Raw genomic sequence first — 72,089 nt, 5'->3', positions numbered from 1 at the left:
CAATTTCTTTAGCAATATTTCAAAGAATATATGAATACAATTTTTGCATAATCTCCAAGATGTATGCAAAATTTGATCTTTAATATATGTCACATGCAATAATTTTCAACATTGCAAGTAATAACAGTGTATAATAACATGACTAATACAAACAATCTTTAAAAGTAGTTGACTTCAATTCGTATCATTCTCTGCAGGGAATGATGAACAATAAATACATGTCTCATGTATTTAAATAACATTAGTCATGCTCACTGTTATTCTTATACTTTGATGTTTCAATGCAATTTTCTTAACATTCTTTTTAGGTATTCAAAACCCACTATAAAATTGCATCAATAATAATCATTCTTAATGATTCTTTAGTTGTATTCACATAAATACAATCATTTTTTTTTGACAAATATAAAACATTTACTTCAGGAAATGTTTGTCAAAATCTATATCGATATTAGATTACTTTTCATTGTCCTCAAAGAATACAAGAACATATATATAAATATGTATTCATCTCTTTCATTATACATTCATCAACTATATAATGCATATTACGTTTGCATAATCTTCAGGATATATGCAAGATTTTATTGAGGACGCATAATCATCAGGATATATGCAATATTTTATTGAGGATGCATAATCTTCAGGATATATGCAATATTTTATTGAGGATGCATAATCTTTAGGATATATGCAATATTTTATCGATGATACATAATCTTCTGGATATATGTATAATTTATATAGATTTTTTCTATCATATCATAGGCACACATATATTGTAAATATTATGAATGATAAGAATATAATATATATATATATGAAATCAATAATAAATATATAAAAATATATACATACATATATAATATATAAATATATAGATAAAAAGAAAAAGGAAACCAAATGATTCTTGAAATTGTTTCAGTCAGATGAGTATATATATATAAATATATATTTAGTATATTTTGACTTTGAAACAATTCAAGAACTTTAACAAGATACTTACATTGGGACTTGGGGAGAGACTCATGCTTGAAGCTTGGGCAGAGACTCGTGCTGATAATGTGTTATAAAATAATATAAAGTAGATGAAAAGAAAGAAGAAGAAGATGAAGAGAGAAAGAGAAAGTGAATGAGAATTTCTGAGTTGTTTATTCCAATAGGGGAGTGAAATATTAAGGAACTAAGGAAAAAGGAAACTAAGAAAAGAGGAATGTTGATTATAATTAATGGTAACAAATAAAAGATTTGGACATCCACATAATTATTAATATTTATAACAAAAACAACATTTTGATGTTTTTTATTTTCTAGTTTTTTAAAACTTAATTTTTCAAAAACTGTTTTTTAAACATTTTGTCAAACAATCCTTTTTAGTTTTTAAAAACCGTTTTCAATTTTAAAAAATAAAAAACAGTTTTTCAATTATAAAGCCAAACAACCTCTCAATATATAAATATATTGGCCCTGTTAATTTTTGAGCAGGCTTGGTCATTGCATATAATATAGAAGCATAAGACATATTGTCATGGGCATAAATGAAATCTTGGAACTAGTGTCTGTCAATAGTATAGTAAACTTCATTTCCCACTATTTTTCTTTTTGTTTTTTTTTTTTTTTTGGGGTGGTAGTGGTGACAATAATACCTGTGAGTCACTGTGAGCATGTTGATTCATATGGTCCCAAATATTATACATGCGCGCGTGCAAAAATATGATGTCTGATCTGAAGTGAGCCATGAAAAACTTTCTTAGTAGCCACATACATGGCTTGCCGTATGAACTACCCTTTGTAAAACGACGCCGTAAATGTCACTGAACACCCAATACGCATTCTGGTTTATTTATATAAATGGCACGCAAATATCACATTAAAGCATCCAATTAATAATGACTAAAGTTTAGGCAAACATCGATACGGCCAAATCAAGGAACAAAAATCTTAACTTGACTGGTAAAAGAAAAAAAAAACAAAAGGATTAGAAAGGGCTTAAACTTAAAAAGCACCAAACATGGGGTACTCTAGTACTACTAGTACTATTACTCCTAGGCCAACGGCTAGGATTTTCCTCTATAAATTGTGTATGGTTGGTCATCACATGTGAAAGCACTCTCTCATCACAAACACACAAAACAAAAACATATTTAAGGCATGTGAACTAGACACGGATATAGTTGAGTACAGAACCTTGGCTACTGACCTCATTGCTCTGTTCTCCTTGTGACCATCACATTATTATTATTATAATTATTGGGGTTCCCATTTCTGAGCCTCAATTAACTCAGGCCTCAGCTGTTTACGTCTTACTTTCACTCTTGCTGATCAATCGTCAGAGGAGCAATAGTATTTTTGGTACTATTTACTCCTATGAAGATGAGATTGATCCTTGTTCTCTTCTTATTCAATATATGTCCCTTTTTAGTTGTTGCTTCATTGGGTACTGATCTCTCATCACTCTATTATTTGATTTGATAATAGTAATTTTTTTTTTAATAACTAGTTTAATGATTGTGTGGCTCATTATTTTGGTAATGCAGCAGATGGGCCTTTGTATGATTTTACGGCTTACACTGAGGTATTTATTATTATTATTGTTATTGTTATTGGTTAATCAGAATAATATTATATGGTTGTTGTTGCAGTGTAAAGTGAAGCCAGAGAGGCCACTCTACAATGGGGGTATTCTTAATAAAGAGAAGCCTAGGGCTGTTGGGGAATATGGAAGTGATGATGGTTTCTATTCACCTGCGTTCATACTTCGCAACCTAACTCAATCCACCATTTACTGCTTCTCCAGTTGAGTCCTCCATTCCATCTCTTATTTATTTCCACACATTTCTTTCAGTTCTCAAAACCCAAAATAATAATAATAAATCGTAAAAAAGAATTCCGTTGCCGGGACTTGAACCCGGGTCTCTCGGGTGAGAGCCGAGTATCCTGACCAACTAGACTACAACGGATTAGTGATGTATGCTTGTTAAACAACGGATTAGTCATGTATGCTTGTTAAACTAATATTATTCTCAAACTTTTGTTAATTAATTATTTATAAATTTTATACTTATTTTATTATGGGCTATTAAATTAGAGGGATTATTTGTTAATTCTATACTAAAAAAGTATATGAAACTAGAGGAATTATTTGTCAAATTTTCTAAATATGGGTATATTAGTTGAAAGTTAAAAATTAAAAATCAAAAGGGCAAATGTTCTTAAGCCAATAGCTCACTTACTTTTTTCGAAAGAAAGGGGAGCTGAGCTAACTTATTGCACAATGCACAAGGAAAGTTATACATAAAGAAAAGACTAATTAGTAATTTTTTCTCCCGAACTTTGACATATATCAAATTATGTCCCCTGAATTTTTTTGGCCGTTAAAAATTCCCCCTGAACTATTGAGATTGTTAAATTTAAGGGCTTTAGTCTAATTTCATTCAATTTTATTGTTTCAGTGATTGTTTATGTACTAAATCATGCTCCCCAGACTATGATATCTACCAAATCATGTCCCTCAAATTTTGATATATACTAAATCATGCCCCCTGAACTTTCATCCATGTTAGAATTTTTTTTACTAAAATTAGACAAAAGTCCTTAAATTTAACAATCTTAATAGTTTAGGGGGAATTTTTAACGGTCAAAAAAATTCAGGGGCATAATTTAGTACATGTCAAAATTCGAGGGAAAATTTATTAATCAGCCTAAATGTTAAATGACAATATTATTATTAGGGGCACTATATTATATAACAATAGTATTTTTAAATAAGAGTAGTTTTAATTTGTACCTAAAAAATTATAAATGTCTTTAATTTGAATAATTTTTATTTTACATAAAATATATATTATCATAAAAAATATATCTATATTTAATTATATTAGTTTTTTTTTTATTTTTTTATTAATTTAAATTCTTAAAAAATATGTTTATCAAACAAAAATAAATTGTATTTCAAAAACTATAACAAAAAAATTAAGATAAAAAATTATGTTAAATTTTATTAGAAAAAAAAAAAGTTATGAAAATAAAATTAAAATAAGTATTGAAATTAACACAAAATAATATGAGAAAAAAATTTAAAAATATTAAGAGTGATTCTCAAAAATTATTTTAAGTTTAATTTTTTCTAAATTTTAGAGTATACTTATCATTTTGTGAGGTGCAAATAGAGCTTTCTATAAACAATTATATACAACTTCATGATAATTTTGAATGAATCACATTTATTAAAATTAGAACTTGTTGGTTTTAAAAAATAATATTACATTAGTATAATATTTTGTTACTAATATTTTGGTACATATTTCAAATATACATATCATTATTTTATTACAATTCGAATGTTCATGTACAACTCATATAATGTGTGATTCAAAATCCCAATTAATTCAAACTAAACTATTTCAGATCAGATCAAATGAATATAATATTAAATGATTTCATAAAGATTGTATATGATTCTTTAGTTTGGTATAGTTTTAGACTTTACCAATAGTTGAAACCAAAATGATCTACTTAATTATAAAAAATACGAATGCACAATTTTTAAATAATTTTACAAATTAGAAGTTTTTCTTTTTTTTTCACAAAACTACATATTACTGTTTTCTCAAAACATTTGTTATATATATTGTGTTGTTTTTATATTGTTTTCATGTGACATTATAAAATATAATTAAAAAAATTGTAGTTATAATCCTTAAAAATTATTTTAAGACTATATGAAAATGACCATTATTTCCTAAATGAAATAACTTTTATGTACCTTTTTTTTTTCCACTAATTTCTAAATAAACACTTCATAAATTTTATATATCTACTTAATATATATTTATTATATATAAAATATGGTTATGTAACACAATTCTTTATTTAACGGTGTTTTTAAATTTTTTACGTTAACTTTAACAGAATATCTCAATTAATTAACAGAATATTCTTTATTAATTTTATAATATTATTATATATATTTAAAAATAAAAATGATGTAAATATTTTATATAAAAAAATTAATTTTATTATATATATTTAATTATAAAAATTACAACTATATATAAAATATATATATTAAAATTTTAATTTTACCACAAATTTTTTATTTTAAAAATGATTAATGATATTGTTAAAAAAAATTATTAATGATATATATATATCTATCTTTCTAATAATATGTACACTTTATAATAACCACACTTTCTTAACTATAACTTATAAGAATGTATCTATCACTATCATTATTTTTTAAAAATATATATTTAGACATAATATATAAAATATATTTTAAAAGTAATTAATTTTCTAATTAAACTCAAATTTTATCAAAATAATTCCTAATATAATCTTTATATATAAAGAGATCAATATAAAATACGTATAAAATATGTATAACAATGAAAATCATTCTTTTATATGTATATAATCACATCTAAACAGCACACTAATGTAGTCGGCTAAAAAAAATTCTCAAAAATCAAAATCTCAAACCCTATTTTAAAAATTAAAAAATAAAAATACATTACCTTATTAAAAAATATATTAAACATACTTGTACTGCACTTAAAATCACTTAATTAAACTTAATTAAAATAAAAACTAATTATACGTGTATTGCACGTAACATCAACCTAATTCTATATAATATGTGGTTATGAAAATATGATATACACCATAATTTGATAAAATATAAGATATATATAATATAATTTCATGTGGTATACTAAATGAACACTTAGAAAATTATACAAATTATTATGCTAAAACTATAACATAAATTATATTAATTACTATATACAATATAATCTAACGTGTTGTACTAAATGAATACTTACAAAATTAAGTAAATTACTAGTCTAAGACTATAATATAAATTCCTAAATTACTATTCTAAGCTCACAGTAATCAGTATAGCTTCCAAGTGCGAAAATATGTGCTCTTAACTATAGATAATTTTAATTTTAATTTTTTTTTATATTACAGTATAAAACATAGTTATCTAAAGATTTTCTTACAAATTTTTACTAAATTTAGTAAAATTTTACAATACAACTTTTGAACTTGACTTGTAAATTATTCTAATTTTCTAAAAGATTAAAGGATGTCTTGAATAATTATTAAAAAAATCACTAACTATTACACGAGTAAGGTGGACCCTTTTTTTGGGAATAAATGTAAAACATCTTTTATTTACATTTTAAAATAGAGGGTGACAAAAATATAACTTGGTAAATGGACAGGTTGGGTTATGATAGAAGGTGAGGGATCAGCTCTGATAAGGGCAAGTTTAAAAACAGAAGATGAGACTTATAATTGTGTAGGGACTGTTTTGGCTAAGCGTGGATGTTGGTCTTTCCTTAAGGGTGGATTTGTCCTTGAAACACCCTCCAATTTATCAATATTATATTTTCAGGTAACTAAACTTTTTAATTTTGGTTTTTTTAAGGATAAATTATCTCTTAACTAATTCTTAGTTTTGTAGAGCTCGGATGATATAGATGTTGGTATTAGCATTGCAAGCTCTTCACTGCAACCATTTTCCAATGAACAATGGAGAATAAATCAACAATATATAGTCAATTATGTCAGTATATATACTCACTTCCTTAGCTACATGTACTTGTCAAACTCATAGAAACTAAATGGAATTGTAAAGTATTTATGATGAAATTCTATATTATTAATGTTGTAGAAAAGGAAACGTGCTGTGACAGTCCATGTCTCTAATGAAAATGGAGAAAGGTTACAAGGAGCCACAATTTTGATAGAGCAAGTGGCCAAGGATTTCCCATTTGGGTCTGCCATAGCAAAAACCATCTTAGGAAATTTCCCATATCAGGTGATTAGCTTACCAACTATTTGATAAATTAATTCACCACTTAAATCTTACTTGATTGTTGATGTTTTATTTCAGAAATGGTTTGCCAAACGATTCAATGCTGCAGTTTTTGAAAATGAACTGAAATGGTATGCAACAGAACCTGAACAAGGCCAAGTTAACTATACCATAGCAGATCAAATGTTGGAGTTCATTCGAGCTAATCAAATTATAGCAAGAGGTCATAATATATTTTGGGAAGACCCCAAGTACACACCACCTTGGGTTAGAAATCTCACGGGTTCAGACCTTAAATCAGCTGTGGACTTTAGAATTCAAAGCCTATTGAGCAAATATAAGGATGAGTTCATTCATTGGGATGTTAGCAATGAAATGCTTCACTTTGATTTCTATGAAAAAAGGCTTGGCCCTGACGCCACGCTAAGTTTCTATGAATCTGCACACAAATACGACCCATTGGCAACCTTATTCATGAATGAATTCAACGTAGTTGAGACTTGCAGTGATGTGAACTCCACCGTTGATACATTTATTTCAAGGTTGATAGAACTCAAAAAAGGTGGAGTTTTCATGGATGGAATTGGTCTAGAGGGACATTTTACAGTACCCAATCCTCCACTTATGAGAGGTATACTAGATAAGTTGGCCACACTAGGAATTCCCATTTGGCTAACAGAAGTAGATATCAGTAAAACCCTCGATAAAACATCTCAGGTGAGCAACAAATCAACTATTAAAAGTCTCCTTGAACTTGTTAAGTAGTATTACTATTGTGAATGGCTTAAAAATTATGTTCTTTTGCAGGCTATTTACTTAGAACAAGTTTTAAGAGAAGGCTTTTCACATCCTTCTGTTAATGGTATAATGCTTTGGACTGCTCTTCATCCTAACGGGTGCTACCAAATGTGCCTGACAGACAACAATCTCCAAAATCTCCCAGCTGGTGATGTAGTTGATAAGCTTTTGAAAGAATGGCAAACATTGGAGTTAGAGGGTGTGAGTGATAATCATGGATCATATAGTTTCTATGGGTTTCTAGGTGAGTACAAGGTCAATGTTAAGTATCAAAATAGAGCTGTAACTTCCACATTCTCACTCTCTCAAGGTGAAGAAACTAAACACTTTAGCATTCAGCTCTAATTATCTTATACAATCCCGCATATTTTCAATTTACCCTTTCAAAAAAACTTAGGAATTAATTTACTCTAAAAATTTGCTTAAGTGCATAGCCAATAATTAATGATTCAAAGTTTGTATTATCTTATTTAGAAGTTAGGTTTAGTATTTTTATAGAGTAATTGTTATGAATAGTTGAAAGAAAAAGTATTGTAGATATTGGTCCACATTTTTGCATAATTTTTTGCGTATGCCATGATATCACTCTTCTCCTTCTATGGTCTTGGTCTTAATTTTATGAGCTTGCTTAACACTCATCTGTTCGTGTAAACTTCAATCGTTTATAAATTATTAAAGTTATTATTAGTAATTATTGGGAATCAATAAAAAATGCAACTATGACATCGAATTATTCAGCCTATTAAGGTTATGATATGATGAGGTCCCACATGAAAAGCTTTTGTCATGGAGGACCTATAAGAAATTATCTAAATAATAATGGATATTACAATAATGAGCATTGCTACGTGCTTAATACCATACTGATGTGGCTTGTTATGAGTGGTAAATATTTTCTTATATTATTTATGTAATTAAATATGTGAGACCTAATATTAAAAGGAAAAAAACAAGAATATTCTAAAAAGGGTAAAATATTACAACAATACTGTGGGCCGGCCCAATCAACATTTGTACAACCCAAAATGAAAATATTACAAAAATACCACTTGACCTTACCTTCAGCCGCACGTCACAAACGGAGAGGATGAATGAACCTCCATCGATGCAGTCGGCTACGCAACCAGAATGAAACCAGATCCAAAGTAAAACAACCACAAATTCCGTCGAATTTCAATAGGAAACGAACAAATCCAAGGATCTAAACAAAATTTTTTTTAAAAAAAGACCAGGAAAACCGTGGAGAAACTGAAATTCAACATTTGATTTCGGTTTTTATAGTGCAATATCACTCAAACGAGCGTCGAAAATTCAGATTGAAGCAATGTAAATCTGTATTGAACAGATCTGGAGCTCCCCCTCAAATCTAAAAAAAAAGGTATGAACTGAAAATTTTTTTCAACAATGATACACGTCATTTGCAGTTGCATTCTGGTTGATTCACTGGTGTACAACAGGAAATTCAGATGGTAAAAACAATAAACAAGAACTGATTCTGATTAAGGAACCACGTGATACTAATAAGTTATTTTAATTTTTTTGCGTTGGCTTACAGTTGCATTATCGTTTTAAAATGGTTTAGAAATCATGAAGAAGTGTCAAATGACAAGTACCAAGAGCTAGCATATATACAAGGTAAGATTTATGTTAATGGTAGCAAATTAGTTTTATAATAGTTGTAAATCGATCTGATTCGAATAAACATGATGAAAAATGACAATGAGTAAGAACTATGTAATTTTGGGGATAGAATTGTGGTTTTTAAGTTGGTTTACAGTTGCATAATCATTTAATAATAGTTTCATTACGTTTTTTTTGCAGGAATTTATTTTGGAAAAGATAGAGGACAGAACAGTTTGAGAAATGGTTAGTTTCCCAAAATTTAAATGAAGTTTCTTAATAGTTTTATTCTCGTTTCTTTGTAGTTTATTAACAACAAAAAAATGGCAAAATCAGGAATCAGGACAGGAAATACAATGCTTGAACAAAGGGACAGAGATAGAAGTAAGTTTGTACTCTATTTCATAACAGAATCAAACCAGTTTTAAAATTCGTTGCCTCGGACTAATAACCATTGCAAAAACACAAGAAAGGAAAGACATTCCATTCCTAGTCTTCTACAATGGACAATTCGATGATCGAATGAATTATGAAAATTATGAAGCCAGTGGACATTACATTTCAGCCAATTGTAACTATGAAGATTTGCAACAGAAACTCAAAGATGTCCTGGAGTGCAACCAAGAAAACACTGTTTTGCAACTGAAATATCAAGTGAAGGAAGGATACCAACCATTGAGGATAAAGGATAATCAAAGCCTGCATTTCTACATACAACTCAAACTGAAAGACCCCGACTTCACAACATACCCAATGTGTGTGAATGTCATCAACAACCCAACAACAACCATCGATGCATCATTCTTGGGAAATGACAATTCATTAATTACACATACAAGTGCCTTCCAACCAATCGAATACAATGCAGCAACAACAGAAGACTCAACAAATTAACAACATATAATTGAAGCTACAGTACCGGAATTTGGGGGAGAAAGTTTTGACTTCATGGACTATGCAAAACTTGTGGCAGAGGAGATGGTTGAGCAACTGGAAAACAACAGAAAAAAGGAACCAGAAATCATAGAAGAAGCACAAATATACAAAGACAAAGAAACACTGCAGAGTGTGCTTGGTTTCTATGCAATTAGGAACAACTTCCAATTCAGAGTTAAAAAATCATGTGCAAGAACATACAAGATTTGTTGTTTGGATCCCAAATGCAAGTGGGCACTAACAGCATCCAGAAACGGGCCAACAAAGTCATTCATCATTCGAAAGTACGACAGAAAGGTGATACGCACTTGTGATCTAAACATCAGATTTGCCGACAAGAGACAAGCTACAACGAAATTGATTGGATACTACATCAAGCCACGGTTCACCAACATAAAAACAACTCAAACGCCACAAGACATCAGAGGAGAAATGAAACACAAGTATGGGGTGAGAATGAACTACATGAAAGCATGGAGAAGCAAAGAGCACGCGCAAGAAGAATTACGAGGAAAAGCCAACGAATCATACAGGTTGCTGCCCGGTTTTTTGCACATGTTGCAAAAAACTAATCCCGGAACAATAGTGCACATGGAAACAGAGGATGACAACAGCTTCAAGTACTTGTTTGTCGCACTGGATGCATCAATAAAAGGATGGAAGAAATGTAAACCTATAATAGTTGTTGACGGAACTTTCCTTAAATCAACATATGGAGGTACATTGCTCTCTGCTTGTACACAGGATGCAAATGGGCACATTTTTCCACTAGCTTTTTCTGTTGTGGATTCAGAAAACAACAACTCATGGCAATGGTTTTTCACAAAAGTGAGAGAAACATATGGGATTAGAGAGGAACAGTGCTTGATCTCAGATAGACATGAGAGCATAAGTAAGGCAGCTTGTCAAGTATTTCCAGAAATCACACATTGCTATTGTGTATACCACCTGTTAAGCAACCTAAAAGCAACCTTCAAGAAGAATGCAAGCAAGCTGGATAAACCATTCTTCGCTGCAGCCAGAGCATACACAGAGAGGAAATTTGAATACCATATGAGCGAGTTGGACAGCTTGGACATCCGTGTAAGACCATATTTACAACAAGTTGGATACCACAAATGGTCAAGATACCACTGCAAAAACAACAGGTATTCAACTATGACTTCAAACATTGCTGAATATCTAAATGCAGCAAACTTGGCAGCTAGAGAGCTACCAATCACAACACTGATGGAGTCATTGAGAGCATTGATACAACAATGGACATACACAAACAGGAAAAAAGCACAGAAAACAACAACATTTTTAACACCTACAGCAGAGAAGAAATTAGTCGACAACTTTGTGGACTCATTGACAGAAAATGTAATGAAATGTTTAATATTGTAGTTGCATTACAGTTTCTTAAAAGTTTGTTTGCCGTTGTTATACATATTAACAGTTTTACACTTAATCCGCAGGTAAAACCAATAAACGAGACCATGTTCGAAGTCGTTGAACTAACCAGATCATGGGTCATCAACCTCAAGGAGAAAACATGCAGTTGCAACAGATTCCAACTTGATGAGTTACCGTGTGCTCATGCGCTTGCTGTTATAAAAGAGATGAACTTGAATGTTTACAACTACTGTTCAAATTATTACACCACGCGAACATGGCTTGAAACATACAGCGACTCAACATATCCGGTACACAATCACACAACTTGGGATGTGCCACAAAACATAAAAGATATCATTGTTCTGCCACCAAACCAAAAAATAAGATCTGGAAGACCAAGGAAACGAAGGTTTTTAATTGAATGGGATACAAAAAAACATAACAGGTGCAGCAAATGTGGACAACACGGACACAATCGAAAGACATGCAACAATCAAGCAATAAAATAGATACATATGAAATATTTGAATTGTTTAATTTTGTGTGCAAATTCAAACAGGTTGATCTGTGATGTTCTAAATACATGGGATTTCATTTTTATGAAATTTGAAACAGTTTTTTAATAGTTTCAAAATCGTTTTGTTACAGTTGTGACCCTTTGTAAATATTAAGTACCGGAATGACTTCTTCTTTACAGTTTTAAAGGCAGTCAGTCAAGAATTGATAAAACATAACTAAAATAAAGGGAAAAAGATTAATGGAATACGAAGAATAAAAATACATTCATAACACAATTTAGAAAAAATAAAAACATTGTTTGTATTCAGTTGGTTAATAGTTTCTCCATAGTTGTGCGACCGTATATAAGAACTTGAACAATTAAAAAAACAAACAACTTTGAGAAATACTAACCTATACAATAAACATATTATAAGGAGTAAATGTCAAATATCCTAAAAGTTTTAAACCAGGTACATAGTATAAAATCAAATATAATACCTACATTCAACCAATAACACTAAATATTGTCTCGTAATAGATTCAACAAATAACAGAAAAGAGTCACCAAATTAAAAGATCCTATTTCTTCAATTTAGATGCCTTAGAAGACTTGCTTTGCTTCTCATCCTCGCTATCAATGCTTTCATCAATTTTCCTTTGGCCGTACGAGAAGAAAAGTGAAGCAAGTCGGGTACGATAAACTTCGATGTCAAAGTCCGCAGGGACATCCTTTCCGTGGATAAAGAATTCAGCAAAGGCAGCAACATATGCTCCACAATCACTATGAAAGCAGAAGAAAAAGTAAACAGTTTAGAAACTAAAAAACAACATAAAAGAAACTTAAAAGAAACACTCACTTTTTCTGCTGAGATGGAAGACCACTAAGCTCCACGATTCTTAAGGGAGCTGTAGGGTCAGAACCTGAGGCAGGAGCTTGTGCCCTATTCTTCGAGAAACCAAGTAAATCGAAAAACAAAGGCAGCAACACAGAATAAGCCTTCATGGCATTCCTAGCTGCAGCATTCATCTTCGCGGTCCTCAAAGAATTGTAAAGAAACAACATCCCTTCGTTCAAGTCAAGACGCCCAAACACCCAATGACTTTCCCTTCTTAAATTGATGATGAATAACACATGATCGACTTCATACCAAGGCTTGGAACAGGGAATGTGCTTACCTCGGATGTAATGCGCTATTGGGTGGGCAGCGTGAATGTGTGACATCTTAGTCTTCATTGACTTGGCCTTGTTATACTTGTGGTACAAAGCTTGGATGGAATCATCAAAGAGACAGTAGTTGCGAAATTCAACGTCACATCGGAAGACTATTTACCTTTTTTCCGAAGGTAGTAGAATATGGTGTTCATATGCTCAGAAAAAAAACAACACAGAAACACAAATGAAAAAGTTGAACAACTGTAAAAAAACTGTAATACAGTATCAAAACTTAAAAACATTTATAAAGCAACTGAAAACAAACTATCATAACTACAATATAAATTGGAAACTTTACCGAGTCGTTCATAAACATGTCGCATGTAGCCAAATGATAAAACCAAGTTTTATCCTCAACATAATCAACACCTAGCCTAAAACCCGGGGTAAATTTCTTAGCGCCATCTTCATAACAATCATAATGCCTACAACAACAAAAAAACAGCAAAAAAAATAGCATTAAAACAGGAATAAAACTGAAAAATAAAACATAATACAAAAAAAGATTTAATAAAAACAGTCACCTAGGATGTTTAAGCAATCCTTCACCAATCCAAGCGTCAAATTTTGCCTCAATCTCGGTAGATACGGGATCGGCAAACGCATCATTAAGAGCATAAAGGCCCTTCACATAAGTCACCATTTTGAAATCCCTATCATCCCCAGCTGATTGAGAACCTGAGGACATAAGCTCCATTGGAGTGCTCCCAACATCAGCAGACCCGAAATCAACAAATGGAGATTTCAAGGCCGGAGCACGCTTCCTCTTATCCAACAGAGGTGTATCAGAGATAGTGTCTTCAGTTTCTTCATCAGTATGAAGGGCATCTGACTTTTGACCAACAACATCTGGATTGGGTGCGGGGACCTAAAAAAGGAAGAATGCATTAAAACAGTTGCAAAACAGACTAGAAACTATTGAGCAACTAAAAAGAAACCTAGTTTTCTTGAAAACAATTAAAAATAAACTTACATGGATTTTACCAACAGCCTCCAAGCCAGCCAACACAACTTGATCATCATCTATTTCAAGCTGGCTTAACCCATCAAAGAAATCGTCTCCCTTCAATCGAGACTCATCGCCCTTTGGCTTCTCAACATCCTTAACATTTTTATCACTCCCTCCAATAGCCTCAGATGGATTCACATCAGCAGCAGGAACAGCAGTAACAACCTTGTCAGCATCATCAGCATCCCCACCAACTTTAACCAACTCACCACCATCGTCGGAGTCGGAATCAATATTTTCTGGATCAGGCAATTGCTTCTCATCATCCTCGGCATCATCATCATCATCATCATCATCATCATCATCATCATCATCATCATCATCATCATCATCATCATCATCATCATCATCAGAATCTTGAGTTACTAATTTATCCGATGACTTTCCCTGTATCAACCAACATAAATGAAACTTAAATAAAACAGTAAAGAAACTTTAAAAAAAAATATGAAAAAACCTAAACAATAAAATATGAATAAATACCTCATCAGAAGGACGACGATGAATGGCATTAACCTTCTCCTGGATATCCTTAATTACAGTCATTACGGACTTGAAATTAAAATCAACAAAACACCTCAATGAAATGAAGTCCTCGACCAATGATGATTAATTCGAAATGACCATCTCCAACTTAGATTTCATCCAATCAATATCTGCTGAATCAGACTTCTTTGAAGATGACCCACCCTCAAAGGATTGCTTCGCTACACCACGGTCATCAATAGATTCATCGAGAAATAAACCGTCAAGTTGAAGCTGCTGCCTCTCTTCATCAGTGGGACGCATGTTTTTTATCTTCAACTGAACAGCATAATCAAACATAATATGAAAAAAAATTAAAACAATTGGAAAAACTAAAAATTAACAACATAAATAAAACCGAAAAGAAACTGTAAATTACCTTGTCCAAAGGTAAATCAAAAATCTTGCCCTTCAAGTCTCGAAGAGTTGGGATTTTGGTGACGATGGTGTTGCTCTAGTTCAGAATCCTTGGAATAGAAGATGAAACTCTTTTACAGAAAGAGTTCACCATTGCAGGACAGCATTCATAAAACCAAACCGTGAAAACCCAAGGACATCCCAATGCCCTATACCAGCCATCATATTGGCCTCCCTTCTCTGCCTTCCTATTTTTCATAATAATCTCATGCTGGATCCTACCTTTGAATGAGTCAATTGTCAATTCAAATGATTCCCTACCCCAACAATACTCGTCCCACCGACCGCTATCCACCACATCTAGATCAAACCTAGACACTTCTTTGTCAGGAGTATTGCTAAGAAGAAAACACTGAATGAAATACAAAACAACCATTTTCAAACCAAGAGACTCATCCAAACCCCACCGACTACCTAAAAAAGCATCCTCGATGGCTTTGTGGTCAATAGTTTTTACACCACGGAAACATGTTTCTACCAATTGATTTGTTTCTAGTGAAAACAACAACTTGTTGCAATCACCGAAACAATCTAATTCAGAAATCAAGTAAAATTCTTCGGCACTAAACTGTATGCAACGGCCAGCAACCTTAGCCCAAAACTCTTTAGGATTGGGCTGGAAAACTTCCCTTAGTAATAAACTATGTACGACTTGCGGATGAAAAACAAACTCAGGCATATCCAGAAAATGCCCAAACTGAGTTTGACGAAACAAAGAAAGCAAATTAACAGATAAAGTATTCTTAATATTATTTATCACGGAATAAACACTGGTGCATACACACTTAGATCTATAAAAATCAGAAGGACTAAATTTGTAGTCCCAAACCTGCAACATAACGAAAATGGCCACAATAAATTATAAATTGTGAATAAAACAGTATAAAAACTGAAATACAACTATAAACAAACTACAAACAAACTACCAATAACATACAACTACACAGAAAAAAACAGTAAAGACCTGAAATCGTTTTGAAACGTAAAAAAACAGTAAACAACTAACCCTAAAGGAAATCGAAAAATACAGTATGAAAAGAACAATAAAACTATATACAAACAACAAACAAACTACAAAACAGATACAACTATAGAAAAATATAGAGCAAAGATTTGAAAATCGTTTTGAAACCTAAAATATAACAGCAAACAACTAAACCTAATGAAAATCGAAAACACATCAAACATACCATTATCAAACTATTAAAAAACTTATAAGAAACTACAAACGACTGATTGAAAACACTAAAAACGAAAACAAAACACATAACCTGTAAGCACAAAAAAACACTGAAAATAAAGAAAACAAAACCAAATTAAAGAACAACACCCACAGAAGAACCAAATGAAATGTTCAAAACCAACAATAAATAACTAAAAAATTTAAAAACATGAAACGAAATGTGCAAATGAAACCCTAAAATTACACAAAGCAGAATGAACAAAAAAACGCCAAAATCTGGGTAAAGTGTAAATGAAGGAAAAGGGGGAAACGATAATGAAACTAAAAACCAACCTGAGTTCGATCTTCAGCAGATGCAAGAGTTTTTTTCCCAGAAATTTCTGGAACCGTGTGCTCCTCCAAGTTGAGCTTTGTTTTCTTCGAAGAATGGGGTCTCCCACGCTTGGGCATTGGAGCTTCAAAATCAGAATCATAATCTTCAATGATCGGGCGTTTACCCTTGGATTTGTTGGCCAAAGATTTCTTGCCCATTTTTGATTTTTGTTTGAGAACTGGAGAAGGGGATGATGATGAACGAGTGATTGCCATCTTATAAATAAAATTGAAAAAAACTGAAACAGAGAGGGAAAAACAGTTGATAAATCGTGGGCTTAGAGGGAGTTAAAATTTCGTGGATGAACAAAAAAGAAGAGGGAAAAACGTGATCAATAATGGGTGGTTAATCTTATGAAGGGAGGTTACTTGTATTCAAATGAAGTTAGAAACAGAAATGGAAAATCGAAAATGAAATGAAAAGAAAATGAAAAAAGAGAGGGAAGAGAGTAGGATTTGATTGATGATGGAAGGGGAAAGCACACGTGTATGTGCATTAAATGATGACTAAGTGGTATTTGTGTAATAAAACCAACATTGTAAGTAAAAAAGTTGATATAGGCGTGTAGGAGTATTTTTGTAATAAATTGTGCAAAAAGGATTTTTCATGTAAAAATTTCAATATTAAATTGTACCAATAATAATATCACTTTTTGTGATACTTGGTACCTTAAGGTTCCTTTTAATATTTCTCTACATTATGTCACAGTCATGCAACAACTACCTTTGATTTGCACATTTACAACCCCATATCAAAGATTTCTTAGGACTAAGATTTGTGATGGATCTTAATAAATTAGTTGGCAAACTAATAATTAAATTTCGGTGCAAAGGTTTTAGATTTTGCTTCATTTTCTTCAGTCAATCTAATCAGTGGTGTGACTATTGATAATTTGATAACCAAATAAAATTCATCACCATATTACTAATTTGAGTATCTAAAATCATTGTATACACGTTTACAATAAATAATATAAAGTATGCAAAACATATGTATTGAGCTTGTTCACCTCGTTTTTAGCTATCGACAATGAGTCAATTAAAACGATTAGAAACAATTAATTATAATGATTAAGTAAAAAGAACACAGGGATTGTTATAGAAGTTTAGTCCCATGATAGTAGTAATAGCCTACTCCTCTTTTACTTGTATTAACATGTGAGAGAAGAAGCAAGAAGTTCTTAATCTTCCTTAAAAGCTTTTATAGAAATTTTAGCAACTTAAGTGCTCTATTGAATGAATAAAATTTAGATCCATCTGTTATCCTAATTTTTATCCTCATGGCGTGGCATGCTTACATGGAAAAAATTAGTGTCACATGGCAGTACAACTCCCCAATAGGAAGGCCAAGTTAGTAGCTGAACAAACAGAGACCCCGGTAGTCAAACGAGCATCAAGTGATAGACCAGCTCCCTCACAAGAGCTGGCCGGCCACTGCTGACCAACCCTATGGCTGGCCAGCCTTGGGACTGCACCATGGCTGGCCAGTCTGGTCTCCACAGGGGCCTAGCCGACCATGAGGTGCTCAGTAGGCTTTCCTGGGCACTTCTACACGTGGACAACAATATATAGGCCGCGAATTGGGTCCTGAAAGCTTAATAAAATAGCTGAATAATATCTAAAATTAAGGACATTTTGGTCTTTTGTAAATATCTTAAAAACTATGCAAGTATTAAGGGATTTAAACTGTAACCTAGGGTTTTAGGTAAAATAAATTGAGAAGAGTAAATAGGTATTTATGTGTAAATTGTGGGAGAAAAATAAGGATTTTTGGAATTTTTAAGTGGAATTTGAGTCAAAGAATAGTCAAATAACAACTCAGTTTTTTCTTCTGCAGGTGCCACATGGCAGGTTACTGTTGGCTCGGTGGCTGACGAAATTGTGTGTGGCGTGCGTTGATTGGCTGAAGAAGCTGATGGGGTGCTCACGTGGCGCAAGGAGAAGAGGGGACCATCTCTACGCAGGTCCCACGCGTGCAGGCTGAGAGAAAAAGAAAGGGAGCTCACGCTCCTGCTGTCGGGGTGAGATCCACTCACCATCTGGACCCTCTGATCATCAAATGGATGGCTCGGATGGATGCTGACTTTGACTGAGAGTGGGGCTTCCATAAAAGCTTATTTGATTTTCTTCTTAAATTTATACTTTTGACCCATTTTCTCAAATTTTTCTTCATTTTAATCCCACATTTTATTCCACAAATCACATAAAAATACATAAGATTAATTAGAAAACTAAATAAAATTTCAAATAAATAACACATATCATATTATCACAAAATAGTTATAAAAATACATAAAAACTTATAAAATTACAATAGAGCTAATAAATTCAAAAATAATTAAAAACTCACTAAATAAATTAAAAACTTAAGAACTAAACCAATTTTAGTTTAAAAAAATGTGATGATAACTCTAATTTCTAGAGTTATCACAACTCCAAACTTAAAAATTTGCTAGTCCTCAAGCAAAAGAAAAATTAAAAACACACATTTTTTTTTTATTTTGGTGATATTAAAAATGTCCTCAGAAATTGCACATTAAAAATAGCTTACATAAAATATGAATAAAAATTAAACTTATGTAATTAATTCAATAGTTAATCTTGCTTTGAAAATATATTTTAAATTAAAAATCTAAAATCTATTCATCAATTTATTATGTGAATTTTAGAAAACTTATTGTAACAAAATATTTATTTCACATAACAAGATAAATAATTTATTTTTCAAAATTTAATCTTTAAGCAAAATTGACCCAAGAATTAAACACAAAGTTTGAGAAAAATTCATAATTTTATAAACTAAAATTAAACTCAATCAATGTATTATCATAGGAAAAAGGGATATCACCAAAAGATTTTTTTTTTTTGTTTTTTGTTTTTGTGTTTTTTTTAGGCATAAATATATACATAGAAAATAAATATATGTTTTTGGTTTTATTTTACTAGAAAAATAATAATAAATATTTTTTTTTGTTTTTTTTATGAAATATATAATATAACTACTTTAGCATCCAAACAACAATTTTTTTAAGTAAAAAATACTCTACCATTTTCAAGCAAGTGAAGGAAATAACCATAAGCACTCACCACCCCAAACTTAATTTATGCATTGTCCTCAATGTATCAAAATACAAATATAATTTGAAAGTAAAACAGTTGAGAGTTTAGAATTGCCATACCTCATCTTGGAGCAATGTCAAGAGTGCAACAAAAATGAAACAAAAATCAAAAGAAAAAGTTAATCTAAAACATAAATAAAACACACATTACCAAGAATTGATAAGAGCAATCAAGGATCATGGTAAATTGGACCCTCAAGGAGGATTTCATCCACTTCAATATTTTTCAATTCTAAAATTGGTTTCAATTTTTGTCCATTAACTTTGAATATGTTACCATTATTAGGATTTTCAATTTCAATGGTTTCATGTGGAAAAACAGTGCGAACAATGTATAGACCTATCCACTTAGAGCGTAACTTTCCCGGGAAAAGATGCGAACAAGAATTGTATAAAATGACTTTTTGACCAAGAGAAAAATCTTTTCTCAAAATATTTTTATCATGATGAATCTTCATTCGGTCCTTATATTTTTTTGAATAGTCATATGCATCATGCCTAAGCTCTTCTAACTCATTCAATTGAAGCTTTCTTTTCTCACCCGCTTTGTCTAAGGAAAAGTCTAATTGCTTGATAGCCCAATAGGCTCTATGTTCTAACTCAACGAGTAAATGACATGCCTTCCCATAAACAAGTCTATAGGGAGACATTCCAATGGACGTTTTGTATGCAGTATGATATGCCCATAATGCATCAATGAGTCTTAGGGACCAATCTTTCCTAGTGGGGTTGACAGTTTTCTATAAGATGTGCTTAATCTCTCTATTTGATATTTCAACTTGGCCACTAGTTTGTGGGTGATAAGGTGTAGTGACTTTATGTGTAATGCCATATTGTTTCATTAAATGCTCAAAAGGCCTATTACAAAAGTGTGTACCATTATCACTAATGATAGCACTTGTTGAACCAAATTGTGAGAAAATATTTTCTTTTAAAAACTTAAGCACAACTTTGTGGCCATTAGTATTACATGCAATAGCTTCTACCCATTTAGACACATAATCAACACCAACAAGAATGTACAAATTACCAAAAGAGTTAGGAAATTGACCCATAAAATCAATGCCCCAAACATCAAATATTTCAACAATAAGAATAGGATTCAAAGGCATCATGTTTCCTCTAGTTACACTTCCTAATTTTTGACAACGCTCACAAGATTTGCAATACATATAGGTGTCATGAAAGATAGTAGGCCAATAAAATCCACATTGTAAAATTTTCAAAGCAGTTTTCTTACCACTAAAATGTCCACCACATGCATGATCATAACAAAAAGATATGATTTAGATTGATCATAGTTTGGAATGCATCTCCTTATTATTTGATCAGGGCAATATTTAAACAAATAAGGATCATCCCACATGAAATTTTTCACTTCAGCATAAAATTTAGATTTATCTTATTTAGACCAATGAGAGGGAATTTCACCAGTGATCAAATAATTGACAATATCAGCATACCAAGGAAAAGAAGATACATGCATGAGTTGTTCATCAGGAAAAGTTTCAATGATAGTGGTGGAATCATGATTAGTTTCAACAACAATTCTAGACAAATGATCAACTACAATATTTTCAGAACCTTTTTTATCTCGTATCTCTAAATTAAATTCTTGTAAAAAGCAAGATCCAACAGATTAAGAGAGATTTAGCATCTTTTTTTTGACAAGAGATATTTTAATGCAGCATGATCAGAATAGACAATTATTTTAGATCCTAACAAATAAGACCTAAACTTCTCTAATGCAAACATAACAACAAGCAATTCTTTTTCAGTTGTAGTGTAATTCAATTGAGCTTCATTTAAAGTTTTGCTAGCATAGTATATTACATGAGGTAACTTGTTAATTCTTTGTCCTAAAATAACACCAATTGCATAATCCGAAGCATCACAAATTATTTCAAAAGGAACATTCCTATCGGGAGGGCGAATAATGGGTGCACTAGTTAAAAGGGATTTCAATTTTTCAAAGGCAACATGAAAATCATTATCAAAGACAAAAGTATTTTCTTTTCCAAGTAAATGACATAAAAGGGCGTGAAATTTTTCTAAAGTCTTTTATGAATCTTCTATAAAAATCGGCGTGGCCTAAGAATGATCTAATTTCTTTTACTGTCTTTGGTGGAGGGAGTTTTGAAATAAGATCTACTTTTGCTTTATCAACTTCTATTCCTTGAGATGAAATCACATGACCTAAGACATATCTCTTTTTAACCATAAAATGACATTTTTCCAATTGAGAACTAAATTCTTTTCTTTTGAATGAATTAAAACAAGAGAAAGATGGCGCAAACAATCATCTAAAGAATTTCCAAACACAGAAAAATCATCCATAAACACTTCAAGATTTCTTTCAACCATATCAGAAAATATTGCAATCATACATCTTTGAAAGGTTGCACGAGCATTACAAAGACCAAAAGGCATGCGACGATATGCAAAGGTTCCAAAAGGGCAAGTAAAGGTAGTCTTTTCTTGATCTTTGGGGGCAATAGGGATTTGGTTATATCCCGAATACCCATCAAGAAAGAAATAATGGGCATGGCCAGCTAACCTTTCAAGCATTTGGTCAATGAAGGGTAATGGGAAGTGGTCTTTCCTAGTGACACTATTCAACTTTCTATAGTCTATACACACTCTCCACCCAGTTTGGACTCTAGTAGGGATTAACTCATTTTGTTCGTTTTTAACAACAGTGATCCCAGACTTTTTTGGAACAACTTGGACTGAACTAACCCATGGACTGTCAGATATAGGGTAAATGATCCGTACATCTAACATTTTAATTACCTCATCTCTTACTACCTCTTTCATGTTTGGATTTAATCTTCTTTGACTTTCTCGGGAGGGCTTAGCATTTTCTTCTAAATGAATTCTATGCATGCACACAGTTGGGCTAATTCCCTTAATGTCTCCCATGTTCCAACCTATGGCCTTTTTATGTTTTCTAAGGATATCTAACAACTTTGCTTCTTGTTTTTTTATCTAAATCAGATGCAATGATAACAGGATAGGTGTTAGACTCTCCTAGAAATCCATATATCAAAGTTTCAGGCAAAGGTTTGAGATCTAACTTTGGTGGTTCAGGAGTTGACTCAACATGTTCTAATGGAATACATGGTTCAATTTTGGCTTTCCATTTTTCAATATCCATTAGTGGGGTAGACTCAAGCAAAGAATTGACATCATGAATAAAATCATCAACATTTAACCACATTCCAAACATTTTTTCATAAGTTTCAAAAGATTCATTCATGTCCATTTCAAAAATATTTTTCGTGTTAATCATTTTCACTTCATGTATTTCCTCACACTCAATAGATTTAGCAATATTAAAAATATTCAATTCAACAGTCATGTTTCCAAAAGATAATTTCAATACACCATTACGACAGTTGATAATTGCATTAGATGTAGCTAAAAATAGTCTACCTAAAATGATCGGTATTTGAGCATGAGCATTTTCATTAGATTGAGTATCAAGAACAATGAAATCAACAGGAAAATAGAATTTATCCACTTTAATTAAAACATCTTCTATAATACCTCTAGGAATTTTCACAAATCGATCAGCTAATTGAAATGTTATAGAAGTTGGTTTTAATTCTCCTATACCAAGTTGCTTATAAACAGAATAAGGCAATAAATTCACACTAGCTCCTAAATCAAGTAAGACTTTGTTAATAAAATGATCACCAATAATGCATGAAATTATTGGACAACCAGGATCTTTATATTTTACAAGGCTTTTATATTGAATTATGGAGCTAACTTGTTTAGTTAAAAATTCATTTTTTTTTGGAATATTAGCGTTTCTTTTAACAGTGCAAAGGTCTTTCAAGAATTTGGAGTAGGCAGGAATTTGTTTAATGGCATCTAAGAATGGAATGTTGATACTTACTTGTTTGAACACTTCTAAGATGTCACTATATTGGTTTCCTTTCTTAAGTGGGAGTAGTCTTTTTGGAAAAGGAGCTTTTGGAATGGAAGGAAGAATTTGATCATTATCTTTTGACAAGTCATTTGTGCTGGAACTTTGAGGTTGGCTTTGGTATTTTTTAACTTGAGGTGTGTAATCGGGTTTGGCAATTTGTTTTCCGGACCTAAGAGTTGAAATAGACTTAGCTTCTTCTTTCTGACTAGGAACTCTTACTTCATATTGGCCTTTAGGATTTGGGATGGGTTGGCTGGGAAATCTTCCTTTTTCTCTTTCAGTTACAGTATTAGCAAGTTGACCCAACCGTGTCTCTAGTTTGAGACTAATTTTGCATAATTTATTGGGTGGATTGCATGAATTGTTGTAAAGTGTCTTCTAAGGAAGGCTTTCTATGTGGAGGGTAAGGTTGACTTAGTTGGGCATGATTTGGATTTGGCATGTTGAATTGGTTTCCATGGTTTATTTGTGGATGGTTTTGTCTCCATGAAAAGTTGGGATGGTTCCTCCAATTAGGATTGTATGTTTTAGAAATTGGGCTATCATTTGGTTTACCATAAGAATGTAATGTATTAGCATCTTCAGAAAATGTTTCAAGAAAAGAAGGACATGATTGATCATATGACAAGTACTAGCACAAACATCTTTTTTAGGTTGAACATGAGAATTCATAGTTTGACTTATGACTAAGGCTTCTACTTTTCTTGCTAATTTTTCAAAAGATGTTCTCAGATCAATTTCTTCTTTTATTTCATATTTTCCTCCTCTTTTAGGTGAAGTATTTGCTCTAGACCTAGGCTCAAAATAATTCCATTGTTGTGAATTAACAGACAATTCTTCAAGAGCTTCCCAAGCCTCTTGCCCTTGTAATTTCAAAAAAATTCGGTATGTATAGATTGAATCATTTGTCGGTTTGAAGGGGTTAAACCATCATAAAAATATTTAACAAGTCTCCCATTTTCAAAATCATGATGGGGGCATTTTAATAATAAATCTTTAACTCTTTCCCAACATAAATAAATTTAGTTTATTGGAGCTTAGAGTTATAGGTTCATGGTCCCCGGATCACCACTTTAAAACACTACCAATGGGTGGGATAAAAATTATATATGAAAGTTCAAAAAAAATTATTTTTGAACTATCAAAATAGTAATTATTTATTTTTTATAATAAATAATTTATTTTAAATTAATTAAATAGGAAAAAGACATAAATTGCCTAAAGACACATCCCTTGTCTTAATTTAGACAAAAGAATGTGTCACATGGTCTGTGTCCAAACACAATGCATGCACCCTATTATTGTAGGGTGTCCCTATTGATTTTGTCTTTTGGAGTTAATTAATTCAATAGATAAATATTTAGATTTGAAAAGTAATTGAAATATTCTCTCAAGTGGTTAAAAGATTCTCTCAATCGGTATAAAAAATAAATATTTATAATCAAAGTCGGTTATATAATTTATTCAAATAATTAAATATAATTTAATAAATAGATTTAAATCTAAATAATTAATTAAATAAAAGCTTTATTGAGTTTCTTTAAATATATCGTATAACAAAATTTTGAAAAGTTTTTTGTATAAAATTTTTCATACCTTTTGTGAAAGTTTAAAAAGGGTTATCCTAAACTTTTTCTCTCTATCACAGAAGTATTTCTTGCCCAATGTGTTGAGATTTAATAAAGAACTTCATACACACTATTATCCTACTAGCCCACACTAGTATTTATGTGTGGTGAAAGGTCTGGAAGACTATGGTGTGAGTTTTGAATCAACCCAAAATGATACAACTTGCGAAACGAATCTAAGATACCCTAGTAGGCATCAAGAGGTAAATATTTTTTTTTTCATCTATGTACCTTTTGTATAATATATATATACATGTGGTGATCTTGGGCATATGGTACAATGATAATTAGAAAAACTCTTTCGTTGCAAACCTAATTGTAAAGTCCTTTTTTGGCAAGTTAGTTGACAAAATAATTTTTTCATTTATGGTAAGATTGCTATGCATTCATATTCGATTTCTTGCCTTATAAATTCGGTTTGTAGTTGCTCTTTTCCTTGTTTGGAAAGTTGCACTTTAAGCTGAACTTTCCTTTGTTGAAAACCTTCTCAAAAGAGAAGGAATTCTCTTTTGGAAAGTTGTCTTTTTTAGGGAAACTTTGATTATTGACTTTTTCTTATTGATTTTGATTGTATCTTGATACAATCAAAATATCTAATCTGTTTTTGGCAGGAATCAAGCATTGATAGAAGATCGGACCCGATTTTAGCAAGTTTCCCATTTCTGGTCAGATCTGCTGCGTCAGCAACCGAATCTGATGTAGCAGATCGTGTTTCTTAGGAAAGTTTTTGTACAGCTGTAGATTCGAACTTGTGGTTGCCTCTTTGGTTTCTATGGTCTATAAATAGAGCCCGGAGAGCAACCATTCGAACTACCTCTTCCATTATTCATTTTTTGCATTTATTTTTTGAGAGAAGAGAGTGGTTCTTTGTTTTGTGAGAGCCTAGTTGTTCATCTAGGTTCTAGTTGTCTATTTCTATTCTTACTCTGTCCTAGAGGTTGTGAAGAACTACTTGACTGAACAAGAGATTGGTCTTCGGGAGAAGACTTGATAAAGCCTTACTTCGGGAGGAATTAAGCACTTGGTCTTCGGGAGAAGACTTGTTGAAGCCTTACTTCGGGAGGAAGTAAGCACTCACACTTCAAAGACAAAGGGAGTTCGGGCTTGAAGGTGTTTCAAGAAGTCAGATTCTTAAAGTGGATTACAAAGGATTGCAGCAATACTTTTGAGGGAGTCTAAACTTGTTTAAGTCAATTATCTTTGTAATTTTGATACTTTATTAATTGATTTCATTCTCTGGGCGTGGCCCCGTGGACTAGGAGTGTTCGGGAGAACACTGATACCACGTATAAATCTCTTGTGTCAAGTTATTTATTTTTCTGCTAATATTTTATATTCTGCCTGCTTTGTTTTGCTGTAGCAGAATTACTTTCTGCTTCTGCAAACGCTTACAGTTTTATAATTTCTTATATATAACAGACATTCTGCAAAAATACGGTTTTTCAATTGGTATCACAGAGCGGGACACTAAACTCTTAGTGTGGTCCTATAACGTTTTTGTGTTAAAATGTCATTTTTTGCAGAAGGAAGTTCTATTTCTAGACCACCGTTGCTTAATGACTCTAACTCTCCTTATTGGAAAGTTAGAATGAGAGCCTTCATCAAATCTCAAGATGAGAAAGCTTAGAGAATGGTTCTATCAGGTTGGTCTCTTCAAGTTGAGACAGATTCTTCAGGTAATACTACTATAAAAACTGAACTGGAAGGGTCTATTGAAGATGATAAACTTTCTGCCTACAATAGCAAAGCCTTGCATGCTATCTTTAATGGTGTGGGTGAGGGTTACATTAAACTTATATCATCTTGTGTTTCTACTAAGGAAGCTTGGGAGATCCTTCAAACTCAGTTTGAAGGAACTTCTTATGTGAAAAGATCTAGATTTATCATGCTTCAAACTAAATTTGATGAACTTAGAATGTCTGATAATGAAACTTTAACTGAATTTTATGAAAAATTATCTAACATTGCTAATGAATATTTTGCTCTTGGTGAAAAGCTTGATGACTCTGTTCTTGTGAGAAAAATTGTTAGAGTACTTCCAGAAAGGTTTGATACTAAACTTTTGGCAATGGAGGAAGCTAAAGATTTTAGCACTATGAAGGTGGAAGAATTGATGGGTTCCTTACGTACTTTTGAATTAAATCAACAAATTAAACAAAAGGACAAACCCAAATCCATTGCTGATAAAGGTAAAAGTATTGCTTTGAAAGTTGTTGACAATGAAAATTCTGATAGTGAATGTGATGATGAGATTGCTTTATTAACTAAGAATTTTCAGAAATATATGAAAAATATGAGAAATAAAAAAAAATATTTCGAAAGGTTCAAAAGGTAACACTTTTATTAAACCATCTGTCTCTAACAAAAAGGGAATTCAGTGAAGGGAATGTGAAGGTTTTGGGCATATTCAAGCTGAGTGTGCAAACACTTTGAAAAAGAATAAGAAAAGTTTCAATGTCACTTGGAGTGATAATGAAACCGAAAGTGATGAAGATAGTTCTGAAAATATTGCCCTAACCTCTGTTATGACTAATGTGGTGTGTGATTCACAGGTGAAAGCTAAATTGGTATGTCTGAATAATACCACCGATCATGTGGAATCAGATTCAAATGAGTCTGAAATCTGTGAAGAGTCTCTTGCTGAATCATACAAAGTCATGTATGAAAAATGGATTCAGGTTGCTTCTGAAAATAGAGAGTTGAATAAATTGAATAAAAAATTGTCTCATCAAATTGAATTGTGTGAATTGAAAATAAAAGAGTATGAGACAAGTGCTTGTGATAAAGATGAAAAAATCACTCTCTTAAAAAAGGAACTTGAAAATTTTAAGAAAAATGTTCAAATGCTTAGCCCTGGATCTTCTATTTTTGAAAAAGCTCAGAATGCAGGTGAAAGAGGTTTCACAGGTCTTGGTTCAAATGGAATGGAAAGTTTTGGAGTCACGAAGTTTGTAAAATCTAGTGTTCTAACGAACCACTCTGAGGCTACAAAGTCTGCTGTAACAGTTTCACAGCCTATTGCAGCAAGAGCTGTTTCTAATGCTGCAAAATCTCCAGGATTTTCGAAAAGAGTAAGATCTCAGGTAAAAAGATTTGTTCCCACTTGTCATTTTTGTGGTAGAAAAGGACATATCAGACCTAAATGTTTCACGTTGAAAAATCTGTTTAAAACAAATTATTTTAATAACTTGGAAAAATCTCAAAAGAAACATAAAGGTTTGAAACAAATATGGGTGAAAAAGAATTGTCTAGCTGATTTTTCTGATAAAACTGATGCATCTCAAATGTGGTATTTTGACAATGGTTGTTCTAGACATATGACAGGTGACAAGGACTTTTTGACTAACATTCGGCTTATGCAATGTGGAGAAGTCACCTTTGGTAATGGCTTATGTAACGCCCTGAACCTCAGGAACGCCACGTGTGTGCTTTTATAATCTTATTATCAATAATCTATTAGTTTAGGAAAAGTGTGGTTTAATTCAAAAAAAATATATTATCTTTAATTAAATTTAAAATAGAAACTTTAGTTCAAAATACTGTCGTAATATGGGGATCCCCTGCTAATAAAATTCTTTTATAACCAATTATAAAACCATTAATACAAGAGTAGGTTATACATCCAATCATAGAAAAAGGGGTGATCCTGCTTCCTGGAAGCCAAGACAACACGGTTGATATGTACATTGCTGGGAGACCTCTGACTCGTGGCCAAAAGAACCGCTAATCTTCTTACCTGCATTATGAAGCACCCGTGAGTCATAATGACTCAGCAAGAAAGCTATTAGACAAAAGAAAATTATGGAAAGTGATAGTAGATTTCTTTTCAACAGATTATTCATACCAGTAGATTGCACTCTTTCAACGTATATTTACAATTCAACGTCTATACAAGTAACTCATTACAAAATTAAGAGTATTTATAGCTATACATAATCAACAATCTCAGCAGTTCATAAAACACTTTAATCATGCATTATCATAAATATTCATTTTCAATGCTTCATAAAGCACCCTAGCTCACACATTAGCATATCCACACAATTTCAGTGCTTCATAAAGCACTCCAATCATACATCATTACAACCTGTTTTCTTACATCCCTAAGCCACTGAGACTGTAAGAAAAATGACCAATTTCATAAGAAATTTAACATTTATTCAATCCTACCTTAACAAAAATGTATTCAATTACAACTCATCACATAATAACGCTCTTGATCGTTCCACAACTCCATAACCACATAATTTAGGTACTTCATAAAGTACCCCTACCACTCGTTAACCACGAGCTGTATATGTCACTATCGTTGTCCGATACAACAAACGATAAGTAAGAAACCTATCCGCGGTTTCAGGAGTAATTACTCATAACGGTAATAACCGTTTCTTTTACTCGATCATAATTGAGCCACAACGATAATAATCGTTTCATAATACTTCCCTCGATCATAATCGAGTCAAACGATAATAATCGTTTCATAATATTTCCCTCGATCATAATCGAGTCAAACGATAATAATCGTTTCATAATATTTCCCTCGATCATAATCGAGTCAAACGATAATAATCGTTTCATAATATTTCCCTCGATCATAATCGAGTCAAACGATAATAATCGTTTCATAATATTTTCCTCGATCATAATCGAGACTATCACAATTATAATCGTTAACTACAAACGGTATATAGTACTTTTCTTACCTCAAGTCCAAAGTCAAGTATGTGGGCCGACCTGAGTGGAACGATGCCCGACACTTTCGAGTCCTATGTCACGATAAAGGTAAATCAATAAGGGTCCATTCTAAAACACTGTCTAAAACCCGCATAAAATAACTTATGGTTTTCTACCAAATCTTATGGTAAAAACACCCTAAAATAAAATACATCTTTTGGCTCTAATCTATGTCTCATACTGTAGAGCTCTTCATAAGCTTCGAAACGGTATATAGAATGTCTAAAACGGACACCCGAGTGAAAAGTTATGGCTAAAATACGAAAATCGGCGATTCCTGAAATTCGACCATCCGGAATTCCGGTTGGTGCAGCCATGCTCCATCCGGAATTCCGGTTCACAACAGCAGAAACTCGAAAATTTCAGCTCTTCAAAGTCCCAAAACTTGCTCCAAACCTAACCAATTGATCCCAAACTTTACAGAGCAGTATAATAACCATAAGACAACATATTCCAAGCTTCAAAACACAACAATTCAATCTCTAACTCAAAATCACATGTTCAAGTGAAGAAAACTTAATTTTTAGCTTCATCCAATGCAACTCAAGTCAACCAGCCATGGAAACCACCCAAATCAATTTTCAGCATACTCAAAAATCTAAACTAAACATAACCCTAACTGTAATATCCCGATAAGTTAAATGGTAAATAATTAGGGTTTATATTGATATTATGAATTAATCAGGTAATAAGTGGGATTATGATCCTACTAATTTATTTCAGCATAAAATTTAAATTTTGCTATAAGTGAGTAAATAATCGTAATTTGTTAATTACGGAGATTTATATAGCATGTGTGAATGTAATATGAGCTATATGTGGAATAAAAATATTTCAGGTTCGGCGACCCCGGAGACTCAATAAGTGGATATATAAGCGTAATTTGTTAATTACGGGGATTTATTTGAAATACGTAGATATAATATGAGTTATTTGTGAAATAAAAATATTTTCAAGTTTGGCGACCCTGGAAGACCCGATTGGAGGCCAAAAATGTCACAACAGTTTTAGTTAGAAATATTGATGAGATTATTGGGATAAGTTGATTTTAGAAATATTGGGGTATTTTAGGGTACTCGAAGTTGACCAAATACCCTAAAAATAGAGATTTCTTAGTGGCTAAGAAATAATAAGATAATTATTAATAATAAAGTTTTTATTAATATTATTATATTATTATTATTAATATATTATATTATTATTATTATTATTATTATTATTATTATTATATTATAATATTATTTATATAAGTTAACGTAAGTTAACTTTTATATATATATATATATATATATATTAAGTTATCGGTGAAACGTAACGTAACGAACGACGAACGAAACCCTCGTTCTCCCTCCTTCGATAAAACCTTCTCCCCTTATATCTATTTTCTTCAATTTTCAATCCAAAACTTAGCGATCTAAGCTCTGGTAGTAGCAGGATAGCAAATCTTTGAAGAGGGAAAGCTTAAGGTATGGTTTAATTTCGTTTTAAGTTTAAAAACAATTGGTTTCGTATAGGGGTTTTGTGAATTAGAATAGTTATGAAGGTTCTGACCTTATAGAATTGTTCTCGGGTAGTCATGGGACTAGTTTCGATATTTTCTTGTTGAATTAGAAGTGATTTTTGAGTTAGAAATCGAGTTTGGAACTTTTTAAAGCTTAGTCCGAACGTTAATGGCGTTTTTCATTTAAGGGGTCGATTTTTATTTCTGTTACGTAAGGATGGTAGTATTTATGGCATACATGCACCCTGTAAAGTTTGGAGTGATTTGGATAAGTTTTGGTAGTGTTTCGGTGAGTGCGAAAATTGAAATGTTCGTATTTCACAGTTTATAGAAATTCCTAAGAGATCAGAAATCGTATTTTTGTCATAACTTTTGACTCGGGTGTCCGTTTTGGATATTCTATATACCGTTTCGAAGCTTGAGACGAGCTCTACAATATGGTGTATGTTTTAGAGCTGAAGTATAAGTTTTATTTTAGTGTATTTATACTGCGGGGTTTGGTAGAAAACCCTAGATTGTCTTATGTGAATATAAGCAGTGTTTTAGGATAAACACTTATTAGTTTATCGTTGTTGTGACATAGGGCCGGGATCATCGAGGATAGTTCTCCACTTGGATTGATTGAAATGTATGAACCTGGATTAAAGGTAAGAAAAGTATATTGTACTGCATAGTACTTTGTATGTAATACCGTTAGTATTGTTATGAATTGATCAATATTGAGATATAGTTAATATTGTTATATATAGAAAAGTATATTGTACTTGCATAGTACGTTGTATGTAATACCGTTAGTATTGTTATGAATTGATCAATATTGAGATATAGTTAATATTGTTATATATTGAAAAGTATATTGTACTGCATAGTACATTGTATGTAATACAATTAGTATTGTTATGAATTGATTAATATTGAGATATAGTTAATATTGTTATATATTGAAAAGATTGATTGGTTGAGTATTGATAATGTGATAATATTATGCATGTGATATGTTGGCTCACCCGATTAGGTGATGCAATTTTCCCGGTAACGTGCGGGGCGTAAGTACGGGCGTTAGTGATATATGATGAGTACCGAGTGTAGGTACGGGCTCACCCGATTAGGTGATGCGATTTTCCCGGCGACGTGCGGGCGTAAGTACAGGCGTCAGTGACATGATAAGTACCGGGCGTAGGTACGAGCTCGTCTAGTTAGACGATGCGATATATTGGTGCCAGATTGTGGCACGGGCTCACCTGATTAGGTGATGCAATTGTATGATATATGGGTGCAGGATTTTGGGCATAGGCTCACCTGATTAGGTGATGCGGTTATGCGACATATGGGTGCCGGGCTATGGCATGGGCTTGCCCGATTAGGCGATACAATACAAGATCATCGATTAAAGCATCGACTTGCCTAATTAGGCAACATGATGTCATGAAGATGGTTGCTTTATGAGGTAACATATATATTATTTATATGATTAAATGAATATGAATTCCATTATTGGTATAATGGTTTTGTATTACCAAATATACGTATACTAATGTTTATTCGTGGCAGATGCCAGTAGTGATTTGGATTTCATCTTATGAACAAAGTGTGATGGTTTGATTTTTATTATGTATAAATGACAATATTCGAATAATAAGCTATATGATTGTTATTATTACTTTTCTTGCTGAGTCCTTGTGACTCACGGGTGCTATGTGGTGCAGGTAAAGGCAAAGAAAAGCTAGATCAACCATGAGGTGGCAGTCTTCTCCAGCAATGTATATATTGACCTCGCCGGCCTGCGTGCCGAGTTGCCAGGAGTTGTTTTAGACTGGCTGTATCTGCTGTGTATTTTGATTTTATGTTTAAATGGTTGTCGTACATATTTCTTTAGCAAAACTTTTTACAACAGGGATTCCCGGAACACACTTTTTATGCCGTTATAATGTCCATTTTTAGTGTTTTATTTTAGTCAAGTTTTTAATATTATCACGGTTTTTAATAATTAATTATTCTATTAGTATTAAACTAGTTTATAAAATCACACACGTGGCGTCCCTATAGATTAGGGCGTTACAACTTGGTATCAGAGCAGCCATGGTTTTAAAGGTCCTGAAGACTGGTCGAATATGTACATTTGCTTTGCGAGGACAGTCGACTCATGGTATATAGTAAGTATTTATATTATTTGCTATTGGATTACCTGCCTAGGCAATTATAAAGTATGTTGGGAAAAGTAACATACTGATAATTTTGATAAGAATATGTGTATGGTATATGCATATTGATATTAATATCCGTCTGAGTTTTAAATAGTTAGAAGACGTGGACTAAATATGTGATAAGTTATACAGTAAGGGCAATCAAATAGTCTGATTAGCGAGCTATATGGGCTCATGGCAAACAATATGGAAGAGAATTATTTATGACCATAATGCTGGGAACATGTAAATTCTGTTATACAGGACATGGTTAGACGACAAGGAGAAAAAAATAAATCTAAGATTTGAAAAGATAGCAGGCTCATCTTGTGTCTGTTCTTATACTACCGAGACTTCCTGTTGTACCACTAGATGTGGTGGAATATATGAAGCCACCTTACTAATAGATCAAGAAGCAAAAACTAAATGAACCACAAATTATGGGATAAAACGAAAGGTTCTAGGGTGACCATGATAGGGGTCAAAGTGAGTATAAGAGATGGTGACCTTATCCTGAGTGTTCAAGATGCAAAAAGGCGCCATTTGAGCCAATTTAGAGCCATATCTTGTTTTTTTTTATGGGGTAGCGGGTCATCTGAAAAGAACCTACACGTAGTTAAGAAAGACTTATGTTAAAGGAGAAAAGTGTACGGGTCTTGCCCAAGTGCTGGTTATGACTCAAGGGGACAGGGATATCGGTCCTTCGGCCAACTCAAGTTAGAATTTATGGGCAATATTATAATTACTATTGATATTAAACATTGTACATTTAGTTAGAGACATCAAGAAATCTGAATGGACTGTGCATGTATGTTATTTAATGGTAATCCATTTAACAGGATAGACATATTAGAAAGATGACAATATGAGTTAAATTGTTGATATTCCCTAGTGGAATATAGAAAATGAGTAGTTAATGGAGGCATCGATCTAATTGATTCAAATAACAAAATCTTTTGTTTAGAAGTGATCTAGCGTTACCAAAGGTGAGACAATTTATGAGTATTGTCTGGAATCCCAGATGAATTGAAGGTGATGATTGTGTAGTAATTTTGAGATTATGTAGTCGTGGGACTACCTATGTTAGCAAGAAGCATCTTGTTTTGGTAGCTCGGCATGAAGGAACTCCATGGTTGAGTGTCCTTGACTTGGGGTGGTTTCATTTAGGAAATTTTCCCATGAAGCGTGCGAGTCAGAGCAAAGCACGTTAGAAACACTTGGATTGGTTCGTGGGACCAGTCGTCAGTCCAAGAAACGACTAGAGTGATGAAGTCATGTATAAGAGCCATCATTCTATGGGCGTAAGGGCCCAATGGAGGCATAAAGTGTGTAACGTATAAAAGAACGTCAGGAAGAGTAGTGGTATCACTGAAGTAAAGAAGATTACCTAAATTACTTAAGGTGATACGGTAATGATGGAGAGTACTTTATAATTGACTGGATAGTCAATATGGTATATAAGGAGACCATTGACATTTTGGGAAAAAATTACTTTATTGTGCAATTATGGAAAGGCATACTCACCAAGAATGGAGAAAAGCTTATGAATTGAGATGCAATTTAATAGACACGTAATTGAGTGATTGGTGGATGTTGGATCACAAAGTAGGTTGTTTATTAAACAACGAGTTATATAATTGAGTGTAGAATAAGTTTTAAAGTGGTTAACGAAGTATGAAGATAGTGATGATTGCAGAGAAGCAATGGTATCATATGAATCAGGGAGTGAAACCTTAGTGGTGATGATGAAAAGAAACTTCAGGATCAAGGAATGATCTTTAATTAATTGTTATTAGTTGAGAATTCGGGAAATGGGTATTTCCAGTTTAGTTGTGGGTACCTGGTATGAGCAGTGTTGCCTCTACTGTATAGGTTTAATCAAATTACTTTATAATGGTGGTTAATCGTAAATGATTGGGAAAAAAAAAAAAAAAAAAAAAAACAGTAAGATAGAAGCAGCAATTTGAGAATTAGAATCATAAATATTGGGGTAATATCCCGAATTGTTTAAATAAATTTCGAGGACGAAATTTCTATAAGGAGGGGATGGTTGTAATATCCCGATAAGTTAAATGGTAAATAATTAGGGTTTATATTGATATTATGAATTAATCAGGTAATAAGTGGGATTATGATCCTACTAATTTATTTCAGCATAAAATTTAAATTTTGCTATAAGTGAGTAAATAATCGTAATTTGTTAATTACGGAGATTTATATAGCATGTGTGAATGTAATATGAGCTATATGTGGAATAAAAATATTTCAGGTTCGGCGACCCCGGAGACTCAATAAGTGGATATATAAGCGTAATTTGTTAATTACGGGGATTTATTTGAAATACGTAGATATAATATGAGTTATTTGTGAAATAAAAATATTTTCAAGTTTGGCGACCCTGGAAGACCCGATTGGAGGCCAAAAATGTCACAACAGTTTTAGTTAGAAATATTGATGAGATTATTGGGATAAGTTGATTTTAGAAATATTGGGGTATTTTAGGGTACTCGAAGTTGACCAAATACCCTAAAAATAGAGATTTCTTAGTGGCTAAGAAATAATAAGATAATTATTAATAATAAAGTTTTTATTAATATTATTATATTATTATTATTAATATATTATATTATTATTATTATTATTATTATTATTATTATATTATAATATTATTTATATATAAGTTAACGTAAGTTAACTTTTATATATATATATATATATATATATATTAAGTTATCGGTGAAACGTAACGAACGAACGACGAACGAAACCCTCGTTCTCCCTCCTTCGATAAAACCTTCTCCCTATATATCTATTTTCTTCGATTTTTAATCTTAAACTTAGCGATCTACGCTCCGGTAGTAGCAGGATAGCAAATCTTTGAAGAGGGAAAGCTTAAGGTATGGTTTAATTTCGTTTTAAGTTTAAAAACAATTGGTTTCGTATAGGGGTTTTGTGAATTAGAATAGTTATGAAGGTTCTGACCTTATAGAATTGTTCTCGGGTAGTCATGGGACTAGTTTCGATATTTTCTTGTTGAATTAGAAGTGATTTTTGAGTTAGAAATCGAGTTTGGAACTTTTTAAAGCTTAGTCCGAACGTTAATGGCGTTTTTCATTTAAGGGGTCGATTTTTATTTCTGTTACGTAAGGATGGTAGTATTTATGGCATACATGCACCCTGTAAAGTTTGGAGTGATTTGGATAAGTTTTGGTAGTGTTTCGGTGAGTGCGAAAATTGAAATTTTCGTATTTCACAGTTTATAGAAATTCCTAAGAGATCAGAAATCGTATTTTTGTCATAACTTTTGACTCGGGTGTCCGTTTTGGATATTCTATATACCGTTTCGAAGCTTGAGACGAGCTCTACAATATGGTGTATGTTTTAGAGCTGAAGTATAAGTTTTATTTTAGTGTATTTATACTGCGGGGTTTGGTAGAAAACCCTAGATTGTCTTATGTGAATATAAGCAGTGTTTTAGGATAAACACTTATTAGTTTATCGTTGTTGTGACATAGGGCCGGGATCATCGAGGATAGTTCTCCACTTGGATTGATTGAAATGTATGAACCTGGATTAAAGGTAAGAAAAGTATATTGTACTGCATAGTACTTTGTATGTAATACCGTTAGTATTGTTATGAATTGATCAATATTGAGATATAGTTAATATTGTTATATATAGAAAAGTATATTGTACTGCATAGTACGTTGTATGTAATACCGTTAGTATTGTTATGAATTGATCAATATTGAGATATAGTTAATATTGTTATATATTGAAAAGTATATTATCTTGCATAGTACATTGTATGTAATACAATTAGTATTGTTATGAATTGATTAATATTGAGATATAGTTAATATTGTTATATATTGAAAAGATTGATTGGTTGAGTATTGATAATGTGATAATATTATGCATGTGATATGTTGGCTCACCTGATTAGGTGATGCAATTTTCCCGGTAACGTGCGGGCGTAAGTACGGGCGTTAGTGATATATGATGAGTACCGAGTGTAGGTACGGGCTCACCTGATTAGGTGATGCGATTTTCCTGGCGACGTACTGGGCGTAAGTACAGGCGTCAGTGACATGATAAGTACCGGACGTAGGTACGAGCTCGTCTAGTTAGACGATGCGATATATTGGTGCCAGATTGTGGCACGGGCTCACCTGATTAGGTGATGCAATTGTATGATATATGGGTGCAGGTTTTTGGGCATAGGCTCACCTGATTAGGTGATGCAGTTATGCGACATATGGGTGCCAGGCTATGGCATGGGCTTGCCTGATTAGGCGATACAATACAAGATCATCAGATTAAAGCATCGACTTGCCTAATTAGGCAACATGATGTCATGAAGATGGTTGCTTTATGAGGTAACATATATATTATTTATATGATTAAATGAATATGAATTCCATTATTGGTATAATGGTTTTGTATTACCAAATATCTGTATACTAATGTTTATTCGTGGCAGATGCCAGTAGTGATTTGGATTTCATCTTATGAACAAAGTGTGATGGTTTGATTTTTATTATGTATAAATGACAATATTCGAATAATAAGCTATATGATTGTTATTATTACTTTTCTTGCTGAGTCCTTGTGACTCACGGGTGCTATGTGGTGCAGGTAAAGGCAAAGAAAAGCTAGATCAACCATGAGGTGGCAGTCTTCTCCAGCAATGTATATATTGACCTCGCCGGCCTGCGTGCCGAGTTGCCAGGAGTTGTTTTAGACTGGCTGTATCTGCTGTGTATTTTGATTTTATGTTTAAATGGTTGTCGTACATATTTCTTTAGCAAAACTTTTTACAACAGGGATTCCCGGAACACACTTTTTATGCCGTTATAATGTCCATTTTTAGTGTTTTATTTTAGTCAAGTTTTTAATATTATCACGGTTTTTGATAATTAATTATTCTATTAGTATTAAACTAGTTTATAAAATCACACACGTGGCGTCCCTATAGATTAGGGCGTTACACTAACTTACTTTAACTCCTACAGCTACTGAAACACAAAACCTTACTCCAAAACCAATTAAATTCTTAGAACAAAGCATAGAACTTACCTTGATTGCTTCTAGGTTGTGCTTAGGTTCTACAAGCTACTTCAATTCAAGAGAAATGGTGAAGTTTTGATCCTTTGCTGGCTGGTTTTTGGTTCACACGAAGGGAAGAAGAAGGAGAAGAAGAAAAAGTTTTGTTTCTTGCCTTGGAAGCTTTTCCCTTAAATAGGGTTTCTTATTATTTTCTTTCTTTCTTTTTTTTTAAAAAAATAGTGGGCAGCCCACAAAGTCTAGAAAGTCAAAATACCTATTATACAAAATGACTAATTTACCCCCCAAAGAAATTAAACTTTAAAATAACCTAGGGGCATTTTGGTAATTTTCTAACTTTCCCGATTTAACCTAGTTCTCAACATCTTAACCTAGTCCGGTATAATTTCCAATATAACACAATTTCAACCATCGTGACATTTCTGACCATTCTGTCGAGTTTCACAATTGCCAGGCCCGAACATATTTTATTCGAATTATGGTATCTACGATACCCACATATTTCAATACAATCTCCGTAATTAATAAATTACGCTTTATTATTCATTTACTCATATTTTCCTAATCAACTCGTAATTAGTTTAAGTAGGATTATAATCCTACTCTAATACCCACTTAATCACATATTTAATAAAATATGTCCAATTAAAATATCAATATATTTTTCGGGATATTACAGCTTATCTGGAAAAGTTGTTGGTATGGGAACTCTAAATTTTGAAGGGTTACCTAGACTGAAAAATGTGATGTTAGTTGAAGGACTGAGGGCTAATTTACTTAGCATTAGTCAAATTTGTGAACAAGGGTTTACTGTTTCATTTGATAGTGATCATTGCTATGTTCTGAATGATGATAAAGAATGTATCTTGCAGGGATTTCGATCTAATGATAACTGTTACACTCTAACCCCTGTGTTTACTTGTCATTCAGCTATCAACAACACCACAGATCTGTGGCATGCCAAGCTTGGGCATATTAATTATAAAAACCTGAAAAAACTGTCAAATGCAGGTATTGTTCGAGGTCTACCCAAGATTGGTAACGAAAGTGTTGGTAAGTGTGAACCGTGTCAACTTGGGAAGCAATTAAAAATCACTCACAAACCTGTGTCTGATATCAATACCTCAAAAGTATTGGAATTGCTTCACATGGATCTTATGGGTCCAATCCAAGTTGAAAGTTTGAATGGTAAATGATATATCTTTGTTTGTGTTGATGATTTCTCTCGTTTTACTTGGGTAGGTTTCTTAGGAGAAAAGTCTGACACTTTTGATGCTTTTAAAACTCTTTGTTTGAGATTAAGAGTTGAGAAAGGTTGTAATATTGGGAAAATTGTTCGAATTCGAAGTGATCATGGTAAGGAGTTTGAAAATTCTGTGTATGATGATTTTTGCAAGTCTACAGGTATAACTCATGAATTTTCAGCTCCCAGAACTCCTCAACAAAATGGAGTTGTTGAGAGGAAGAATCGAACATTACAGGAAATGGCAAGAGTGATGTTAAATAGCAAGAAGTTGACAAAGTGCTTATGGGCTGAAGCTATTAACACAACTTGCTATATAATAAACAGAGTGTTTATCCGTCCAGGTACCTCAAAAACATCTTATGAAATCTGGAAAGGTAAGCGCCCCAATGTAAGTCATTTTCATGTTTTTGGTTGTGTGTGTTATGTTTATAGAGATCCTGAACATATTGGTAAATTTGATGCTAAAAGTGATGTTGGTGTGTTTATTGGATATTCCTTAAACAGTAGAGCTTATCGTGTTTATAACATGAGAACTCAAACAGTTTTGGAATCAGCTAATGTGGTTGTTGATGATTTTAAAGATTTTTCAGAGTTTTCCACAGAAGCCAAGATAGATAGTCTCATGGATGCTCCTCCAGAAGCAGCAAAAGCAGATCCTGATACAGCAAAACCCATTTCTGATGCTGCAAATGACGAATCTGCTGCTGCAACTGAGACTGGAGAACCAGAACCGTCTATCTTGACTGATCCAAACATCATCACTGATTCTATTCAGAAAGAACCAAGCACCAAAGTCAAATTGAATCATCCAAAAGATCTCATTCTTGGAAATCCTAAAAAAAGCATGGTAACTCGCAGAAGGTATGTTAATTTAATCAGCTTTCTTTGTTTTGTTTCTCAATATGAACCGAAAAATGTGAAGGAAGCCATGACCTTTGAGGAATGGCTCAATGCAATTCAAGAGGAACTCAACCAATTTGTTCGCAACAAGGTATGGATTTTGGTCCGAAGACCAAACGGTATAAATGTAATTGGAACAAAGTGGTTATTTAAAAATAAAAGTGATGAGTTCGGTACAATTGTGAGAAACAAGGCTCGTTTGGTGGAACAAGGATACACACAGGTAGAAGGTATTGATTTTGATGAAACTTTTGCTCCTGTTGCAAGATTAGAATCAATTCGTTTACTTTTGTGTATTGCTTGTATTTTGAATATTAAATTGTTTCAAATGGATGTGAAATCTGCCTTCCTAAATGGTAGTTTGAATGATGAAGTTTATGTTGAGCAACCAAAAGGATTTGAAGATCCTCAATTTCCAGACCATGTGTACAAACTTGAAAAAGCTTTGTATGGTCTAAAACAAGCTCCTCGAGCTTGGTATGAAAGGTTGACTCAATTTTTACTTTCTCATGACTATCAAAGAGGTAGTGTGGATAAAACTCTTTTCATCAAGCATATAAAATCTGATTTTATCATTGCTCAAATTTATGTTGATGATATAGTTTTTGGTTCTACATCTAACCATGAAGTGCAGGTATTTGTTGATCAAATGAAAAGTGAATTTGAAATGAGCATGGTTGGTGAGATTACTTTCTTTTTGGGTCTTCAAGTGAGACAAATGGAAGGATGTACATTTGTATCTCAAAGTAAGTATGCTAAGAACCTTGTCAAGAAATTTGGCCTTGAATCGGGTAAGCAGGTAAGTACTCCAATGAGCACCACATTGAAATTGACAAAAGATTAGAATGGAGTAAAGGTAGACACTACACTTTATCGTAGCATGATTGGAAGTCTTTTGTATTTAACTGCTAGTCGTCCTGATATTTGTTACAGTGTGGGAGTGTGTGCTAGATATCAAAGTAATCCTATGGAATCTCATGTATCAGCTGTAAAAAGGATTATTAGATATGTTAATAGCACTTCTGATTATGGAATTCGGTACTCGAAAGATACTAATTCTAATCTTGCTTGTTTTAGTGATGCAGATTAGGCAGACAATGCTGATGATCGAAAGAGCACAAGTGGAGGGTATTTCTTTCTTGGGAATAATCTAGTATCTTGGCATAGCAAGAAATAAAATTCCATCTCCTTGTCCACTGCCGAAGCTGAGTACATAGCTGCTGGTAGTTGTTGTACTCAATTGTTATGGTTGAAACAAATGTTGATTGATTATGCATTTGAATTGGGTGTTTTGACTATTTTTTGTGATAGCACTAGTGCCATAAATATTTCCAAAAATCCTGTTCAACATTCTAGAACAAAGCACATTGATATAAGGCATCACTTTATCAGGGAACTTGTTGAAAATAAATCATTGCAATTAGAATATGTTGATACTGAAAAACAATTAGCTGATATTTTCACAAAGGCCCTAGATGCAAGCCGCTTTGACTCCCTCAGAATGTCTTTGGGAATTTGCATTGTTTAAATCTCTCTTGTTCATATTTTCGTACAATATTGTTATGTGGTTCTTTTATAGCTTTTAATCTTCTCTCATTGTATTTTGACAAATCATGTTTATGCTTTTGGATTATCATTAGTTAGGAACTCATTCTTATCATACTTTGTAATGTTGTGTTAAAAGGTTCATGTTACTCTTTATTTGTGTCTAGGATTAAATAATATTCTTATACAGAGTTGAGCAATTTTTGTTTCAGTCTTGTCAGGCCCCTTGCTGGAATAGAGCTACCCATACTGAGGTGTGAAAGCCATCTGTTGAGTAAGCTGGAACATTGTAATTAGCAACTATGATGAGGATGCACTACCATAGAAAAGGGCTACCTTCAGTATGGTGTGATAGCATCCGATTCTAAGTGGATCAAATTGAAAAAGACGAAAATAAAAAATCTTGCCAAGGACAATGATCCTATTTTCACTGCACACACTTATGTCTGACAAGTGTGTTCAAATTTGTAAGTCTCCTCTATTAAATTAAATTGATAATCCTGGTTCACAATTTTTAGTAACATGCATATCCTTTTCCACAACATCAATTAAGTATGATTTGTTCTTGAGATACTAACTAGTTATTTTCCTTAAAAGCATAACATGTATTTTATTCTGTCAATTTTCAATGATATTTGATTTCATTGCTTGATTCGAATCTCATATATATTGTACACATTGTATTTTATTTTCGGTTTCTAAAAAATAAAAAATAAAAAAAGAGGAAGGCGTGTGACTTGTTTCATGGGTCAAGGAAATCTTATGCTAAAATGGTAAGTATCAACATTTATTCTTCCTTGATTTATTTTGATATTGTAACGCCCTAATGCTAAGGCACGCTACAGTGCTTTTTCAATTATTGTGAAATCTTTGCTAATCAAAGGAATTTCTCAAAAAACGTGTCAAATTAAAATTTTTGCTTTAAATATTAAACTTTGCAATATAATATAATAATTACAAATTCCGGGATCCCGTTTTTAAACTTTGTAAAATTTACTTTTCAAACTATACATTCAAAATACACAAGTTCTAGGTCGCACAACGACTTTCAAAATATAACTCCCAGATGTCCCGAGACCGAACACTCCAGGTCGCGCCGCTTGACATGTACAATCTCACCCGAGCTCAGGTTCATTCTTGTTCAGCCTTCGCCTTTCCTTTACCTACACATGGAAGCAGAAACTGTGAGTCAACAGACTCAGTAAGAAATGCATATAACATACCATATAATTTCCGACCTGTAAATAGGCGCCCATACACCTATTTACAGAGCTTAACAGATGAGTATGAACGTTCAATACCAGGGTACAACCACTATACCACATACACATCGTACCTCACTGTACGAGTGTTGGTAGGGTTTAACCCGATTACTGAGTAACACTGAGTGATGTACCACACACCTTAGCATTTTCCCATGCTTGTGTTGGTATCACTGTATCGTACTCACAATCACAATAATCACTATACCAATGCACTCTATAACTTATTCATACAAGTGTTGGTAGTGCTTAACATAATTCAAGCATGCATATATAAACACATATACACACATTCAGATAATCACATCATACATTATACACAGTTCTTACCTGTTTTCCGAATTCAAGTGTGCTGGCCGACCTGAACGGAATTCACGTGCTAGATGGATGCCCTAATCACAATAATTGCAACACAGATGAGTGACTCGCTAAATCACTTTCCGGGACTTTAAACTTGAAACTAAAAGTTTCCCTATCGATAAACCTCATGGCAATACCCTAAATATCTCAAAATTGGCCAAAACTAGGGTTCTGGAAATTCCCCCAACAGGCAGACCGGTTCCCAACCGGCAATCCGGTTCTGGGTCACCAACCGGTCGACCGGTTGGTACTGGTCTCCCAGAACTGGAATTCTGGTTCTGCTGCTGGGAACCAAAAATCATCCCCCTTAATTCAATTCAATCCTAAACCTTACCAAACTCTCCAGTATACCTATACAATGTATAAACATCCATTTCCAACCAACAAATCACAGAACAAACCAATAATTCAAATTATGCCATTAAAGCTCAAAGCTTGAGTTTCAAAACTCAAGCTTGCTTAGAATCAACATCAAGCAATAAAATCAGTTGCTAGGAACTTCAATCAACTCAAACTAACCCTAGAATTCGAATCCTAAACACATCAAACCTTAACAACCCTTAATTTACAAAATCACCAATTCAACCTAACTTTAAACTTGAAAACTAAGAAGGGTTTCCTTAGAGCTTACCTTAATTTGAATCTCCCAAGCTTCCTTTGCTGAAAACTCCAAGAATCAACAGCCTTTCCCCCTTGATTTATGCCCCAGCCGAAAGAGAAAAGAGAGAAAGAGAGAGTTCTCTTCAATTTTGGTTTTTCTTTGTTTTTTCCTCAAATGAAAATGGTTTTTCCCCTAATTAATTCTTGCTGAAAAACAATGTGCTAGGTGTCACTAAAATAACCAGCCACCTAACCTCAAATAAATCAAATGACTAAATTGCCCTTTAGACTTAAAACTAGGGTATTTCTAAAGCTAGGGGTAAAATGGTCAAAATCCATAACCCCGCTCAATCCCGATAATTTATTTTCTCTAAAATATTTCCCACTATGAAATAGAGTTCTAAACTTACCAATGTGATCAATCTAGCCATCCATCGCATTTTCCGTTGTCGCCAAGCAAAAATTACAAAATTAACATATTTCACATATAAGCTAAATAATACCCCTAGAGTTTAATAAAATCTCTGGAATTGAGAAATTATAACTCTAATATTTATTTCTAAATATTGGGGTCCACATTAAAATTAATTCACAAATAATAGTAAAATAATAAAAATTAGTGCTAATTGCCTTTACTAATCCACATTACTAGAGCGGTCATTACAGATATGTTCCAAATTAAAGATTAATCTTTATGTGGTAATGTGTCTTGATTCTTGAAAGATTCATTTATTTTTGGAAATATTGTTGGGGATTCTAGTTTCCTTTTATTTTTTTTAAAAAATAAAAGGGGAAAGGAGTTGAGGAGTGGGCGGTTTCCATTTTTGTGTTCATGGACTGGCGGTTACCATTTAATTTTTCAAAATTGGTTTCCTTTTCTTGTCTTGTGTCCAAGTTTATATAAACTAATTTTTGCCATTTAACTCACCACCTACCCGAACCCATTTTCTTGTTTCTTGTGTGTTTCTGTTCATCTTCTCTTTCAGATCCAAAATGGTGAGAACCAAGAATCTAGGGCACACTAAAAAATTGGAAGAAACCATTGCAACTCCTTCCAATGCTCCCCCTGCTGCTTCAGCTTATCCTCCTGCTATTGCAAAGCCTGGAGATTCATCGCTTCCCCAGCGTGAATCTCAAACCGAGAAGCCAAAACGTCCACTCAAGCAAGTTGTTTGCAAATCGGTAAGACCTCTTCGCACCTGGTCTTCTTCATCTGAATCTTCGAAGGAATCTCCTCCTCCGTTGGCAGTTCCCCCTCCTGCTGCATCAATTCCTGGCTCCACTCCAACAGGCCCTTCTTCTCGAACACGAGCCCAGCAAGCCTCTGTTGAGAAGGAACTTCGAGCCTCTCAATCTCGTGATAAGACAGTCCCTCCAGCCAAGTAGAAACTCAAGTCTAATCCACCCTCGGCCTCTTCAAGTTCAGAAGAAGAGGATCCAATGGAAGTCTCCTCAGACAAATCAGTGTCTCTTCATTCTGAGAAGGACAGTGAGGACACAGAACTCGAGCCAGAGCCTCCTCGATCAAAATCTGCTTCTGCAGCAAAGGCCTCTGCTGCTGCCAAAGGCAAGTAGCCTATGGAAGATCCTTCTTCTGGTAATGTCCCTTCATCTCTGTCTGGTTGCCCTCGATTTTATTATCGTGATAATGAACGTGACTGGAATTTATATGCAAACCGTAAGTTTGAAAGTGAGAGGAACTATGATTTGCATGCTCATCGTGTTTATGGTATTGTAAAGTTCATTCACTTTCGTCAATGGGAAAACACTCTCACTGGTTTCATTGGATACATTACAAATATTGTTAAGGATTTCTATGCTAATCTCACTGATGATTTCCTTGATGAGAATTCTAGACTATATCGACGAGTTTATGTTAGGGGTCATTGGTTCTCTTTTTCTGAAAAGAATATTGCTCAAGCTTTGCAATTGCCCGAGAATGTCTCCAATGCAGTCATGTCCATGGATCGTGAGTTGATGCTCTCTGAACTCACGGGTTCTCGTTCAGAATTGAAACCGGGGGAGAGTCTTCGAATCACTCACCTCACTTTTGCTCATGCATCTCTTATGCGGTTTGCTTTAAGAAATTGGGTTCCTAATTCAAACAAGACCGTAGTGTCTCAAGATGTGGCTTCACTCTTATACCGCATCACTTCTCGAACTTCAATTGATTTGGCCTCCCATATTCTGAACCAGATTGTCTCCTTCCGAAGAGGTAAAAAGCCAACCTTTAAACTTGTATTTCCAAATCTAATTTATAAGGTTTTATCTTCTCAGAAGAATGTGGCCCAATCACATGAAACACTTGAGCCTCCTATCAGTGGACCTACATTCCAACCCTCTGAATACTTTGATGGTGTGTTTCAAAAACGGCCAAAGGCTGGTGCTGTTGCTGCTTCTGCTGCTGCAAGTTCAAGTTCTGCTGCAGCAGAACTCCTGGAAGTCAAGTCCGAAGTTCAGAATGTGCATAATCGCCTTGCAGCAATGGAAGAAGTTCAGCATGAGATGTCCAAGCAATTGACTTCTTTGGTTAAACTCTACCATCACTAAGTTATTTTTTTCTTTGCTTTTGATTGAACTTATCTCTATTTTTCTTTCTTTGTTTTTGCTTTGGCACTCCGATAAACAAAAAGGGGGAGAGATATTTATTTTTAATTTGTTTGTTTGCCCAACTCTGGACCCTTTTCCAGGGGGGGTTGTGGTTGGTTAGTACTTGTGAACTTATCTTTTAAAAGTTAGCTTGTTTTTGGTTTTTCTTATATTTGATTGTGTTACTCAGGGGGAGTAGTTTCTTTTGCTCTTGCTAACTTTGCCTTGCAGGTACTTTATGTTAAAAATTATTTTATTCATCTAAAGTGCCAAAATGGGAGATTGTAAAGTCTTTTTTTGGCAAGTTAGTTGACAAAATAATTTTTTCATTTATGGTAAGATTGCTATGCATTCATATTCGATTTCTTGCCTTATAAATTCGGTTTGTAGTTGCTCTTTTCCTTGTTTGGAAAGTTGCACTTTCAGCTGAACTTTCCTTTGTTGAAAAACTTCTCAAAAGAGAAGGAATTCTCTTTTGGAAAGTTGTTTTTTTTAGGGAAACTTTGATTATTGACTTTTCCTTATTGATTTCGATTGTATCTTGATACAATCAGAATGTCTAATCTGTTTTTGGCAGGAATCAAGCATTGAAAGAAGATCGGACCCGATTTTAGCAAGTTTCCCGTTTCTGGTCAGATCTGCTGCGTCAGCAACCGAATCTGATGTAGCAAATCGTGTTTCTTAGGAAAGTTTTTGTACCGCTGTAGATTCGAACTTGTGGTTGCCTCTTTGGTTTCTATGGTCTATAAATAGAGCCTGGAGAGCAACCATTCGAACTACTTCATTATTCATTTTTTGCATTTATCTTTTGAGAGAAGAGAGTGGTTCTTTGTTTTGTGAGAGCCTAGTTGTTCATCTAGGTTCTAGTTGTCTATTTCTGTTCTTACTCTGTCCTAGAGGTTGTGAAGAACTACTTGACTGAACAAGAGATTGGTCTGCGGGAGAAGACTTGATAAAGCCTTACTTCGGGAGGAAGTAAGCACTTGGTCTTCGGGAGAAGACTTGTTGAAGCCTTACTTTGGGAGGAAGTAAGCACTCACACTTCAAAGACGAAAAGAGTTCGGGCTTGAAGGTGTTTCAAGAAGTTAGATTCTTAAAGTGGATTACAAAGGATTGCGGCAATACTTTTGAGGGAGTCTAAACTTGTTTAAGTCAATTATCTTTGTAATTTTGATACTTTATTAATTGATTTCATTCTCTGGGCGTGGCCCCGTGGACTAGGAGTGTTCGGGAGAACACTGATACCACGTATAAATCTCTTGTGTCAAGTTATTTATTTTTCTGCTAATATTTTATATTCTGCCTGCTTTGTTTTGTTGTAGCAGAATTACTTTCTGCTTCTGCAAACGCTTACAGTTTTATAATTTCTTATATATAACTGACATTTTGCAAAAACACGATTTTTCACTAATTTAGTAGAGTCGTTCATATAAACCGGGAAATCGCGGTTTAAATCCGGACTACTACAATCCGAACCATTGTAAACTGTAACCGGAGAAACTGTTTTTGGTGGTTTGGTCAATCCGGACCGTTTACGTCGTAATGGTTCGGTTGCGGTTCGTAATATATAATTAACGGTTAAACTGGACCAGACCGTTTATATATGACTATATGTATAATTTAGAACTTTTTTGTATGTCAAGTTTTTTATTGTATAAATTTTAAATTTTTATGTTATGTTTGGCTTTTGAAAATATTTTTATATCATTATTTATATCTTATAGATCTATTACTTATCATATTAAATCTATATTTTAAAAAATAAAATTAAAAACTTAGTAAAAATAGTACAATTATTAAAAAATATGAATAATTATTAATTCCACATAAACCGTAGTTTCGAACCAAACCAAACCGTTCTTAATGGTTTGGTTTGAGAAATTTTTTGGTCTGGTTTGGTTTCTAATATTGAAAAAACCGTTATACTGGTTTGGTTCAAAACTTATGAAAATTCGGACCAAACAAATTCGTGAACACCCCTATAATTTAGTACCATAAAACCAATACTTTTTGAACAACTTAACCTTTGTATAAGTTGCATCCTGCCAATGGCAAAAGACATCTCTCTTCTAATAAAAAAAAATCATTTTCCTTCGAACATTTACAATTTTTCCGTGAGCAATTATTTTGAGGTGTAATTGAGCGCTTTTGTTTTGAGGATAACGACATTTAGAAGTTGTTTTATTCTGGGAACACCATTGTTGATAAACTATCGTGCACTCTTTGTGCTCAACTACAAAATGTCTTAAAGAAAGTGACAGAGTTCACGATTGAACTAGAATTATCAATCGATAAAGAAAGCGACATAGTCCACAACTCATCCAGAATTATCAATCGGTAAACTTATTCCAATTTATTTTTACTGTGTAACACCAATTACCAAATCATTTCACACCCTTGTGAACCAAATGATAATTATTGGTTTCTCTTCTATTAAGTTATTAAATTCCTTTCCCATTACAGAGAAATCCAACAATATAATAGTAACATAAAGGAAAATAAAATTAGTATAAAAAAAATCCTTAAAAGGTGTCCTTTTGTGAAGACAAAGCCAAGAATGAAACCCCACTCACATTGAAAGGACTTGACCATGTAATCTTCGGCACAATAAAGATATATAACTAGTGAACTAATCACTCACAATAAAGATAATGTACAAAATTAATTAATCAAGACAAAAATAAAAACAAAATCATAACCCCAAAATAAAGTGGATCCGAACCTAGTTTGTATTCTTTAACCAAACAACAGAAGGGACTTAAAAGGAAGCTCAAGTGGGAAAGAAAAGGGCCTAAATATTCTCAATAAACCAAAAGGAAATGAAGGCCCTCTTTTTTTGAAATTAAAGAAAACGTGTGTGCTACAGGAATATTTTGGGAGAATCTTGAAGAAGTAGGTGGTTTACAATCTGGATGAATCTGTCAGCTTTCCTAGAAAACACAAAACTCTACTAAATTACTGCAAACTGAGAAATATTTCACATTGGAGAAAAACTACCAAAAAAAAAAAACAAAAACCAAAAAACAAAAGCCAAGCTCATGAATCTAGGTTACAACTTTCTTAATAAGATGGAATAAAAAGCTACAAAGGCTATGAGTGCAACACGTAGAGTTGAGGGTGATAAGACTGTTCTTGGTGAGTCTCCCATTGCCAAACCAGCCAACCATGTCCCATCTGCTAAAAGGGTTCCTCCGGATCCACTTCCAGTACCCGACCCGGATCCTGCTTCAGGATATGTTACCTCGGGTTGTTGCTGTTGTTGTCCTGGATCCGAATACGTTGCCCCGGATTGTGACCCTGCTGCTGTTGGCGTAGTATCTCTTGTGGATTTTTGGCTGAACAGTCCCACGAGCATAAAATTAGATAACTAATTAATATAAAGTAATGATTCAATCTAGCAAAGCAACGACTTGATGATGTTATTATTTCATCAGATACTTTGTCCAGATTCTCTACTCTGACACATAAATATGGGCAATGAATGACGGAAAGGCTAAACCCAACTACCTCAATTAAAATAATACACTCTAAGAAAATAATATAGGGAGATTAATAAAACCATTAAAAGGGAATATTTGGCACCATGAATTAAACATAAAACAATGATAGATCTATTTTCTCAACCAAAGAAAAAAGAATGAATTGTTAGATTCAGTGGAGCATTTCCTAACACTACTTACACTAATACTAACCCAAAATAACGTTAAAGATTAGATATTTGAACAAATGAGCTTGAAAGAGACCTACTTTCACAAAGAAAAACAGAAAAGAAACAAATTATTCTAAAACTAAACTATCAATAAAAAGCGACCCAAAGCATGAGTAACAAACACTAAACACGAAACAAATACCTTGGTGAAGATGGACAAAACGTCACCGTATAATCAGCTCCCGTACACGTAAACGTACTAGTGGCATCGTCGTAGGCGTAGCTATACGATCTGGGACACGCGGACTTGAACATCTCAGAGTAAACTGACGGCCTGCAAGTGGCGGGTGTACCATACGCGCCGCTGCAACAGTATTCTGGCGTCCCGAAAGCCTCGCACGCGCTCTTACACGCGTTACCGTTTCCGACCCTCAACTCCGACGGGCATTGCTGGTTCAAGTCGGTGGGGCAACCCGTGGAGGCGCACAGGCCCGACCCGCCAGTTCCTTCAACGACCATGGGCAAGTTATAGCCGTCGACGAGGCTGACGTCGTAGAAGTCCTGCCCGCCGGTTCCTAAAGTGAACTCGGCGAGAGTCGCTGGCGGTGCAGCTCCGGCGCCGTTGCACTCGACCACGCCAGAACCACAGTCTCCGGTGAGACAGGACCCGGATCCTGATTCATCAAAAGTACAACCCGTCCGACCCCAAAAACGACCCGACCAACCCGTCGGAGCCAGGAAAGATCGAGAGGTGTCCTTTGGTAGCTCGAATCCTGTGCTGTCCAGTCTTGGGCTTCCGGCATTAGCTAGAATGCCCGGCCAAACAGTGTAGTCACATCGATTAACGAAGTTAAAGGTGGCAGCTGAGACGCCTGAAAAAAGAAAAGAAAAAAATAACAAGAGTTTTTGTTATTTGTCTTTGTTTATAAAGAAAAGAATCTCAATGAAATGAGTGTCTAGTTTACCTCTGGAGGTGAGAAGTAGGACGACAAAGCTGAGAATGAGTGAAAATGAGAACCTTGAATAAGGATCCATGAAAATGTGGTTTCTCAGTTCAGTAGTAGCGATGTTGTGGTTTTTGATGGGGTTTCTTAGAGTGCTAGAGGTAGAAGATAATGAACGTGTATTTGGGGTTTAAGATAATGAAGGTCACGACCCCAGGAGGGAGACAGTGAGGACTGTGAGAAATGACAAATGGGTTCTACTTCCGGAGGACTGGGGTTCAATACTCCATTAAAGCTGATTTTCTTCAATCACTCACTCACTCTCTCTGTGCTACTGTCAAAGTAGGTGTTTTTATATTTGCTTTTTTTTTCTTTTTTTTTTCCAATTATATAAGTGAGAGGGAGTACTGTCCATTAAAAAAATCGCATAAATGAAAAGAACTCGTAACACTTCATTTATATTATGGGCAGGACATGAGAACGCTCCATATATTATGTGAAACATATTTTCTGGAGTAATTTTTAAATTTATGGTACACGAACTTTTGAAAAAGTCCAACATTTCAAAGTAAAATAAAAAATAATAATTAGCGGCGAAACTTTTTTTTGGTTAGGACAGTAAATTGATAGATAGAAGGAGGGGTTACAGGGGTATACAATAAAATTCATAGTATTCTAACTTTCTAAGGGCATGTCAAAATGCTCTATAAGAATTAGACAGTAATGTTATAAAGTTTATAGTTAAAAAAAAATATATTTTTTTATTTTGTATTGATTAAATTTTCTGTTTTATTAAAGAGTGTATACTATGTTTTATTTAAATATAAATTTGGTATATTATATTTTCAATAATACTTATTTGATAATCGGTGTTTTAAAATCATACATATTCGGTATCCTAAACTCAATAAAATTTTATCAATACGATCAAACTATCTTCAATTTTATAAATTTTAAATTTAATTATTTGATTACATATAACTAAAAACTGTTTGGTCAAATTAATAAAATTATATTGATTATATTTTACTTTAGGGTACCAAATATGTTTTTCGTATAAAAACAAGGTACTAAACAAGTATATTCCCTTTATTAAAAGATAAAATAGATCATGTATTTAACAATCTTTAATATAACCAACTTGAACATAATTTCTAATGCGAACAAATTCAAAAAATGTAAGCAGTTTTATTTTGACAAAAAATCAGCTCAGGTACTTATTTGTACCATCTTAGAAAATACAGGTTTTACTTTTTCATTTAACAAAATATAATGTCTAATTGATAACTTTTGCAAAACACACGGTCCAAAATGATGTTTACTCTTTAAAAAATACTCATTTTATTTTCTTTATCATATCAAAAGAATAACTACAAATTACATAAATAAAAAAAAATAGTAACAAAATTTTAAGAAAGATATAAAAATTTTACACATAAATAATGAAATAATTTTAAGAAAAAAATCCAATTAAAACTTATCTCATGAAAATTCTTGGATCCTTCAGTAAAGTAAAAATATCTCTATAAAATAAATATATAAAATTTAAATACCACACTACTTAATTCATAATATTAAATTAAAATAAAGATTTAATTTCAATGTTGACAAAATATTCTAAATTATTATTTTTATGAAAAAAAATTTATATTTGATATCACTGGACCGGAAGGTGTCACTGCTACCTCACGCCATTCTTAAGATAAATATTAACTTAATAAATATTTAATATTCTATCCAAAGCATGAGGGGCATCCAAGAGTACACGCCTAGCTCTAAACGAACACTGAAGTTAGAGTCAAACGCCGCCCTCCAAAAAGATGCAAGTCTCTCAAATCATATAGCGTCCGAGAATTGCCCATTTGTTCAACAAAATTCCCAATGCAAAACACTATAGGTGACTGCTTCAACGTAGGTGGAAAGTAAACCTACCCTCCAGATGGAGACACCATTCAAACTTAACTCGTAATGTTCTGACATTACGTTTTCCTATTAATACTAATTGATGGCTAATCTTTGTGTTGTCACATCAACCGCATACGTGACAAATTTTGTCTCACTAAACTCCTACTTCGGAGCGTTCCATATGTACACATAGTAAATACTATTTCCTACACCTATCAAAAAAGTCATGTAGGGCTTAGAGGTAAAGGAAAGATGTGCCCATCCTCTAAAGAATATCTTATTTTCTCATTCTATAAATACAAAGGAAAGGGGAATTCGAAAAAAAGGAATAGAGGAGAAAAAGAACTTTGAAATTGTAAGAGAGAATATACTCTCAAGTAATAATAATATTACTTATTAATAAAAGTGTCTCGTGGACTACGGTCAATTAACACATGAACCACGTAAAAATATTTTTCTTTACTCATAATTAATTTCTTAGCCTAAGATTTAGGAGTTGCTAAAAATCTTAGTCAATATTCTAGTGCTTTAATTGAGAGTTGTAGGAAGCTTTTATGGAGAATGTCAAAGTGTATTAGTACATCAAGGATGGGAGGAACATCGTGGTCCAACCAGAAGGGACCCTATAGTGGGCTTAAGGAAAAAAATTAATGCAAATCAATGGAACCTAAGGACTCGCATTAAATCCTGAAAGAATGATCTTGTGCCCCATAAGGATATTTTGAGCGAAAGTATATTAGCTGAACTTGCTATCCTATAGAAAGACATAGTAAAGGTATTTAGGAGACAAAAGGGTGACGATTATGAGTCTAACTATGAGGACTGAGAGCCATGCGCAAAGAACATATTAGAAGTTGAATACCCTGAGGATTTTAAGATTGCCAGAGATGATCTAGTACACTAGAGATATTGATCCCAACGACCATCTGAAATAATTCAACAGGGTCATGGCATTATTAAGAGTTAGCAACGATGCTAAATGCTTATGTTTTCCACTAACCATGGGAGGATCCACTGAAGATTGGTTAAAAAAGCTAGAGCCCGACTTCGTGAGTTGTTGAAACAAACTACAAATTAACTTTTAGAGACAGTTTGTCGCGAAAAGAAAGATAAACCTCAAAGTTAGTGCCCTAACTAATATAAAATAATTACCTACATAAACTTTCAAAATGTTCATTAAAAGGTTTAAGGAGGAGGCCTCCAAAATGAAAAAAGGTAGATGACGGACAAAAGTTGGCTTTATTGCAGGCAGGGATCCGAACAGGTACTCTTTTCTAGAAAGAACTTCAGCAAGAAGGTGTAGCCAGTTTGTAAGACTTCCATAATCGAGCCCAAAAATACATCAATCTTGAAGAAGCTCAGATCACCGTGTTTGGAAGATACTGTTAGAATATATTTTACCAGGATCTAAATTTACTAACAAGTATGTTTATTAACATCCTAAATATGAATTTATAACCTTTTCAAAAAAAAAAATATGAATTTATAAAACAATAGAATTTAAACACATAAAGTTAAGAAATCTTACATTGATTACAGCAGAATAATATGTCTCCTCCCACTCAGATCTCCAACCCTTATTCCTTTCTGTCACAGAGTATTGTCAAGATCTGAGTCTGATTCTCCTTCAGGTTATTGGATTCTTCACAGTCTTACACACTATGACTGAGTACTAGACTTGTTTAGGGGTGTTCACTAAGTATCAAATCCAATCCAATCCGCACGAGCCAATCCAATCCAATCCGCAAAGTGCGGATCCGCACTTCCGCGGATTGGATTGGATTGAAAAATCTAAAATCCGCTCTTGTGCGGATTGGATGTTGTTTGACCTCAAAAAGTAACTGATCCAATCCAATCCGCACTTAATTATATATATTTTTAAAAATTATAATATATAATATATATTAATTTTCTATTAAAAAACACAAACTTCTAATCTCTTAATTAATTTTTAGTAATATATTGACTTGGTATATTTTATTTGTTTTATAATAAAAAACACTAAAAAACTATTCTTATTCACATAGACACATACACATAAATTTAAATATATATATATATACTAACTTATTTATTTTAGTAATGAATACATATATATTTTAGTGTAAATTTAAAGATGAATACATATATATATTGACATATATGTATATTGGTTTGATTTATATATAAATGGAGATGGAAATAGATTATTATTGGAGATTAAGAAATAATAGTCTTTTTTTTATTTTTTTTCTATGAAATATTAAATAATTTATCATAAAAATAATAACCGATCCAAAATAACTGATCCAATCCGCACTATTGCGGATTGGATTGGATTGGATTTAAACTATTATGCGGGTCGGATTGGATCCAAAATATGAAATCCGCACTTAGTGCGGATTAGATGTTGTTTGACCAAAAAAGTACGGATTGGATCGGATGAACACCCCTAGACTTGTTATGGGTGGGCATGCACTTACTCACTATAGGCTCAAAATTTAATGAAGAACAATGAAGGGGATTTTAAAATAGAAGAAGGAAGAAGGAGGTCTCAAGAACTCTAGTTTTCTCACAAGATGTACACTAGGTTATAAGAGTTGGATGAGAATGAGACCATCCTAGTCCTTTTGTACTACTTCACCTAGGTTAGGATTTAAATTATATGGAATAAAAAATGATAAAATAATAGAAAAAATAGCACTAAGTGGCCGGCCATATAGATGTGTCTCACTAGTTATAATTTTGCCATTTTTTCAACTGCTTATCTTTTATTTTACAAATACCATATTTTTTAATTTTAATCCTATAAATGCCAAAAATATTTATTTAATAATTATAATTAATTATCAAATAAAATTGTCATTTATATTATTTAATAAATAGACTCCACAAAGTCTCTTAATTAACAAATAAACTCTAAAACTTCTTTTCTTCACAATTAAGTCATTGCTTAGTATAAATTTATAAATAAGACATAGTCTAACTTTAGAATTATAATTGATTAATTAAAACTAATTAACTGAGTCTTACAAGTAGTATTGTCTCAACTAGTGTGGGTCTTATGATATTTTGCACACGCAAGTGCACGTATCATTTACAAGTAATAGACTCACCAAGAGTGAGGTCGATCCCATGAGAATTGTAGTTAAGTACGTTACAATTAAACATACTTCTATTTGGTTAAATAAAAATTTAGAATAGGTTAAAACTAGAAAATAATAAAGACAATGAAAGGAGAAACAATTTAAGGAAATTAACAGTTCATAAAAACTATGGCTTCGATTTCAATTGTTTCTATTGATTATGGCCTAATATGATTATCTCCCTATTATCAGCTTCTATACAATAGCGGGTTTACTAAGGTAATTTATAGTCTTCTCATATATATAAATCTCAATTACATGCAAACTTTCTATTCTCGTGATAAATTTAACATGCAACAGACATTAAACACAGAAACTCTATAAGCTATCTAAACCATATAGGTACTCTCGTCCTATATCAAAATTCAATTCTATTTCACTATAGCAATTGACACTCACTTCTCAGATCTCGCATCAAAATCATAGACAGTTAATTGGTGATTAGACAATTAAAAGTAGTTAAGCATGGATGAAATAGAATACATAGAAATTGGGAGGAAAATAAAAATTATTAATACCATAAAGAAATATAAAAAAATATCCATCTAACCCTAATAAAGTGTTTAGCTACTCATGTTTATGAAAGCAAAATCACACATATTAACTTAAGAAAAGAGAAGAAAATAGAGAAGAAAAGAATGCTGAAAACCCTCTGAAGAATGCCTCCAGTATTGCAGTTGATCTTTGAAATTCGTGCTCTATATTCTGCTGTTTATTTCCCTCCGAATTATTTTCCTCAAATCAACTCCAGTTTACCCTTTATATAGGCTTTCAGAGACTAAAAAAGATATAAAAATACACATGTTAAATGCCTATTCGAATTGGGAAACCACCAAAACCCACGTGAGAGAAAAAGACGATTTTTGGGCAGTTTAGGGGGCAGGTCGCGGCCCGTGTTGGAGTTTTACCAGATGGCTTCGTTTCGACGGTGATTTTTCTATTGCGTTGACTGATAGTATTTTGGCTATAACTCTCTCAATATTGCTCGGAATTGGACAATTCAAGATGTTCTGGAAAAGATAAAAGATAGATCTAGAACTTTTATGCTTTGACTTTTTCCAAAATCTAATCCGAAGATAGTCGATTTTAGGCATGAAATTTCAGCTTTATTTTCTTACACAATTTTCTCTATTTTATATATCATCTTTTTTTGAGAGTTTTTTTTTTTTTTTTATCTTTTTTCCATTTTATTCCTTTGATATTTTCTAATATTCTTCTATTTTAAATCTGCAAAAATAAAAAATAAAAAGCGTAAAATTGCTCCAAACAAGAGTAGAACTAAATGAAAAATATATTAAACCTAATCTAAAATTAATACTAAAAATAACCTAACAAATTCTCTCAAACTAAATTTTTACTCGTCCTCGAGTAAAACACTAAATAACATTAAACAAGTAAATCTCCAAAACATGAGTAATTTTCAAGTAGTTTCAATAACTTGATTACGAACAATTTCACTTATGCATATAATCCAGAATCTCAGTTCAATTACACCCTTGACATACTTCAATTTATTTTTATTTAGCTCGTGAAACCATAGAATACAATTAACTAACAATTGAACCACTTTATGTATGCCAATTACAATCATCAATCCACTAACCCAAAATTTCATATGCTTGCAACACTTATTATTCTCCACTAGTATAAATTAATTCACAACCAAGAATCAGAAGGTCTTTTTAGGCTTGTAATGTTAGGATTAGGGTAAAGGTAGTTAAAATGGTCATTTAGGCTTTCCTATACCATAAGTTTTTCTAATCATGTCTCCCTAAAATATTTTTCACACAATCCCAATACTCTTTTTTCTAAGTACATAAGAGATATTTTTTTTTTCAACAAGATTGCAACAACTTTATATTTATCTTTTTTTTTCAAGTTACTGTCAATCTAATTTTTTTTCTTCATATTCTCTCAATTTTCACACTCTTTCTCTCACACATACAATAAATTTCCCATCCACATTCCCCCAAACTAAAGATCTACTTATAGTATAATTAGGGTTAAATTTTTGGATATTCATGGGTTTATCTTTTTTATGCTCAATATGTGTAGAACAAAGAATAGGTTAAGGCTCAAAAAGAATAATTAGGATAAAATTACAGGGATGGCTTGAAAGACACAATCGATTCAAAAAATGCCTAAATCACTTTCCTATTCATGCATAATTTATTATTTCGCCTCAAATAGCAAGCAAGCAAGTTCTAGAATTTTTTAAACAACCAAATTTAGCATACATAAATCAATTCAATTACTAGAAAATTACCTAATTGATTCCATGTTCTTTTAAGTATGAAATTGAAATTAGTCACAAGTATAACATCACCAAGCACACGGATTTTTCAAAGTAAATAAATTTTTTAAATCGTGCTATCTACCTACTTTCAAATTAACTCACATTAAGCAAATTAACTCACACTAAAAAAAATATTAATTTTAGAACTAAAAATTAAAATTAAAAATTTAAAATTTAAGTTCGCACCCCAAACTAAAATAATACATTGTCCTCAATGTGACATTTAAAACTAAAGGGAAGGGAACTTACCTGAGCGCCACGTCAATATGGTAGCAGTGGCAGTGGCGGTGGGTAGAATCCACCTCTTGCATCCATGAGGGCCCTTGTACCAAACGAAGAAAATTGTCCTCCAACATTACAATTTTTAAAATTATCCTTGGATTGTCAGTCACCTTCACAATTCCCACACAACAGTCTTTTCATATATCGTCAAAAAGTTCGAAAGTGTTCTTTAGACTTCCCTTTCTTCTTGTTAGTAGTGATTTCTCGACCATCCTTTACAACTTCCATTCGACAACAAGTAAGGATTTCAGTTGCGACAAATACCTTGAAAGTTTCTTCTTCTTTTTGAACACACAACTTTAACTCCCCCTTCTGCACATCTATTAATGCTCTCCCCGTTGCTAGGAATGGTCTCCCCAAAATGATAGGAATATTCTCATCTTCTTCCATGTCAAGGAAATCAGCAGGGAAGATGAACTTACCAACCTTTACCAAAATATCTTCAATCATACCCCGAGGATGAGTCAAAGAACGATCTACCATGTGTAAAGTGATTGTTGTGGGCTTGGCTTCTCCTAATTTTAATCTTTTGAACATAGATAGGGGCATTAAGTTGATACTGACTCCCATATCACATACAGCTTTTGTTTGTATTGAACCCCCTATTGAACATGGGATGTTGAAACTACCCGGACCTTTTAGCTTGGGTGGTAGTTTCATTTGCAAGACTGTGCTACACTCTTCAGTAAGTGCCACCATCTCAAATTCTTCTAACTTCCTTTTATTGGATAGAATATCTTTCAGGAACTTCAGGTTAGTTGGCATCTGTTTCAAAGCCTCTATGAATGGGATGTTGATATGTAGTTTCTTGAATATTTCAAGGTATTTTGAAAACTGCTTATCCATCTTGTTCTTGTGAAGTCTTTGAGGATAGTGAATTTTAATGTGATGGTCAATGCTGATGGGAGGTGGAGTTCCTTTTTGTGGAAGACCATCAGTAGTCTTCTCCTTTAGTTGTGTCGCTGTTGTCTCTACATCATCTTCCTCCTTAAGCTTGTCTTTGTTTTGCCCAGCATAGGTCTCACCACTTCTCAAGGTAATTGCATTACAGTTCTCCTTTGGATTTACTTCAGTAGTGCTAGGCAAGTTATCTTGAGCTCTGTTAGTGTTTTGAGCAACCAACTACCCCACCTGGGTTTCCAAGACCTTAATGAAAGACTTAATCTCCATCATGAATTGCAGTAACGTGCTAATTACGGATTAGACCCTCCACTAGAGGCTTGTTGTTGTTGTGGATATTGTTGGCTTTGCTGAGATTGATTTTGTTGAGGATAAAACTGCTTTTGGAAGTTCTGCTGATGACCATAATTATTCTAATCGTTTCCAATGGCGTGGGCTTGCTCCATTGGCAAATGTCAGTGGCATGAGATCCTCCACACAGCTTGTTGGAAATTATTTTACGAGGATCTATTTACTATCATGTATGTTGGATTAACAACCTAATATGAATTCTAAAACAATGAAAATAAACACATATAAAGTTAGAAAACCTTACAGTGGGTGCAGCGGAATAATATGACTCCTTCCGTTCAGATCTCTAGCCCTTGATTCCTTTCTGTACCAGAGCATCACCAAGATTTGAACCTGGATCATCTTTTCTCCTTCTTTGATGTAGAATTTCCATAGTCTTACATACTATGATTGAGATACCACTTGATGTGTGTGGGCACTACTCATCTCACAAGGATTTCGTAATTTTTTTCTCTTTTTCTCTCTTAATTTCGTGGCTTATAATGCTTACAAGAGAAGAGAACAAGCTTGCTTTATATAGGGAAAAGGGAGAGCACAACTTTCCAAATAAACAGTTTCCTCTTTTACTGTGTAATTGATTAATTGCCTTATTTAGTGTGATCCACCACTTTTCTATTATTGCTAGGCTTTGATTAGCAATTACATGACAATTAAAAATTAAAAATAATAATTGGGAAACTCAAACCATGTGGCCGGCCATAGGGTGAAATGGGCCTCACTTGGATTTTGCAGTTTCCTCAATTTTATTTCTATTTCTCCAAAATTGCCATTTTTCCAATTCTAATCATTTAAATGCCAAAACTAATTATTTAATAACTAAAATAGATTATTAAATAATATTGTCATTTAAAATAATTATTAATTAGACATGTAAAGTCTCTCAATTAATAATTAAACCTAGAAACCCTTTTCTTTACGATTTCATCCTTAAACTGTGAGAATTCATAAAGTAGACATAGTCTAACTTTTAGAATTATAATTGATTAATTAAAATCAATTAACTGAGTCTTACAAGCAGTATAGCCTCAACTAGTATGGGGACCATGGGTCTATATAACTGAGCTTCCAATAAGTCGAACCGAATTTACCAAGTAAATTCCCTAACTTATTAATTCCTCATTGAATCCACACTTAGAACTTGGAATTGCACTCTCAGTCATATAGAACGCTCTATATGTTCCACGATATAGACACGTCATTAGTTATGCATTGTTATAACCCTAATGTGATCAATGATCCTCTATATAGATGATCTACATTGAAAAGGCACTACTGTTACCGCTACACCTTCAATGTATTTTATCCTTAAAACACTTAACCCTGTATAAATGATATTTCACCTAAGTGAAATGAGATCTCCACCATTTATCTTCGTTTGGTTAAGCTCGAAGGAAATCATCATTTACTTCTATTTGCCAGATAGAAGCTATAGATTCCATATTTATGTTAGCGCTCCCACTCAATTGCATTACCGTGTTACCAAAATGTACGTATCACCCTGATCCAAAAGTAGGCTTAACTTAACAAATCAAAGAACACGAATAACACTCTTGAGATTGAACCTAACCATATCAGGATTGAGATCATATGATCTAGGATCAATTGGTGATATTGAATTGAATAGATATTACGGTAAATTTTAATATATCTAATCAAAGTTCAATATCGGTCCCTTCCGATGTATACTCCATACATCCGATACTGGTAAACTTTGCTAATGTCCTGGAAAGGACATAACACTTTTTCAAGGTGTAAGAATACCTATCGCTGATTATACCATGTTAGTCTAAATCCAGTGTTCTGACAAATCAGGGAATAAACTTTTGAACATATAATTAAGATTATATTCCACTGTGCTGACAACACTATAATCTTATCAAATTCATATGTTCTGGACTTAAAAAGAATTCATACATTATATACATATAATCATGAAATAAATCATGTGAACCATGCAACATAAAATGTTATTTCTGATCTTTATTAATAAGTAAATCTGATTATATGAAATGAGTTTTATTTAGGGCATAAAACCCAACAAACTCCCACTTGCACTAATATAAAACAAAAAGTGCATTTCAAATAATCATTAACACCTTGATATACAAATCAAGTGTAATAGTAGTAAACTCCTCGTAATAGGATCTGACAGGTTGAATTAAACACAACCTCTTCTCCACCATTACTCTTCCTTAATCACAAAATCCTTGATAATGTGAAATTCCTCTCTATATGTCTACTCTCATGGGATACTGGATTCTATACTTTTGGCAACTACTCTTTGGTTCTTCAGGAAGTAACCTTAGTAGTTAAGGCAAGTTGGAATAGTGCCACAAATGTATAGAACTTTCCTTAGACTGAATAAGTATCTTTCCTGCAACTTTTAACATTCAGTCTCTTTCTGGTAGACCAAGAGATTTCAGATAGGTTTTTACACTTCTCCAAAATCACTACTCCACCCCCAAAGTAATCACCATCACATCAGCTGACTTTCTAGCACACAGGCAAGTCTCGAAATCTGATGTGCTGCAGTCTAAGAGTTTTAAAACCACCCTTATTGACTAACATATAGTTCCTCTTCTTAATCTTAAAATTTACTTGATTGTCTTCCAATGTTCCTCTCCTGGATTAATCTGATACTTACTCATTACTCCCACTCAACAGCAGGTGTCAGGTCTAAGGCATACAAAAGCATATCTGAGATCTCTCACTGTTGATTTAAGAAATTCTTTCATGGCTTTATCTTCTGTGGAATAGTTGAGACTTTTCCTTAGATAAATAAAATCTATGCTTAGAAGTTGTGAAGCTTCTATAGATTGCCATTGGAAAGAAAATGCTCCAGCATCTTACTAAAGTAAGTTGTTTGCATTAGAGTAAGTAATTACCAGGTATACCACAAGCCATAGGTTTAGATAAACTCAAACCTATAATACTAGGAACAGGAAGTTTTGTTAAGTCCATTGAATAGACTTATGAACAAAAATTTCCTTTCATGTCCTTGTAACAGAAAACTTTAGGTTACTCCATGTGAATGGATCAAACCATAGTTCTATTGGCTTTCTTCTTAGTTTCTTATCTTGACAATCCATTACTTGTTTAAACTCACAATGGATTTTAATCACTAGTGTCTTCCAAGTCATAAGAAGGTAAAGTTCCTTGAAACTCTCCCACTACAGCAAGGTACCGTGAACTATGTCTAAGAAAACTAAATGGTATTGACCTCTTCAGTTGTGTTAAGACAACAGAGGAAGTGGGATCATCTTGTAACGAATAAGATGATAGAACACTTATGGAATCAAGAAAAAAATATCTCCTTTATTTTCAGACTTAGTCATTTTTTTAGAAAAGTAGTATTTGTTTAAACAAACACTTTCTTGTCTAATGACTATGGGATGCTCCACCCCTAATCACTTAGAATAGCTAACAAACATGCAAACCAGGGTTAGCAGTTCTAGCTTTTCTTAAGATTTCGATTAGGTCATCCATGAATCTAGTAATGATTTACATTAAGTATACAACCATTGCATCATTCTGAAATTTTATTTCCATAGAAGGATTTAGGCAACGACTAGTAACTAATCATCAATATGCAACTCGAATTTCTGGGGAGGTAAGTTTGGATATAATTCAAAATCAAATTAATGATCTTTGAACTGCATATCTACTAACTTTTTCTCCACCCCTATCTGTTCGCAAGATCTTTAACCACTTTCCATTGCTAGAAATTCATGAAATTTTTCAAACATTTCAAATTTCTTTTGCGTAAGGTAAAATCTAGAGTGATCGTTTTAAGAATACAACGAAAACTCATATCCACCCCTGAATGTACATCCATCTGCGAATGAGATGAAATTACTTTCAGTGGATATAGGCATATTAACTCTTTGCAGAGAATGATCTTGTCAAAACCACTATGAACAAGATACAAATGCCATAGATTTATAAAATATGTGGTTGTATCTTTTGATGACTTACTTTAGTTACATCAAAGAGTTCTTAGAATAGTGCAAGTGGATTCTGGTCACAGAATACTAAACTCATACAGTTTGAATCCATTGAAAGAAAATGGTTATTAAACACTTGTGAAAGTGTAACTGTATAATTAGTAACTCTTTCTTGGACCACCACTACTAATCTAACTCTATGATTTGCCTATACAAGTAGGAGATATCTAAGATTGAGGATTTATATCATTTAGGGATAGAATTTCGGGAATATAATCATATGCGTCATCTAATTTCTTAAGAGAAAATAAGACTTTATATGATTTATAGACCATTCATCCAATGATATGTCATTAAGCTAATTCGAAATGAATAAGCTAAGAGGAATTAGGATAATTTCGTTTTAAATAAGAACCCAACGATGCTCCGATTAGCGAGAGTCAAAGTAATCTTATTTATACAATCTTCTTGTTTCATATTGTAAAAACTAGTCTAAGGTGTCATCAATTGATGAACAGTTAGATGTTGCATATACAATATTTATCTTTCGAGATCTAACACTATTATGTTAGTCTAATGGTGAAAATCCATTAGGGATTTATCTCATTAGAAAAACAAATCAAGTTAGACCAACAATGAAGATTCGAAATTAAACTACAATTTAATAACAGAAAATAACATGGTTCAATACAAATTCATACACAATTCAGAAATTATGAAGCATATAGCAAGTAGGAATGACAAGTGAAAATACTAAAACATACAATCCTAAATAATTTCCAAGGTTTTCAACAAACTGATATCAGTGTCCCGTTTAGGCGAGAGTCAAAGCTACCATTCATTGAATAGAGTTGTCAGCTCATCTAAAATGATCAACATTCTAGCAACCTTTTATTCGATCAAGATGTGAATCCGCGTTGTCCCGTTTAGGCGAGTCAAGGTTATTCTATCTTATGAGCTTCCACCATTGTTTCATATTCTTGCAAGTCTTATACAGTCGCCACCATTAGGGTGGTCATAAACTATATAAAAAACTTACAAGATTACTTATCTTTCGAGATTAAACGGTGCTAACTTGCTAATGAACGTTCCTCCATTAGGGAGGATTACTCACTAAAACAATAGCTATGTAAAACTAACAATGGAGATCGAATATCCTTATAATAAAGCTCATTATTTAATGAAGGGTTGTATTTTCTTCTAATATTTATTTTAATCCATTTATTTTAAATATATATTTATTTAATTAAAATTTCTAATTTAGAATGAAAAATTCCAAATATAAATTTTAATTTAATATTTATAAATTATACTTAGATGGATATGAAATAACGTGAATTATTTCCATCTTAGTAATAATTTCCATAAATATTCAGAAAATTATTCAATTTAAGTTGTTTCAAAATTAATTTAAATTAATTTACAACTTCAAATTAAATTTTCTATAAATATATATTGCATTTCGAAAATGCTTTAAAATAAAATAAAATAAATCCTGGAAAATTACTCTAATTTTATGTTGGCCCAAAATTAATAAAATTAATTTTCAACAAAAATTATAATTTTCCTATTTAATTAAATATCTAAGAAAAATTTCAAATATTTAAGTATCATGATTAAAAATCAACTTAAATATTAATTTTCTATTTAATTAAATACACTAGAAAAATACTTCAAGCAAAACAGATAATATTTATCTAGACTTTCATAGACTAATTAATTCAATTTCTAATTATAATATATTTTAGTTCATTTATTTTAATTAATCATTAAATGAAAAATCATTGATTTAAGTTGGTCCAAAATTAAATAAATAATTTTCAACTTTAATTTATTTTTCAAATAAAATTCGAAATTTCTACATTAAAGAAATGTAATTTCAAAATTTTGGGAAATGATTAATAAAATAAAATAAAATATATTTTGAAAATTATTCAAACTTAAGTTATTCTGACTTAAGATTCCAAACTTAAAATAATTTCCAACTTTAATTAAATAACATGAAAATAACAATATTTAAGTATCATGATGAAAATCAACTTAGATATGAAAATTTTCAATTTAATTAAATGTATTAAATTCAAGAAATAAATAATTAAGTAAAGAGGAAACTTAATTATTAATTCTAGTTTAATACTAGGAAAATATACTAAACTTAGGTTGTACCAAAATTAATTATGAAACAATTAATTTCACAATCAATGATATTTTCCTATTTAATATTAGAAATAATAATTAGTAGTAGAAATAACTATCTAGAATATATATCATTAACTAAGTGTTTTTCTAAAATTAACTTTAAAATATTACAATGAAAAATAAATTTCATATATTTTAAAAGTTAATTATGTTGCTAATTCAATTTTAATTAGGTTAGACTAATATAATTAACCTAATATAATTATTTAAATAAGGCAAATGGGCCTTCACAATTGGGGTAGTTCATGTGAGGAGGAGCTGGGTTCAGTATGTCGTACCCACTTCTATGGCCCCCAACTCTCACACAAGGCCCAAAAGAGAGGAATTTAACTTTTAAAATAAACAATTGTTATTCATTGAATAAGCCCAAATCTAATTGGACCTAAATAAATTTCGTTATGTCAAAATTTATTTTAGCAACATAGTCCATTTACTTAGTAAAAACTTAAATGGGCTTCCTATATGCATCTAAGCCCAAAAGCAAACATATAGGCTCACACAGGTCAAATGATTTGGATGGGCCCTATCATGTTACTAGGTTTACACAGATGAAAGAAGTACAAAATTTACCTATTACAAATTATTTATAAGATCTATTGACAATTGGACTATGATTAAAATCAGATCATTGGATCTGTCAACAAGTTAATCATACCAATTTAGATCAGATAAATAATAGGTTTGTTAAAAAGATTTTTTGAATAAACAATATAAATAAACAAACATTGTCCATGTAACAGATGAGAAATAAGATATTAATATAATTAAATTATTATTCTTAAACTAACCAAATAAAGGAAACTAATTTTAAAATATCTAGGTTTATTTGAATTAAATTAAATTAAATATCTAATAAGATCAATGATTTGAAAGGAAAGAATCTTCAATATCACTTTAAGATCTTATAATTTAATAAAATAAACCAATTTTAAAATAGATTTGGTTATATAATTATTATTTTAGGAATAAAATAATAAATGAATAATAATTACCATAATTATATGTCAAAATATCTCAAATTAAGCAATATTCAAATCTCTACAAAAATGTCTATGTTATTTGAATATTTAAGATATGAATTATAAATTTCTAATAAGGAAAAAATGATATATATATATATAGAAAAAATATCATTTTTATACTTATAATTTATAAATAATTAAATATTTAACAAAATAACAAATTTTTGAATTTGAAAAACATTATGGTAAGTATATCTATAAAAATATCTATGTTAATTTTAAATTTATTAATTATTTAATTTGTCATATAAGGTAATTTTAATATAATATTTTAAATAAAAAGACAAAGTTATCTTTTAATTTAAAATATCTTAAATATTAAAATATTTAATCTTATAATTAAATAATAAATAAATATTAAAGAAGTTAACAAATTTTTAAATCTGACCATAATAGGAAATATTTAAAATTGGAAACATTCCAAAATAGAAATATTTAAAAATTGGAAAAATTCCAAATTGAAAATATTTAAAATTGGAAACATTTCAATTTAGAAATATTTAAAATTAGAAAAATAAATTTTGAGAAACAATCCCATGAAAAAATTAGATTTTTGGGGAAAAAAACCTCAAAAATTCACAATTTGTGGGGAACTGCCAGGATAGGCTGCATGCAGCAACCATGATTTCCAATCTTCCAAAATTCATATCTTTCTCAATTTTTATCGGAATTGAGTTCCGTAAAAAACAAAATTGCTTAATTTTTCACAAGGAATCCAAATAAAATATTTTAAAAAATGAAAAAAATATTTTTCAAGGAAAACCAAACTGTACAATATCAACATTCATCAAACAACACATAAACCAACATGAAACCATCCAAATCAACACAGAAACATGCAAATCATCGTTTTAATTCATATTACATGAAAGTAAATCATTACCATGGCTCTGATACCAGTTGTTGGAAATTATTTTACCAGGATCTATTTACTATCATGTATGTTGGATTAACAACCTAATATGAATTCTAAAACAATGAAAATAAACACATATAAAGTTAGAAAATCTTACAGTGGGTGCAGCGGAATAATATGACTCATTCCGTTCAGATCTCTAGCCCTTGATTCCTTTCTGTAGCAGAGCATCACCAAGATCTGAACCTGAATCTTCTTTTCTCCTTCTTTGATGTAGAATTTCCATAGTCTTACATACTATGATTGAGATACCACTTGATGTGTGTGGGCACTACTCATCTCACAAGGATTTCAAAATTTTTTTCTCTTTTTCTCTCTTAATTTCGTGGCTTATAATGCTTACAAGAGAAGAGAACAAGCTTGCTTTATATAGGGAAAAGGGAGAGCACAACTTTCCAAATAAACAGTTTCCTCTTTTACTGTGTAATTGATTAACTGTCTTATTTAGTGTGATCCACCACTTTCCTATTATTGCTAGGCTTTGATTAGCAATTACATGGCAATTAAAAATTGAAAATAATAATTGGGAAACTCAAACCATGTGGCCGGCCATAGGGTGAAATGGGCCTCACTTGGATTTTGCAGTTTCCTCAATTTTATTTCTATTTCTCCAAAAATGCCATTTTTCCAATTCTAATCATTTAAATGCCAAAACTAATTATTTAATAACTAAAATAGATTATTAAATAATATTGTCATTTAAAATAATTATTAATTAGACATGCAAAGTCTCTCAATTAATAATTAAACCTAGAAACCCTTTTCTTTACGATTTCATCCTTAAACTGTGAGAATTCATAAAGTAGACATAGTCTAACTTTTAGAATTATAATTGATTAATTAAAATCAATTAACTGAGTCTTACAAGCAGTATGGTCTCAACTAGTATGGGGACAATGGGTCTATATAACCGAGCTTCCAATAAGTCGAACCGAATTTACCAAGTAAATTCCCTAACTTATTAATTCCTCATTGAATCCACACTTAGAACTTGGAATTGTACTCTCAATCATATAGAATGCTCTATATGTTCCACGATATAGACACGTCATTAGTTATCCATTGTTATAGCCCTAATGTGATCAATGATCCTCTATATAGATGATCTACATTGAAAAGGCACTACTGTTACCGCTACACCTTCAATGTATTTTATCCTTAAAACACTTAACCCTGTATAAATGATATTTCACCTAAGTGAAATGAGATCTCCACCATTTATCTCGTTTGGTTAAGCTCGAAGGAAATCATCCTTTACTTCTATTTTCCAGATAGAAGCTATAGATTCCATATTTATGTTAGCGCTCCCACTCAATTGCATTACTGTGTTCCCAAAATGTACGTATCACCCTGACCCAAAAGTAGGCTTAACTTAACAAATCAAAGAACACGAATAACACTCTTGAGATTGAACCTAACCATATCAGGATTGAGATCATATGATCTAGGATCAACTAGTGATATTGAATTGAATAGATATTACGGTAAATTTTAATATATCTAATCAAAGTTTAATATCGGTCCCTTCCGATGTATACTCCATACATCCGATACTCGTAAACTTTGCCAATGTCCTGGAAAGGACATAACACTTTTCCAAGGTGTAAGAATACCTATCGCTGATTATACCATGTCAGTCTAAATCCAGTATTCTGACAAATCAGGGAATAAACTTTTGAACATATAATTAAGATTATATTCCACTGTGCTGACAACACTATAATCTTATCAAATTCATATGTTCTGGACTTAAAAAGAATTCATACATTATATACATATAATCATGAAATAAATCATGTGAACCATGCAACATAAAATGTTATTTCTGATCTTTATTAATAAGTAAATCTGATTATATGAAATGAGTTTTATTTAGGGCATGAAACCCAACACAACTCACAGACAATTAGAGATTGTTTTGCTTGTGTAGTCACCAGCTTTGTCAATGCCTCTACCTGGGTTGTCAACTTGGTTATTGCATCAACTTCATGAATTCCCACAACCTTTTTAGTTGGACCTCTCTCTGTTGACCATTGTTGATTAGTTATGGCCATCTCTTCAAGTAATTCAAAGGCCTCATTAGTACTTTTTCTCGTAAAAGTCCCACCAGCTGCGACATCTATCAATGTTTGGCTGTTACTCATTAATCGAGTATAGAAGTTACGCACTTGTAACCACCTTCCAATCCCATGGTTTGGACACTTCCTCAATAAATCCTTGAATCTCTCCCAGGCTTCATAAAGAGATTCGTTGTCATGCTGGGTGAAGTTGTTGATGTCAACTCTCAGCTTGGTAATCTTCGCAGGAGGAAAGAATTTGGAAAGGAATTTTAGGGCCAATTCCTCACAAGTGCTGATAGAATTAGGTGGCAAAGATACCAACTAACTCTTGGCTCGCTCCCTTAGTGAGAATGGGAACAGCCTCAGCCTGATGGCGTCATCGCTAACTCCGTTCATCTTGAATGTCTGGCAAAGCTCTTCGAAGTTGAAGAGGTGCATGTTTGGGTCTTCTGATGGCAATCTCCCAAACTGGAGTGAAGATTGGACCATCTGCAGTATGGCTGGCTTGATTTCAAAATTATTGGCATCAACAGCAGGTGGCCTTATATAGGGTCTGGTCCCTGTCAAGTTAGGAAGCAAATAGTCTCTCAAGCTATGGTTGTTGTTGTTATGAACATTAGCCTGGTCTTCTACAGCTCCTCCATTGTTATTATTGATTAAAAATTAGACGAGATTATATGTATAACATATCTAATGTATATAAATTGTATACTATGTGTTGTAATATTTATTTAATCTCTTTATTAATTCTTGTAATATATTTGAATAGAATTGTAATATTTATAATATCTTTAGCAAACATTACGTCTCTTTCTTTTTCTTTTATACAAATTATGTAAAAGTCAATAAAGAAATTAGGCTTTGCTATGGTAATAGGGGATGGGACCCTCAAGTCCAATCCAATCACCGCTCACTTTGTTGAAGAAATATTCTCCACCTCAGATGACCAACTCATCTAAGGGTCAAACAAACAGGGCCATGTCAGATAAAGTGGCAGTAGATTAACGCCACGTAGGATTACGGAGTCATGGTGTCCTCTACT

At 32.6% G+C, this 72,089-nt stretch overlaps 4 protein-coding genes and 2 non-coding genes across 7 annotated transcripts; 3 read left to right on the top strand and 3 right to left on the bottom strand.

Annotated features, from left to right (window-relative positions):
- The first annotated feature begins 1,899 nt into the window (after window positions 1–1,899).
- Window positions 1,900–8,226, top strand: LOC115704594 (endo-1,4-beta-xylanase 5). 2 transcript variants are annotated; one of them, XM_061107777.1, is made up of 8 exons: window positions 1,900–2,437; window positions 2,541–2,575; window positions 2,643–2,796; window positions 6,234–6,406; window positions 6,476–6,577; window positions 6,686–6,832; window positions 6,908–7,546; window positions 7,637–8,226. In XM_061107777.1, the coding sequence occupies exons 1-8, from the start codon at window positions 2,368–2,370 to the stop codon at window positions 7,970–7,972; spliced, it is 1,656 nt and encodes a 551-aa protein (XP_060963760.1). In that variant the 5' UTR covers window positions 1,900–2,367; the 3' UTR covers window positions 7,973–8,226. The 2 variants fall into 2 exon arrangements, with proteins under 2 accessions (XP_060963760.1, XP_030487657.2); XM_030631797.2 differs by having other exon boundaries at window positions 2,538–2,575.
- TRNAE-CUC (transfer RNA glutamic acid (anticodon CUC)) lies at window positions 2,888–2,960 on the bottom strand. Its single transcript has one exon. It is a non-coding gene; the product is annotated as a tRNA-Glu (tRNA).
- A 1,969-nt stretch (window positions 8,227–10,195) lies between the features above and the next one.
- Window positions 10,196–12,210, top strand: LOC133033129 (uncharacterized). Its single transcript, XM_061107738.1, has 2 exons — window positions 10,196–11,548; window positions 11,644–12,210. The coding sequence occupies exons 1-2, from the start codon at window positions 10,196–10,198 to the stop codon at window positions 12,070–12,072; spliced, it is 1,782 nt and encodes a 593-aa protein (XP_060963721.1). The 3' UTR covers window positions 12,073–12,210.
- Window positions 12,211–50,151: 37,941 nt separating this feature from the next.
- On the bottom strand, window positions 50,152–52,584 carry LOC133033208 (thaumatin-like protein 1). The gene is made up of 3 exons (XM_061107865.1): window positions 52,069–52,584; window positions 51,306–51,975; window positions 50,152–50,789 (listed from the first exon to the last, which is right to left on the bottom strand). The coding sequence occupies exons 1-3, from the start codon at window positions 52,136–52,138 to the stop codon at window positions 50,504–50,506; spliced, it is 1,026 nt and encodes a 341-aa protein (XP_060963848.1). The 5' UTR covers window positions 52,139–52,584; the 3' UTR covers window positions 50,152–50,503.
- A 7,218-nt stretch (window positions 52,585–59,802) lies between these two features.
- LOC133033128 (uncharacterized) lies at window positions 59,803–71,536 on the bottom strand. The gene is made up of 3 exons (XM_061107737.1): window positions 71,374–71,536; window positions 70,922–71,220; window positions 59,803–60,777 (listed from the first exon to the last, which is right to left on the bottom strand). Exons 1-3 carry the CDS (start codon window positions 71,534–71,536, stop codon window positions 59,803–59,805), a joined length of 1,437 nt encoding a protein of 478 aa, XP_060963720.1.
- On the top strand, window positions 71,172–71,278 carry LOC133033320 (small nucleolar RNA R71). The gene has a single exon (XR_009685576.1). It is a non-coding gene; the product is annotated as a small nucleolar RNA R71 (small nucleolar RNA).
- Window positions 71,537–72,089: the final 553 nt, after the last annotated feature.

This window comes from Cannabis sativa, unplaced genomic scaffold (assembly GCF_029168945.1).
Source record: "Cannabis sativa cultivar Pink pepper isolate KNU-18-1 unplaced genomic scaffold, ASM2916894v1 Contig3, whole genome shotgun sequence".
Lineage (NCBI taxonomy): Eukaryota > Viridiplantae > Streptophyta > Magnoliopsida > Rosales > Cannabaceae > Cannabis > Cannabis sativa.
The sequence above is the reverse complement of the archived record's forward strand: the minus strand, read 5'-3'. Positions and strand labels throughout refer to the sequence as shown.

Excerpts from the sequence above, each read along its gene's own strand:
- LOC115704594 (XM_030631797.2), top strand. The coding sequence starts at position 2,368 with ATGAAGATGAGATTGATCCTTGTTCTCTTCTTATTCAATATATGTCCC. Across the intron at positions 2,438-2,537 it reads TTTAGTTGTTGCTTCATTGG|CAGATGGGCCTTTGTATGAT; the intron begins GTACTGATCTCT and ends TTGGTAATGCAG. Across the intron at positions 6,578-6,685 it reads AACAATATATAGTCAATTAT|AAAAGGAAACGTGCTGTGAC; the intron begins GTCAGTATATAT and ends TTAATGTTGTAG.
- LOC133033129 (XM_061107738.1), top strand. The coding sequence starts at position 10,196 with ATGGACTATGCAAAACTTGTGGCAGAGGAGATGGTTGAGCAACTGGAA. Across the intron at positions 11,549-11,643 it reads TGGACTCATTGACAGAAAAT|GTAAAACCAATAAACGAGAC; the intron begins GTAATGAAATGT and ends CTTAATCCGCAG.
- LOC133033208 (XM_061107865.1), bottom strand. The coding sequence starts at position 52,138 with ATGGATCCTTATTCAAGGTTCTCATTTTCACTCATTCTCAGCTTTGTC. Across the intron at positions 51,976-52,068 it reads CCTACTTCTCACCTCCAGAG|GCGTCTCAGCTGCCACCTTT; the intron begins GTAAACTAGACA and ends TTCTTTTTTCAG. Across the intron at positions 50,790-51,305 it reads TTTTGTCCATCTTCACCAAG|CCAAAAATCCACAAGAGATA; the intron begins GTATTTGTTTCG and ends GGGACTGTTCAG.
- LOC133033128 (XM_061107737.1), bottom strand. The coding sequence starts at position 71,536 with ATGGTCCAATCTTCACTCCAGTTTGGGAGATTGCCATCAGAAGACCCA. Across the intron at positions 71,221-71,373 it reads ACTAAGGGAGCGAGCCAAGA|CCTGGGAGAGATTCAAGGAT; the intron begins GTTAGTTGGTAT and ends CTCTTTATGAAG. Across the intron at positions 60,778-70,921 it reads TAGAGGCATTGACAAAGCTG|TTGGTTGCTCAAAACACTAA; the intron begins GTGACTACACAA and ends CAGGTGGGGTAG.